The sequence below is a fragment of the Eublepharis macularius genome, chromosome 1 (assembly GCF_028583425.1).
Source record: "Eublepharis macularius isolate TG4126 chromosome 1, MPM_Emac_v1.0, whole genome shotgun sequence".
Lineage (NCBI taxonomy): Eukaryota > Metazoa > Chordata > Lepidosauria > Squamata > Eublepharidae > Eublepharis > Eublepharis macularius.
Genome location: NC_072790.1, coordinates 244611253 through 244682491, shown reverse-complemented (window position 1 = coordinate 244682491; position 71239 = coordinate 244611253). Strand labels below are relative to the sequence as shown.

The following is a 71239-nucleotide window of genomic DNA, read 5'->3' as shown; positions in this document are numbered from 1 at the left end:
CTGCCTCTTTGTTCCAATTGGGGGGTGGGGGGATAGTCAATTGAAAAGAATTGGCTGCCTAATTGCAGCCAACAAACAGACCAATGAGTCAGACCAATGGAAGAGTGAGCATCCCTCGTTACTTATATAATGCCCGCTTGTATTTCTGTTTGGAAATGCCTACAGTCATGGTATGTGGTTCACAGGACAAACTGTGGCATGTGGCTAGGGGTGCCCTGAGTGCAGCAAGACTGGGGAGCAAGTGGCCTGATTTCCTAACATATGAGAGCCACTCGAAACAATATGGGTAAGCTACCACCTACACGGTAGCACTCTTGGCTTCAGGGAACATTTGGGAATATTTAACCACAGTTAAAAGATAGACAATCATTTATGAATTGTCAACAGGTCGATCGACTAGCTCTCCAAGCTGATTTTGCATTCCCATCCAGCCCACATGCACATACATGTACAAACCACTAGATGGGGTAGTAATGTTCCTTGTTTCCCTCTACACTTTTGGCTTTACTGAAACACTCACCTTGTGACAGAGCACATAGTAGAAATAGCGAAATTTCAGCCTTGACCATCTTGTCGTTGTCAACTTCTGGCCCAAACAACTTAGAAACAACCTGTGGGAAACAAAATATTTGTGGATTAAAATGGGGTCAGCCATTGGAGTGCTGTATGTCTAGACCAAGGAGGAATTGCCAACTGCTCTTTGGGCCCATGCTCCAGGGCAACTTTCTCTAGCTCATATCAAATGAACTATATAAGTCAAAACAAGAGGACCATGGTGTTCTAAGGCTAATATAAATACAATTACCACCATGTTTAAACTAAAATCCAAATATTTTTAGATCCGGAGGAATTAGCAGTGTTAGTCTGTAGTCACAAAATAGTAAAGAGTCCAGTAGCAACTTTTAGGCTAACCAACTTTATTGTAGCATAAGCTTTCAAGAACCACAGTTCTCTTCGTCCGATGCATCTGACCATTAAATGTTTTAAGTAATCTCTATAATTGACTTATATTGAATACAATATATTCTTTGAAGGACACACAATTCCTTAAAGGGATAGTGCACAATTTTGAAGATACAAATAACTGCACAAAATTCCGAAGGTAAATGTGAAGTTAACCAAAGTCTCTTAATGTTTTATCTTTTTTTTTTCCTTCCAGACTCTTGAAGAGAACCTCACGCTTCCCAGCAACCAAACATGCTACCAATGTAGGAGCGTTTTCATGAATTTCTTACTATTAAAATTTTCTTCATTTAAACTATAAACTACACACCACAACACAATTAACAACAAACACAGAGAACAAGAAAAAAACACACAGTTCTAAACATAACACACTAACGATACATATATCTATAAAATAAGAGGAAAGGAAAAAAGAAAAGAAAACAAAACCTAAATTACACTACAAGTTGAGTTCCAATTTTCTCCGCAACAAGTATATATCATTTCTAGAGCGCCACTTATTCTCCGTTAGTCACAAAACCGCTCTTTTTTCTATTGTTCCTGTTTCTTAATCCATAAATCCAGATGTCATCAAATCCTTGTTATCCATTTCATGCAAAAAGTCTATTAATGGTTTCCATGAGCTTCTTCGAAGTTGCTTAACATCTCATGGAGCCAAAGCCTTCATATATTATTTCTTGACATCATTTTGCTCTCCACAGGATAAATTCCTCCAATAATACAGGCAACTCTCTGCTTCCTAATGTGATGGCCAAAAGGTTCTTAGATAGAGTGATCATCACTAGCTAATTTTTAAAGCAACATAATGTTCTAATCAGAACTATCTGTGCTTCCTTGTGTATCTTTGTAAGAATATATTGTATTGAATATAAGAGTATGATAGAGATTACTATAAATATTTGAATTATAGCTTAAGTATGGTGGTAATTGTATTAATATTGGCCATCTCAAATGAACAGCTGCCTAGTAGTTTTCTGTTGGTGAATGCTTAATGGATTTAAGGATAATGGATTTGTAGATTCTACAACTCAATTTGATTTTGGAGGCCACAAGAGCTACCATTCCTATCAACACCTGCGGGAAGCCATAAGATTGAGAAAAGCAATTTATAAGAATGATAGGCAACAGTTCAAGACCATCTACAGAACTAATTTTTGCAGTTTACTCCTGGGTCTTAGCCACAATGACTCAACAAAACCTCCACATTCAGCAGTAGTATACCTCCAAATACCAGACCAGCTTAATGACTTTCCAAGCCAGCCACTATGGGAAACAAGATGGTGGACCAGGTGGGCAGATGGTCTGATTCAGGAAGGCACTTCCTATGCAGGAGGAAGCAAGATGGCTTAACTCAATAAAAGAAGCCGCGTCCTCTAGTTTGCAAGATCTGAGCAAGTCTGTTAATGATAGGATGTTTGAGAGGTCTTTCATTCATAGGGTCTCCAGAGGTCAGAGATGAGTTGATGGCACATAACACACACACACACAGACACACACACACACACTTCCTGGGCCTGCCCTCTGCCAAGGTAAGGGTTATGGCTTGGTGATGGAGTCTCAGGTGGAAAAAGCCAGCATGTGGATGGGTTTGTATTGTGTGCTTGCATGTATATGTTTTGGGAGAAGCCCAAATATTGCAAAGTCCATTATTCTGAAAGTGATTCTAGTAAGCTTTTAGTAAGCTTGCCAATGGCTATTAGAGGACAATTCAAGTAAACAGAGAATAGTTATGTAACTACCTTACTGATACCCTTGTACGTTATGTGCCATCAAGTTGCACCTGACCTATGGCAACCCTTGGAGAGTGTTAAAAGAAATGGGGGTGCCACAACATCTGATTGTTTTGAGGCGTAACCTCTACTCTGGACAAGAGTCCACTGTCAGGACAGAATATGGGACAACAGAATGGTCTCCAATTAGGAAGGGTGTCAGACTAACTTTTATGTGTCCTTGAGAAAGAGAGGGAAGAAAACAAGTCCTTACCCATGCAGCATCCCATGTGCTCCAAATCATATTTCAACTGAATTGTGACAATCTGCCCCACTGATGCAGACCAGTTCAGATGTGATTCCACAGAGCATGACTTTTTCACTGGTGCATTTTTTTCACTCACCCAGCATCGCATTTAAACCAGGCCTCACTCCAGAGTTCTCCAACGTGGTGCCCATGGGCACCGTTTTGCATATGAACCTTTTTCTGGTGCCTGCCGAGTGTTTTTAGAAAGTGGGTGGGGCCAATTGTGGCTTTTGCCCAGCAGGTCTTCCGATTGGCCGTTGGAGATCTAAACTCCGGTGCAGATTTTTAAGAAGTTGCTTTAGCAGCAGCTGCCACCACAGTGCAACAGTCTTCACCGTATGACTGAAGATAAACTGCACGTATATGTTGAAATGTTGAAAAATAACCATTAGAGCTATGCAAGACCTCACTCCCTGAGATTTAGTGCTTGGCTCCGCCTCTTCTAGCAGCCATTTTGTGGGTGGTACTGTAGTGTACTGGGAGCTTCAAGAAAAAGGCTTTAGTAGCAAGGTTCTGTACAGCTGCATTCCAATTGGCCAGGTTGTTGAGCCGGCCAATCAGGATTTGCCTACAGACTAGTGAACTAGCGAATAGGGTTTCTGGATACTGGGTGTTTGCTATTAGTTGAATTTAATTGTGGGTGTGTGTTTGGTGGGGAGTTGAGCGTTCTATAACTGCTGTTTTGATGTTTGTGCTTTGAGTGGTGATGTTCCTGTTGATAAAAGAGTTATTGGAAATCACTTGAACTGTCGTACCCACTATATAATAGGTACCACAACCCAGTGTCAGAATTCCAAAGGTGCCCACAGGCTTCAAAACGTTGGGGACCACTGACTTACTTCTTGGTGTGACCTCATCCCAAATGGTCCCATCCATCAATTGGATGGCTGCCACTGCACGCACAAAGATGGAAGGTCCACCTCACTGGTTCCCTCCCACTGGTTCCATGTTCCATGGTATTCTTGACTCATCCTGTAATCAAGAAGACCACCATCGTCTTCCACCAGGCTTCTAGAGAATGGAGAAATCTGATTACTCACCCATTGGTGCTAAAGCCACCAATGGGTGAGTCATGAGGTTTCTCCATTCTCCACCCATTGCATGAACAACAATTGCATATGCTCACATTGCAATGTAAACCAACACGCTTTCCGCCTGGCCAGTTACATCATGATCCTATTACTGCTGGTAATAAATTTCCACTCTATAGAATCTCCATTGTGATACGGTATTGGGCAACCACTTAGTATAAAATCTGTCGCAGCCTATGTTTGGATTCCTGACCTGGTTAGCTCAGGCAAGCCTGATCTGGTCAGTCCTTGGAAACTGAGCAGGGTTGGCCTTGGTTACTAATTGGAGGGGAGACCTCCAATGAAGACCAGGGTTGTTATGGAGAGGCAGGCAATGGCAAACCGTCTCTTGCCTTGAAAATCCCAGCAAGGGTCACCGTATGTCAGCTATGACTTGATGGGTCCCTCTACTCCAGCAGCTGTTTTTTCGAGACCCACTTTAAAGCTTACAGGAGGCTAGTGGAGGTAAGTGTCAGGTTTTCTCTTGTCCTTAATATCTGATGTTTGTGGAGGAGTTCATCTGTATAAGGAAGACATTGAACAGAATAAAATGTCTTTTCCTATTATCAGCTTCCTAACAAATTTCAGAGTATGTGTCCCTCTTTAAAAGCCTCACAATTGTTTCCCACACATTTCTGTAGAAACAAAATTGAAGCCACTTTGGAAAAGACCATAAAAAGGGCTTTCCAAATAGGTTGTCATTCAGAGACTTATTCCAGACATAAAGCAAAACCATCCTTTATTTTAACTATGAGTTTGTGAGACTAAAATTCACCTCAAAGGCTAAATTCAATTCAGATCTGTACACTAAGCCACTTCCTCCACATAGTCACATTTGACAAATGACCAAGTGATAACACAGAGGTAGGGGGTGAGGCCAGTGCACATATACCTGCTATCCTGCCCTCACCAGCTAGTCAACATGTGTGTGGGGGGGGTACATGTGGAGCATTCATAAGGCTTACGTTAAGGTCATTTTATATACTTGCAGTCTGGTGCTGGAGAGTGCCCTCAAGTCATAGCTGACTTATGGTGACCCCTGGTGGGGTTTTCAAGGCTAATATGACATAAATAAATAAATGAGGTGGTCTGCCATTGTCTGCCTCTGCAGGCAGTGGTCTTCTTTGTAGGTCTTCCATCCAATTAATAACCAAGACTGACAAGATCAGGCTCACCTGGGCTATCCAGGTCAGGGATATAACTCCATTCTCTCTATAACTCCATTCTGACTGTGACACTGAGAGATCTCTGTCTTTTGGTGCTACACCTCTGAAGATGCCAGCCACAGCTGCTGGTGAAACATCAGGAACTACAATGCCAAGACCACGGCAATACAGCCCGGAAAACCCACAACAACCATCCATTCTCTGTGTGTGTTATGTGTCGTCAAGTTGTCTCCAACTTATGGTGACCCTATGAATGAAAGACCTCCAAAATGTCCTATCTTTAACAGACTTGCTCATGTCCTCCAAACTAGAGGACATGACTTCTTTTATTGAGTCAAATCATCTCGTTTTAGATCTTCCTCTTTTCCTGCTGCCTTCCACTTTTCCTAGCATTATTGACTTTTCCAGAGAATCTTGTCTTCTCATGATGTGACCAGAGTACGGTAACTTTAGTCTTGTCATTTTAGCTCCTAAGGAGGCTTGATTTGACCTCCATTCTACACAATATAAATTTGAAGTCTGAACACGTGAAGCTGCCTTGTGCTGAGTGAGGGCATGGGTCCATGTAGCTCAAAGATATCTCTCCTTAATAGTTTTAGGTGGGCAGCTGTGTTGGTCTGCAGTAGAAGAGCAAGAGGTGGGTCCAGTAGCACCATAAAGACCCACGAGATTTCCAGTGTATAAACTTCCAAGAGTCAAACCTCCTTTCTTCAGATACAATAGGAACTACTTCTGTCTCAAAAAGGGAGCTTTGACTCTCAAAAGCTGACACCCTGAAAAACTTGTTGGTCTTTAAGGTGCCACTGGACTCAAATTTTGCTCATCCTCTGACTAGCAGCACCTCTCCAGTGTCATAGGGCCAAGCTACAAGTGACAAACGACACTTGAACGGCAGGTGAACAGACTCACATGTATTCCTCCCTGTTCACTTTCCCTCCACTTGCCCTCCACTCGAGTGGAGGGCAGGTGGAGGCAAGCAAACAGGGAGGAATACATGTGAGTCTGTTCACTTGCCATTTAAGTGTCATTCGTCACTTGTAGCTTGGCCCATAGACAGAGCCTTTCTCAGTGCCTGATGCTTAAGTCCCCTGGTCAATAGAGCTGACGGGATGCAGCTCTCCCACATCAAAAGTAAACACTCAAAGCTACTTTATATCCAATCAGCCCACTTAATGTATTTAAATCAGCACTCTGTGATCTGACTGAAAGCAGCTCTCTTGGCAGCTAGCGATCATTTCCATTATCTGCTACCAAAGATCTTTTTAATTAGAGATGTCAAGAAGTGAATCTGACTGGGACCCAGTACATGCATGCACATTATGATCGCATCATGATCACTCCATGATTTAATGTGCATCACAAGATTCCTGCAGCTCCTCCCTCAGCAAGTTTGGCTTAGGGTCACCCACGACCTAAATCACATCTTAGAACAACAGAAATGTCAAAGACACAGGCTGGAACTTACCTGTGTCTTCCCTGAGTAAAGTCTTCATTGTAAAAAAATAAAGCCATGGCTTGCCTCTCCTCTTTTTAAGAGTGGCTGGTGGATTGTGGGAAAAATAGAATGTTGAAACAAAGATGAATCCTCTTCGCAAGATGCCTCAGTGTTGTGAATCAACAATGAGGTGTGAATAGGAAATCACCAAGTTATGAAACCCCCAGGATCCATGACATAAGGGAGCCCAAAATCAAGATATTAGCTTTCGCTCCTAGAGATTTACATCAAAGACCCAATTTCCTGACTGATTCTCATGCAGTAACACTGGGAATCCGCATTACACCACAATAATTAAAATCTGGATTATGAGTCATGCTGCTTTAGACAAGTTTCGGCCTCCAGGAGAATCTTATTTAGAGAAAGGCCAGGGAGAAACTAGGTTCTTACCTGCTCAACTCCCGTCCTCCAAGTAAGACGTGAAACTGGCAAAAACTGTACTAGAAAAATAAAGTAAAGCAGCCGTTCAGTTTGCGAGCACCTCCAAGAGATCAGGAAGTGCATGCTAACAATGAGAGATGTCGCAATTAAAAATGTGGGAATGGCCTGACTAAGGAAATCAATTAAAATCAAGGAAGTGAACAATGGAGGAAAATACCTCTCTGTAGATACTGCATTTGTTGGGGGGGGGGGGTGGCTGCTAAAAGTAGTTCTCCAGTGGCTTAGTCCCTGGAGGCTACGAATCTGAGACTTCGGGGTGGTGCCTGAGAGAGTTCAAGTGTAGTGCCTGTAGGAACAGCTGACAGAACCTGGAGGTATTCTTCTTTCAAAGAGATTTCAAGTCTTTCTGTCCAACTTCTAGTTCTGGGGGATAATGTCTGTTTGGAGTGTGTTTTCAGGATTGCCCCACCTGCTATTTATTAATATATTTACATAATTCATGCCCAACATTTTCTCTTTGAGGAAACACAATGTGGCTTATGCTGTTCTCCATTTTACCCTCACACCACCCCTGTAAGGTAGGCTAGTCTGAGTGTCTGTGAGTGGCCCGCTCTGGAATCTTCCATGGCAGACCTGGGCTTCCCAGACCCTAGTCTGACATTATAACAACTACACCATACCTCTACGTGACAAAATGGGAAACTCTCTCCCCCCCACATACCCTTCTTACACGGGGGGAAAAAGCTTGGGAGAAAGGCAGGAGCTCTTCCTCCCCGGTGGCAGCTTTCCAAGCCAATTTGGGCTCTCCTTTTTTTATGCAAGCCATTCCCCAGAGCTGCTGTGCGTCTGTGTGGCTCCGTGAATGGAGAACTTGTGAAGAAAGTTTAAAGTCACTCTGAATGCTAAGCTACAAGAAACAAATTACGTATGGACACTCACGTGAAGGGAATCGCAATGTTAGCCGGGAAGCTGAGTTTTAAAAGACAGATCGGAAGGCTCTGTCAATTTCCCCTGTCTACAGAGCCTCAAAGATCACTCCTCAGAGGGTTTGTTTATTTCCTCGTTCCCTCCTAGAAGGGGAGGTGAAACTGACAGAGCCTTCCGGAGGTGAAATGAAATTAACAAACCCTCTGAGGAGTGATCTTTGCCGGCTCTGTAGAGAGGGGAAATTGACAGAGCCTTCCGATCTGTCTTTTAAAACTCAGCTTCCCAGCTAACATTGCCACTCTCGTCACATGGGTGTCCTCATGTAATTCGTCTCTTGTAGTTTAGCTCTAAGTTCAGCTCTTAATCCCAGTGGTGTAACTCTCTGGCTTTAGATAAACTTGTTTAACATAACCAGCAGAATGACGCTAGTCAGATTTGCAGCTCAGTGGTTAGAGTACACAGAGTAGACTGTGGGGAGGTTCAAATCCCTCTCACCTATGAAATTCACTGATAGTAAAAAGTCCAGTAGCACCTTTAAGACTAACCAGCTGTATTGTAACATGAGTTTTCGAGAACCACAGCTCTCTTCGTCAGACGCATCTTGAAAGCTTATACTACAATAAAGTCAGTTAGTCTTAAAGGTGCTACTGGACTCTTTACTATTTTGCAACTACAGTCTAAGACGGCTAACTGCTCTGGATTGACGTTCACTGAGTAATCTTGGGCTAATTGTTCTCTTTTATACCTCACAGGGCTGGTGTGAAGAAAAATGGTGAGGAGTGGATGTGTTGTAGTTGGGAGAAAGGTAGAGAAAATGTGATGACAGGTAAAAAAAAATAGCCTGCCCACATGACTCTGGTTCTTTACCTGGTTATGACCCCCCCCCCACGAAATTTTGAGAATGAGAACCAAACCCTGTGATCAGCAAACTTATCTGCAAACCTCTACTTCTGTCTTAGCTCTGTGCTATTTTCACATAGTCCCTATTGTGGGTCACTGCTTTAGCAAACCTTTAGGGCCAGGAAATCCATCAAATGAGTGGCTGTAAGCCAAAAAATTAAAAGGAAAAAAGAGGGATTAGTCAAAGCTGGGAAATCCCCACTTCTGTCCCTAAGGAACATGAATGCAAACAAATCAGTCTAAATTCAGCTTTTTTATCACCTTAATGCAACATGTGAGTGACTGTAAATTTGTGCATGCATAACTGAATCAGATGTATTTTGAAGGAAAATGTAGCCTAGTGGTTAAAGGAGTACCAGTGCAATCCTAAACAGAGTTACTCCAGTTTGGAGTGGAGAGTGCCCTCAAGTCATGGCAAGAGACTAATAGAAGTGTGTTGCTGTTGCCTGCCTCTGCAACTTTGGTCGAGGTCTCCCATCCAATTACTAACCAAGGCCGACCCTGCTTAGCTTTTGAGATCTGATGAGTTCAAGCTCATCTGGGCTATCCAGGTCAGGACTACTCCAGACTAAGCTCATTGAAATCAAAAGGCTTAGATTGAAGTAACAGAAAGAAAGGGATTCCCCCCACCCTCCGTGGTATATAGTCAACACCAGTATCAAGTTCAAAAAACATATTACTTAAAGTGAAAAAGTGCTGAAGTGCTACATGTATAGTCAATAAATATCAGTATTAAAGAAAGAAAAGCTTGCCACATCTACAATGCAGATACTGTCAGTAATAGTCTTAATTTTGAGGAGTCAGGAATGTCTGACTGCCTCAGTAGTCATTTTTTTAAGAATCTCTCTCTGGCTATTTCGTGTTTTGGACAGTGAAAGAAGGTATGAGATAGTGGCTGCTTCCACACATGTTGGATAATCCACTTTCAATACGCTTTAGTGAACATTTGGAACTGCTTTTCCATGTGTGGAACAAAAAATCCACTTCCAAAGGATTGCTAAAGTGCATTGAAAGTGCATTATTCCACATGTGTGGAAATGGCCAGTGAGTCAACTTCAGCCAAAGGGCAGTCACAGAAGCATTGAAACTGAGGTTCCTGGTATCCTGAGGAAGCACCCTTCATCTGGGCTGTCAGCAATGTATTGCAAAGTGCAACCATATATGACCGCCTCAGTTTTGGAATTACCCGCATACTGGGGTAATGAAGCAACTTGAACTGGGTAGGATATTTAATTCTCACATAGAGCAGGGAGCATTTTTGTGCCGCGTCCTTTTGAAAGGAGTCCCAGTCCTGCTTAAGCAGCTCTGTATGAGTAGTTCTCGTCTTTTCCCAGTTAAAGCTCTTTGGTCCCATGAACCTAATTTGTTCAATTACGTGTCCACAGTTTTGTTCCACCTTAACCAACAGTGCTCTTAAGCTACTGATTTAGTGAAGACTGGAAGATCTTCGGAATTTTGCAGTCAGTAGCCATTTTCACCCTGTTTACCGGCCATGGAACATTGTGCTGAGCTCCCAGAACGACAGTGTCTTCCTGAAGTGATTTCGCGTGAGAACAATAGCTTGGCGCAATGTTTTGTGGCCAGTAAGCAGTTAGAAAACAGACTGTATTTGAAGTTGGCTATGGCTTTCCAGATCAGTGCTGAGATTTTTGGAAGCCCTAAATCAAGTCATATGACTGTGGAGGCTATACATGGTGGCAGAGAAAGTATTTTCTGGAAGAAGGAGAACTGCAGCTTGTCAAGTTGTTCTATTGAGGAACCATATAGTATGCCCAGGCAGCCCCAGCTGCTACCAGCCTTCTCCTTAGGCCTGTTCTCAGGTGCAAACTGCTGTCTGAGGCCTGCCTTCCTTTCTGGGGAAATTATCTGGGCCTGCATGGCTTTGAGACAGCTGCTGGGGCACCTCCAGGTGTGGCCTCATCCTTGCTTCTATTCCCACAGCCCCTGATTGGGCTGATTGCCTCAGCAGGGCCACGGCTAGACTGTTCTATGCTGGGGACTCTTCAGGAATAAGTTCAAGAATGGGGTCACCACTAGAGGTGGGCACAATCCAAAAAAAAAATACCGACCAAGCCATTCGTGGATCCGGGCTGCCGCTGAACCCAGGTCACCAATTCTAACCAATCAAGTCCCATTTCCAATCGGGAATCGGGGAGGCCAAAGTGGGAGGTGCCCCGCTGTTTCCAGCGATATAGGAATGGTGGTTGGTGGCAGCGGCCGCCAGGCCCGGCGGGCACGGGGAGGCGGTGATGAGCTGCCTCCCCTCAGGGAGGGAGAGGACATTCACACACACACACACACACACTTAGAGCAGGGGGGGGAGTTTAACCCAGCAATGAGCCACCTCCCTTCAGGGAGGGGATATTCACACACACACACACACAGAGAGCAGAGGGGGGGATCTATCCCTGCCTCTCCAAATAGAGAGAGACACCCCGTCAACATGTTTCAGCCAGCTTTTTAAAAAAAACAGGGACAGAATCCTCCATTCCTCCCCACCCGATTTTCAAAGCAAGCAGCCAGTCTTCAAAAAGCATATTTTAAACACACACACAGAACCGTGAATGAGGTTTTCCCACAAAATACAGTGTTTTAAAAGCAGGTTAAAAACAGAGAGCGACAGACAGAAAAACACCCATTCCTCCTACAAAGCCCCATTTTTTAAAAAAGCAAAAAACTTTTGTGCCCATGGCTTCAGAACACCCCCTTCCCCCTCCCTCCCCTGGGTTGCTGCTCCGTGGTTAGAAGGAAGCTCTGCTAATCAAGGAAAGCTGGGCTTCCATTCGGTTTTCCAGGGTGACAGAAGGAGGGCAAACACAGCTCAGGCATTCCCCTGGCTCCGTTGCTAGGGGAATAGATTATTGGCACCTGAGTGTCTGGCTTTCCAATTAGATTACGATGCCCCCCCCCAATCAAGGCCCCCCCCCCGAATGCTGGATCGGTCACTGTGGATGGAACCGATTAGCTGAGTCACGATGGCACAAACACCATTATCGGGGGGGTTTTCACCTCGTGATTCCGATCGTGCTCATGTCTAGTCACCACCCCCTGATACAGCCATCATTTCCAGGTTCCCCCCATAAGTGATGCCATCATACCTTTGACACTGCTGCCCTTGTTTATAACACACGCTGCTACTTGGAGAGGCAATCAGTGGAAAGGAATACCCCACCCGGGAGAAAAAAACTCTTATGATTATAATATCAATTCATACAATTTTAAAGTGTCCAAGTGCTCAAATGCTAATTTGTCATGTACAATTCATAGTAATTCATACAATCAACAATTCATAACAATTCATACATTATTATTAATACATTTCATGAATAACACCGCACTCCCCAAACATTCAATTCGTATAAAACGTCAAGGAGGTGACTCCAAGAAAAGCCTCCAAGTAAGTATCTTAAAAATAGAAATAATTTCCCAAATCTTTTAATGATGTTCTCTACTTTTCTTTATTCAGCTGACTCAGTGGATGGGAACCCAAAGATTCCATCAGACCACAAGATCTGAATAGATTTGGGAGACAGCTGATGTGCCTGACCAGTAGTGCATGCTAGTGGTAGCAGCATGGGGCAACTGAGCGGGCAGCCTCCCAGCCCTCCCGCTCAGTTGCCCCGTGCTGCCGAAGCCACCAGCACACAGCTGCGGGCCAGCCAGGCACGGGAGGTGGCTGGGGCGGTGCAGGGCAACTGAGCAGGAGGGCTGGGAGGCCACCCGAGTGCCATCCCAGCTGCCTGCTGCGCCAATGGATACAAAAATGACCCACAACAGTAGGGTTTACAAAACCCACAAATTACACTAACACTTTGGTATGGCAAAAATACTAAATACTTTTATGTGTAAACCTATGGCGGAGGACTCACAAATATATTAAATACTTTACACATTCACCATAGACACAAGGAATGCACAACCACAACCGAAAAGGGGGGGGGCAACTCCCCAAAGTGGGTAACGTCCACAACAAAAATGTCTTTAAATAATAATCAAGTTGAATCTTTTCTTCTGCTTGAGCTGCAGTGGTCTACCGACGAGCACGTTCTGATGACCAACTCCCAGCCGGGAGTATCTGCAGTCTGGACGCCAAGCCCAAGGGGGAAGAAGAAGGCCACCACACGCCCAACAGGGCGCAAGCTGAACTCCTGTTTTGGAAAATCTTTTTCAAGAGCACAGTACAAGAACAGTTGTGCGGTTCCACGATGCTTGACTCACTCCTCTATCTCCATTTGGACTCCAGATACCAGGTGTTGCCCTCTATATTTCACTGCCGCGCCAATGGGGCAGCTGGCTTGCAGAGGCATGCCCTGCGTAATGACATCACATGCAGTGACATCACGATGCAGTCTCAATGCATGCGCACATGCATTGCACGTGCACTTATGGGGCAGCAACATCCCTGAAGCTGCCCCCAGGGGCAGGTATCAGGCCTTAGGCCCCTGAAACCCTGGCATCATCCCTGGGGAGGAGTGGCTATCCAAGGCTGCCTCAGTTCTTCCTCTTGCTAGTCAGGGGAGGTGGGGCTTGTAGCATCTGGTTCTGTCTGGCTGCTGCGCTGTCATCAGCCAGGAGCAGCTTCGTGGGGCCAGACTCCACAGCAGGCAGTGTTGCCATGCATGGTGGCTGCCAGTGTGAAGTGTTGATCAGGAGGCACCAGTCTACTGTAGGGGCAAGGGATTCCTTGCTCCCAGCCTCCATCTCCCACCCCTGCATACCTTGCTGGTGGGAGAGGGAATGCACTTCTAGGTGTGCACTCCCAGGTGGCCCGGTGCCCTCCTGCACACTACAGTGGCCTGATTCAGGCCTGATTCAGCCAGAATTGGGCCTGATTCAGCCTGAATCAGGCCATTGTGGAGTGCAAGAGCATTCTCATTCTCCACAGTGGCCAGATTCAGACCAATTTGGGCCCTATTTGGGTCAAATTAGGCCAGATTCAGGTTGATTCCAGCCACCACAGGAAGGTTCCTGTACTCTACAGCAGCCTGATTCGGGTTGGGCCTGAATCAGGCTGAATCGAGCCCAATTTGGCCCACTGTGCAATGTGGGAGTACTCCCAGGGTAGCTCGTGACCTGTTTGATGATGTCACTTCCTGGAAAGGGGAAATCTAAAAGGTAGGTGCCGGACCGTTGACCTCCTGCCCAAGTCAGGGGACCTGGCAACCCTAGGCGCCAGGCTGTAAATCAGCCTCTGCCCCTGTGATAGCTAAAGGGACCCCAGGGGAAAGGGCAAGCTGAGCCAAGTCGTCTCCAAGGTAGCAGGTGGGAAGGAAGAAAAGACTCTCCTCCGCTCTCTCCTGCCCTGCGTGGCAACAAGTCACCAAGCAGCTTTTTCCCACCTCATCCAGCAAAGCAGAGCCCCAGAAGGAAGGAAGGCCAGCTTTGCAGTCCATGAAGGGATCCCCCACTCCTGCCCTCCCCTCTACCCCTGCCACCAGTCACCTCGCCAGTGAGGGGAACAAACTCTTGGAAGTGACATCACTGTGCCACTCCAGAAGTGCTCTGGCACTTCTCGTGAGGCTGATTTGGGCCCCAAACAAGCCAACTCGGGCCTGTTTGGGGCACAAATCAGCCTGGTGCAGTGTGTACATGCTCCCTGGCCTGCATGATGACACCACTTCCTGGGAATGGCATCTTCATGCAGGCCTGAGAGCACCCACGAGAAGGTGGGGGGGGGGAGTGAGTGTTCCTCCCATCTCAGGCTCTGCACTCCTTTTCTTCTTTCAACCTCTGAACCTTTGATCCCTGCCTCGGCTCACTGATGCACAGCTTTTTTTTTTGCATGTCCTTTGTTGTTCTCACTTTCTGACAAATGGAAATACTTCTTTAAACAATGAGTGATTAAGATGTGGAATTCACTGCTAGACAATGTAGTGATGGCCACAGGCCCAGACAGCTTTAAAAGGGGATTAGGCAGAATCGTGGAGGAGAGGTCTAATACTGGCTACTAGCCATGGCAACTAATGGGAAGTCCACATTCAGAGGTAGCGAACCCTTGAATACCAGTGTCAGGAGTAGAGATGGGCACGGACAGTAAAAAAAAAACCGAACATGATGTTTGTTGTTCATTGCCATCCACGAACAGGGACTCATAAACAACCACGAACATGGCCCTGTTCACGAACATGTGGTTGGCTGTTCATGGGGGCCAGCGGCCTCTCCTCCAGCCATCATCCAAGTCAAGATCCCTACCACACCACTCCCAGAAACCTGACCTGAGCAGGCACCAGGAAAGGTACCAATAATAAATAATAACTTGGCCCCAGAGCCTGGCAGCAGCCCTGGAACTTGAAGGGGTAGATCCCTATCCCACCACACACAAAGAAAATTCAAGCTCCAATGCACTCTCTCTATCAAAATGCCAACAGCAACTGTGTGTCTCTCCACTGTCTGCAAAGTCAGAACTGGGAGACCCCCTCCCCCCTGGTCTTTGCTCCCTTGTAACAAATTTGGAGCCCCACACTTGAAAGGAAGACCTGCCTATCAAGCTAAATTGGGCTTAGATTGAGGTTTCCAGGGCAACAGCAGGAGTTCAGACAGAGTTCAGACAATCCCTGCCTAAGTTGCCAAGGGAATTGATTGCAGGTGCCAGACTGTCTGGCTTGACAAACAGCAACGAACGAGGCTTGCAACGATCACCTGTTCGTTTAGAATGGGGCCTCATGAACAGCTTGTCCATGAACAGCAGATTGGGTTGTTCGTGGCTTTTTTTGTTCGTATTGCTGTTCATGCCCATCTCTAGTCAGGAGACAACTTCAGGAGAAAGCCTCAACCTTGATGGGCCTGTTGGTGATGCTCCATAACAACCGGTTGGCTACTGTGTGAGACAGGATGCTCCAGCATTGCTCTTCTAATGTTCTTATGTTCTGCCCCCATAAGAATCCCCTTCTGGAGTTCAGATGTCTTAAATAGTAGATTCTAACTACATATCAGCTGTGAGTGTGTATGTTGTTTGTTGATACTTACTCCATCTCATCTATGTTTTATTCCCATGCTGTATCTTCCAATAAAGGATCTGTTCTATTTGCCTGCCTGTTCTTGGCTAATTTCTGCTCTACCTGTTAACAAAGTGCTGCCCAAGTTAGGACCATGACATACTCAGACAGTGATCCTAAAGGGGCTGGGGGCATAGGGACTTGTTCCTGTGTCCCTGAAATTTTGGTCCACCTGATAGTGAAGAAGAATAAAAAGCACAGTCATTTGGAGATTGCATTGTAATTTACCTGGAATTATCTATAGACTGGACAGGAACTTACCTGGAATTTACCTTCATCTGGAGTCTGACCATTCATGGAACACCTTAAAGAAAAGGGAAATCATCAGTAAAAAAGGAAAGGAAATTACCTTCCTGTGATTTAATGAACTTAACAATGAGTGTTTCCGCACACGCTGGATAACGCACTTCCAATCCTCTTTATAGATTTTTTAAATCCTTTATACTAATTTTTTTGTGTGCGGAACAAAAAATCCACCTCAAACAATTGATAAAGTGCATTGAAAGTGCATTATCCAACGTGTGCGGAATCAGCCAATATCGCTATGTGGCTGATGATTTTTGTATGTAGCATATGTACCTGTATAGATTGCTATCAATCTAATCTAGAGAACCAGGTTTGATTCCCTGCTCCTCCACTTGAAGCCAACTGGGTGACTTTGGGTCAGTCACAGCTTCTAGGAGCTCTCTCAGCCCCACCTACCTCACAGGGTGTTTGTTGTGGGGTACTTTGTAAATCACTCTGAGTGGGTGTTAAGTCATCCTGAAGGGCGGTATATAAATCGAATGTTGTTGCTGCTGCTGTTGTTGCTGCAGTTGCTGTTGTTGTTAAGTTAGGACCCCAACATACACAGATAGTGATCCTAAAGGTGGACATTCCAAAGTGTATGCATATTCTCACTTCCTCCACGCATAGGAAAAGTGCTGATGAGGTTCAGTTTGGGGGGCTGTGTGCTAGCTCTTCTTCTCTGCACATTGGCCGAACACACAGAGAGATCAGGTGCTTAGAGTTTCTGTATGCCCACACATGTGGTTGTTATTTATGCGTAGGCACGTGCTGTCGAGTAGCGACCAGCTTATGGCAAGTTTGGCAACTCCAGCAAGGGGTTTTCCGGGCAAATGAGGAAGAGAGATGATTTGCCCTTGTCTTTCTCTACAGAGTCTTCCTTGGTCTCTCCTCCAAGCACCAACCCTGCTTAGCTTCCAAGATCTGATAAGATAGGGATATACCATGCTTCATTGCCACTCTGTTATTTACTGACTGAAAAATATTTAGGAGGTCCATTTGCAGCTTTCTCAAGATCAAGGAGAAGGGGGGGGGAGTTTGTTTCACCCTCTCTCCTAGAGGCTGTAAGAAGGAACCCAACATCATGAACATCCAGGTCTGATAACTCTGAGCATGCAACTGAGAGAGTCAATGTGGTGCAATAGTTAGAGCACTGAAGTATGAGTGAAGAGAGTTCTGATAACCAGCCATGAAAAACAGTGGGTGGCCTACATCCAGCAGCTTTCTCTTGGTCTAAACTACCTCACTGGGTTGTTGTTATGATAAAATTGAGGATGGGAGAGCCATGGATGCATCCCTTAGTCCTTTTTGGGGGGCGAGGCAAAAGACAGGATAAAAATACCATATCATATACCGTTTCACATTTTATCCTCTCTACCATTCTGGAACCTCTTTTCAGAATAACAACAACAACAACAACAACAACAACAACAGATTTATATACCACCCTTCAGGATGACTTAACACCCACTCAGAGTGGTTTACAAAGTATGCTATTATTATCCCCACAACAAAACACCCTGTGAAGTGGGTGTGGCTGAGAGAGCTCTGAGAGAGCTGTGACTGACCCAAGGTCACCCAGCTGGCTTCAAGTGGAGGAATGGGGAATCAAACCCAGCTCTCCAGATTAGAGTCCTGCACTCTTAACCACTACACCAAACTGGCTCTCCAAATGAACTAAACGCGTTGTGCCACAAGGTGGCAGCAGAAGGCAACATTCCTTATTCACAACCAATATAAATTTGCACTGGAAAATTTTGAAGAAGGGAAACGTAACTTGACATGCAAATAAAGACTCCCACGATTGATTTATATCAGAGAGAATCAATCAAAATGGAGAATTTGAGAGGAGAACCAACTACAGTATTTAGCATCATCCTAAAAACCTTTATTGGTGGCATAATTCCAACGCAAAATGTTAGAAGACAACCATTTGCTCTAGGCCTGTCAGGCTATGGTAGATTCTTTTTTTAAAAAAAAAAATTGTTAATTTGGTCCATTTTTTAGGAAGGTGGTTAAAAGCTCATTCATGCTTGGAAGGTGTGCATGCTGAGTGTGGTGCTTGTATGCCGGTTGAGCCATTTGTGATATACTTTGGAGAAAGGGGCAATGAAAAGATTTTGTTCAGGGCTGGCTCATCCTCTAGGCAAAACTAGGGTACCAACGCTGGGGGATGGTGGTAAGGTGACTCAGGTAACCTCTGGTATCCAGGGTGCTGACCGAAGAGGGAGATGAAGAAGCATTCCTCTCATGCATGTCTACCATGTCTATTAATCCAGAGGAGTTCGCTGCGTTAGTCTGTAGTTGCAAAACCATAAAAAGTCCAGCAGCACCTTGAAGGCTAACCAACTTTATTTAGGCATAAGCTTTCAAGAAGCACAGCTCTCTCCATCAAACCTGCATCTGATGAAGAGAGCTGTGGTTCTTAAAAGCTTATGCCTCAATAAAATTGGTTAGTCTTAAAGGTGCTACTGGACTTTTTTCTATCTTGTCTATGAAGTAAGTCCCACTATGTTAAATGGGGCTTATTGCCAGATAAGCATGCTTGTGGTTGGAACCCTTGGAAAGAGCCTGCTGGTGTTTGAGTATGCTTGCGTAGTGCAGAGGGCACCAAAAACCCTTTGGCCAGCTCTGGGCTAGGCTTACCAACCTCCAGGATGGGCCCAGTGATCTCCTAGAATTGCAGCTGATCCTCAGAGATCAGTTCCCCTGGGAAAAAAACCCAACTAAGATCCCTACTCACCTGATATCCCACCCTCTCCAGGCTCCAGGAATTTCACAATCCAGTGCTAGCAACTTTAGTCTGAGCATTTTCATCATTTAACTATATATGGATAATCTCATAATCTGTAACATGGGAAAACTTAGTACCCGCTTTTGTATACTGATCAATGTTGAATAGCATAGAAGATTCCTTCACCGCTATGAGAAGTGACAGTGGTTCCCTTTTCTTCTCTTGGCTCTGCCTCACAGAAGAATGTTCCTCCACTTGACCAAAGTTCATAAGAAGACTTGCAAAGATGAGAGTTGTTTAACAAGCTCAGACTGTGGAGCCCGTCCTGGCTTGGGGAAATTGTGCAAGGGGCATGTTCGTGCGAGTTTCTCCATCTGAAACAACGCACGAACTTTCTCTGATTTGTGAACTTGTGTATAAGTGTGTGCACTGGGATCTCACCGGCAGACAAGGGTGTCTTGCAAATTCTTGTTCCCTGTCATTCACTCCCAGAATCGTCCTGTGATTTGTACGTGCACATTCATCATGTCTTTTTTTTTTTTGAAAATTTTATTTTTTTATTATCTACATTAACTAACAATACAGAGGGAAAGGAGGGGGGCAGGGGAAGGAAAGAAAAAAAACAGCAACATATAACAACACTACACTACAAATAATGCTTTCCCTTCATACTGCCATTATTAAAAAATTAAAACTTTGTAAGATATTGATGGAGTGGTCGACCTTGCAAAATACAGATTACAATCCAAATTAACAGTGCAATCCTAAACAGAGTTACACCAGTCTAAGCCCATTCATTTCAATGAGCTTAGACCGGTGTAACTCTCCTTAGGATTGCTCTGTAAGTCTTCCTCCACCCCCCCCCCCCGAGCCTCGGACGCAGTTCTCTCTGAGCAACTGCAACCGCAGTGCTCGTTCCCTCCCCCCCCCTTCAGACTTCAAATCCTTTTCTCCTTGCTTGGTGTCTTGCTGAAATTCTTGATTTTTGTCCTCAAAATCCCTTAGTTGATCTTCTGATGTTATCTTGTAAGCTTGATCTTTGTAACTAAACCAGATACCTTCCGGAAATAGCCATTTATACTTTATTCCACGTTCCCTCAGAAGAGCTGCGAACTTTTTATACTTAGATCTTCTTTTCCGAACTAAAAATGGAACATCCTTCAGTATCTTAACTTTATTACCCAGAAAGTCCAGATCCGCATTGTATGAGTGTCTCGGATAGTGTCTCGGATAGTGTCTCGGATCCTCTTAGATGAAAAATCGATGATGATCTCGCGAGGCAGCTGACGCTTCGTTGCATATTTTGAAGAAGCCCAACGGACTTCCAAAATGGCACTTTTTACCTCTTCTTTAGTTGTCCTCGCGGGTGTCGCCAATAGTTCCGAGGCCAGATCCCATAAATCCTCATTTTCCTCCTCTTTCACATTCTGGATGCGCAAAATTGTCTGTGTTCGTTCCACTTGTAGCCCGATCAGCTGGTTCTCCACCAGCTTTAACTCTTTGTTCATTGCCCTCACGAGTGACGCATTTTCCCGAGCAGACTTCTCTGCCCCCCCCCACTGCTTCCTTAATGGTTTTCACTTCTCTCTCAATTAAGCCCATCCTTTGATCTGTTTCATTCAGCTTGTCAACAAAGGGCTTTATGGCTTCGATAACCGACCTCTTCACCAAGTCCTCGAGCGACTCTCCTTTCCCCTGCAGGGCAGCCGAGATTGACTTGCCCAAAGCAGGACTCTGCTTTTTCGCTACCATTTTAGGGGGGGGGGGACTGCCGACCAGATTCTGAAACTCAGCGAGGGGGAAGAACGAGCCTTCTTAGCTTCAGATCCCACCACTCCTTCGCGTGTGCTTGTAATAACAGAAGGGATTCGCTTACTTACAGGCTTCCGCCTAGTTCTGCTCTTTGCCGTTTTCCATGGCCCGGCAGCACTCGAGGTGCCGTGCACATCTGCCGGCCTCCATAGGAACAAACGGGCAATTTACCCCCTGCATCAATTTCAGGGGGCTCTTCCCGCCGCATTCCGGACCCTGCCTCCCTCACTGGGAGTTCTGGGGGCTAATCTTCGCAGATCAGCCGCCCGGTCAGGCTGCTCGGGTGCTTCCTCTCGGACCTGCGGAGAGGAGCGTCCGACATGGCTGAGAAAACGAAACTGAATCTGTGCACATTCATCATGTCTGCTGAGACTGCCTAGCACCTTACATGGTGGTGGAGTCCATGACTACAACTCGCAACTATCTATCTTGTACAGGAGTCCCCGACTCCCAACCTTGCTGAGCATGTGGACCATTTTGGATTTTTATAAACATTGAGTGGGTGCTACTACTCTTTATTTAGTCTTTCTCCACAACAAGTACCCCGAGTGGTTATGATCTTCTCTCCTTCATTTTATCCTCACAACAACCCTGTGAGATTAGCTTAGTCTGAGGGGATGTGGCATGCCCAAGGACACCCAGAAAATTTCCATGGCAGAATGGTAATTCAAACCTCGGTCTCCCAGATACTAGTCCAACCCTCTAAAGCCTACAGCATACGGGTTCCTACCTTGGGGCATAGCTGGTTACCAAACAGCTTCCATGGAGGTACCTGAGCCCAATTACAAAATATTGGAAGGATCCAAGCCAAGTATGCTTCAAAGATGAAGGAAGCTGTTTCCATATGGGTGCTCCCTACAGACACAATGTTGATATGATACCTCCTGGGCTTTGCCCCCAAAAGAAGACAGCCACAATTGACAGTCTGCTTCGGAGAAGAGACACTTTTGGGGGGGAAATGAAGGGTCCACCAGGAAACCATGCTAAGGTGTCTGCAGGGACCCTGTTGGGGATCATCAATCACGTAAATTTACATTTGGTCCTTCTTTTCAAGAACTGTTCTCACTTCATTTCACTCTCACAATGCTGTGATACGGATCACCCTGAGAAAAAGTGATAGGACCAAGGTCAACCAGTAAGCTTGACAGAGGATATGAACTCTCTTAACTCTTCCTACAAATATTGTTTGTCCAATAATTAACAACAACAACAGCAGCAGCAGCAACAACAACTGTGCTTACATACTGCTCTTCTAGACAGATTAGTGCCTCACCCAGAGCAGTGAAAAAAGTTAATATTATTATCCCCACAATACAGCTGGAGAGCTGGGCTAAGAGGAGTGGCTTAACCAAGACCACCTACTGAGCTCATGGCAGTAGTAGGCTTTGAACCTGTAGAGTGCTGATTCACAACCAAACCACTTAACCACTGTGCTACAACTCTCCCTCCATGTATCAGTATGGGAAATGGGGAAAGGCTGAGTCAGTATGGGTGAAAAATGCTTTGCTTGTTGTATCAGAATGAGGAAAAGATAAGTATCCCGGTTGTGCTGGGCTCTTTCGCTTCCAGAGCTTGAAGCAGACATGAAGCATTTTGATTGGTGAACAACATAGTAGAGAGAGTTTAAGCGCATTTCAGTCAAAATCTGTATCAGTGTAGGGCTGTCCTTGAGGGTCTAAATACCAATCACAGAACTCTGATGTGACAAGAAATTTGACCCTGAAGAGTCTGTCCGTTAACCATTAATTAATTCTATTAGTTCATGTAGTTTAAACCCAATTACCACCTAAACTTGACTCCCAAAGTGGCTCATGGGAATGAAAACAAAACAATTAAAATTACATTTCAGTTCAGTTCAATTCAAATGCCCCTTGTGAAACAGGGGGTGAAAGTGAGCTAATACACTGGCAGACAGTAAACAAAGCTGCAAGGAAGATAATTGATTCATTTGAAATGTTGTGCTGGAGGAGAGTTTTGCAGATACCATGGACGACCAAAAAGACTGGGATCTGGGATACCCAGGTTTGAATTCCACACCCTGCCACAGAAGCTTGTTGAGTTACCATGGGCCGTTCACTCTCTCAGAGCCTAGTCTACTTGACAGGGCTCTTGTAAAGATAAATAGGAGGGACGGGAGAATAGTGTTGGAAGCTGCTTTGGGTGCCCATTTGGGAGAAAAGGAAGGTATCAATATTTACATAAATAAAAAAGCCAATATGAAGTACCATTAATAGTGTTGCCTAATATGGGTTACATGATTTTAAAGTTAACAATGAGGAAACTGAAATTGTCCAAGATTTTCTATTCCTTGCCTCAATCATCAACCAACAGGGAGAAGGCAATAAGGAAATCAGAAGGAGAATGAGACTTGGAAAAGCAGCTGCAGGGGAGCTAGATAAGATCCTTAAAGATAAAGATGTCTCTCTGGGAACCAAGATCAAGATAATTGAAAATACAGTATTCTCTACTGCCATGTATGGATGTGAAAGTTGGACAATGGAGAAAGCTGACGGAAAGAAAATTGATTCATTTGAAATGTGGTGCTGGAGGAGAGTTTTGCAGATACCATGGACAGCCAAAAAGACAAGTGGGTACTAGATCAAATCAAGTCTGAATCCTCCCTAGAAGCTAAAATGACAAAACTGAGGCTATCATTCATCATAAGAAGACAAGATTCTCTGGGAAAAGTCAATAATGCTTGGAAAAGTAGAAGGCAATAGGAAAAGAGGAAGGCCTAAAACGAGACAGCTGGACTCAATAAAAGAAGCCACGTCCTCCAGTTTGCAAGATCTGAGCAAGTCTATTAATGATAGGATGTTTCAGAGATCTTTCATTCATAGGGCTGCCATAGGTCAGAGGTGACTTGATGGCGCATAACACACACACTTTGGGGTGGGAAATTCCTGGAGATTTTGGGATGGAACCTAGAGAAGGCAGAGTTTGGGAAAGGGGGGGCGACCTCAGCAGAGTATAATGCCATAAAGTCCACCCTCCAAAACAGCCATTTTCTTCAGGGCAACTGATCTCTTCAGTCTGGATTGTAGCCACCAGAAAGATTCCTACTTTCCCAGCCAAGACCAAAAGCCTGCCACAGTGAGTGTCATTTTCCTATCATAAATAGCTGCTTAATCCCCTGGTGCCTCTTAGTCATTTGATCTAAGGCCTGATGGTCATACCACATAATCAGTATCCCCTACCCATTTGAAAAGAGAGTTGCTCCCCAAATCTTTCCCCAGACTCATGTTGTTTAGAGAAATTCACTTAATTCCTCTTTTGTTTAGCAGATGGGGGGACTGTCAACCCTAGGCAGGCAATTTCTTCCCAAACCTTCCTGTCCTTCTGGTGGGGCACCACCTTGTGGTGTGTAACATAAAACCACTACAAAGGCTGCAGTTGAAAAAAAGTTGCAATACTTTCTCAACCGATTTCTCAACAAAGAGACAGGAGAGAGAAATCCATCTTTTAAAAGAAAAAAAAGAGAGAATAAGAGGAATCAATGGATATCTCTTCTGAAATGTCAGTTTTGGAAAAGCTACCCCAGCCAAATTGGCTTTGAAATGGCTTGTCCAAAGAGACCATTTCTGGTCTAAGCTGCATGTTTTCTCTTGGCATGCTTTGAAAGCTGACTCTTTCAGTAGCCCCACTCCAATTTCACTTCTCTTTTGGGCAAACTGACCCTGTGAATCCTTTGTTTGTACTATGCTATGTCCCTTTGCCCCGAGTGTTGCGACATTAAACATATGTTGTGTCAGTGAATCAGTGTTCCACATGACAGTGACTTAATCTGTGTAATTGTGTAAAAATGCATTAAAAGTTTTTAAAGAAACAAATGGGTCATCTATACCGGCAGTAAAAATAACTGGATCAAAGTAGTTTACAATGCTAATACACTAATATAAGCAAGAATGCTAATACAATGCTTTACAATGCTAATACACTGAAATAAGCAAGAAAGCAAAAAGAAAAGGGAAAGGGCATCTTCAACCATCTCTAAATTCATTCTGTTCAGTGGAAAATGATGATCCATCACTGGCCATTACCCACGATAGCTGAATAAAACCTCCATATTCAGGAGTAATATACCTTGTCCTACTTGTGTTTGATCTCAGACACACTGAATATCTAAGTATTATTGGAAAATATGGTAGCTGAGAAGCAGGCAGAAACACTTGCACTTGGTGATGGCTTTCAGAGCTGCAATTTTTCAGTCATACTGCATTATGAGCTTTGTAGTCTTAACAGTTGCTGAATGGAATCAATTATGTAGACTTTCTTGCTGGTAAGTTTGAATCAGTATCGATCACTTAAACATGTGGCCATACCTCAGAGGGGAATAAAGAACTGCCCATAGGGAAGTTTTATTTGCAAATAATGTTGAAGTTTTTGCTTCAGCAGAAGGTTCAGATGTCCCCTGATAAGCAGACACTAGAAAAGTTCTGGTTCGGGTGGGGTGGGTTGCTACTATTGATTGATGGAATATCATTTTAGAGAATACTGATTGGGAAGTCATAGAATCATAGAACTGAAAAGGGCCTTAGAGGCCCCCTGTACAATGCAGGAAATCCAAAGCTAAAATATCCAAGGGCAGGAAAAAACATTGGAATCCTGCAGTAACATAGAAAGGAAGCCACTCCGATCTTCTGGGGCTTCCAGATTAGAAATACAGGAAGGTGTTGGTCTTTTCGTGATGACCATGTTCAACCTTCTCACACTCGAGGATATACAATAATTGCTTTGGCAATTCGATTCAACTATCATGGCTAATGTGTGGTTCCAGACGGAAATCTCCTGTTAAATCCACTGATCTGTTAGCAGTTTAGTGGACCTGAAGAGTAGCTGTCTAAAGTTACTGTTCAGACTAAAGAGCCTACCAAATAGAACATATGATGGATGAAATCATCTTCATGGAGGACAACAGTGGAGACCACTTCCATTTTGGGAAACTCTTCTCTTGTTACAGGACAACATTTCCATTCCCTCCATGGTGAAGTGACCTTTACCCTAATGTATACTAAACCCTGTGAATGGAAGATTTCAAGACCTCACGTCTGCCTTTCAAGGAGACTGACCATTATTTGTCATGCATCGAATGTCAAAATTCAAACCCAATAAAACTTGAGCAACTTGTTTAGCAAGGAGTAGGTCAACCACTTGCTGTCCAACAATTCTTCCACATATCCTTTTGGAGCTGCTATTTCTGGCGATGGTGCAAGATTTTGCAGGTTTCTTAAGAAGTCTGAGGGAAAGTTGAGAAACTGAAGCTTGCTATGTGATAAAGAAACAACCGGGCCTTATCAGAAGCCAACCTCCATATGACCCCTCTATTCCAAAAGGGTCTTCGTCAGTCACCTTTCCTCCTACACAGGTCTCAAGTGAGCATTACACTTGCATCCCAAATGTGCAAGCAGAAGCAAGCCATGGAAGATTGAAGTCTTTGGCACACCTCTCCTTTCGTATAACATTTAAGTCCATTTCGTTTGCCTTTGTAGTCTATCTCACGGATTTAATCCCCAATCTCTGCTTTACCGGATGATACACTTCCATACTCCGATGTGCCATAATTATTCATGTTTTTTGAAAGAGCAGCTGTGAGGGAGCCAGATAAATTCCTTAAAGGGAACCAAGACCAAGATAATCCAAACAATGGTATTCCCCATTACGAAGCATGGATGTGAAAGTTGGACAGTGAAGAAAGCTGACAGGAAGAAAATTGATTCATTTGAAATGTGGTGCTGGAGGAGAGTTCTGCAGATACCATGGACAGCCAAAAAGACAAATAAGTGCATACCAGATCAAATCAAGCCTGAATTCTCTTAGAAGCTAAAATGATAAAACTGAGGCTGTGGTGCTTTGGTCACATTATGGGAAAACAAGACTCTCTGGAAAAGTCAATAATGCTAGGAAAAGCAGAAGGCAGTAGGAAAAGAGAAAGATCTAAAATAAGATGGCTTGACTCAATAAAAGAAGCCACACCCTCCAGTTTGCAAGATGTCTGTTAATGAAAGAATGTTTTGGAGGTCTTTCATTCATAGATGGCCCCGCCCACCTGATTTTTGGCCATTTTGGGCCCATTTCGGCCTGGATTTGGCTCACATGTCCAGGATCAGGCCTAAAACAGCCAGGATTTGTCCCAAAACAGCCAGGATTGGGCCTCTGATGGGTAGTGGATCACTCTCCCACTTAGCAGCGGCCCAATTCTGACTATTTTGGGGCCCTTTTTGGCCATTTTCAGCCCCTTTTTGTCATTTCTGTCCCAATTTTGGCCCTGAATAGCCAGGATTGGGTCCAAAACAGCCAGGGCAGGTGACGTCAGGGGATGTGATGTATGCAAATCAGTTATGCTAATGACACACTTCCGGTGATGTCAAGGGGTGTGGCATATGCTAACGAATTGTGCTAATGAGTTATGCTAATGAGTTCCTGCAGTTCTTTTTCTACAAAATGACCCCTGGTAACAACAACAACCAGTATTCATTTGTATATCACTTTTGCACAGATTAGTGCCCACTTAGAGCATTGAACAAATTTAGCGTTATTATCTCAACAGTGTAGCTAAGAAGCTGAGGCTGAGAAGAGTGGCCTTACCAAGGTCACCTGGTGAGCTCATGGTAGTATTGAGATTTGAACCAGGGAAGTGCTACAGCTCAACTATGCTACACGTAGTCAACACAGCTATTGAAGGCCCTACAGCACTATCATAAGCAGAGTTGATTCCTTTCGAGCCCATTGACTCGAATGGACTCCAGTATCACTAGAACTGAGAGCCTCCATTTCCACTAGATAATGTCTGTCCTGAATTCACCATCCATCAATTCCATTGGGTGCCAGCAAATGTAAACACTACGTGAAAGGAAGAAAAAGATCTCTCTCTTCACTTGCTCCAGCCCAAGCCTAGAGAAGGATTTGAATTTTAGGAACAGAAAGAAATTAACATCAACAAAATGAAAGGAACAGCTCTCAGTCAACATCCAGTAGAAGTCTTCCACATTACAAGTGAAATGTCTGTACCCTTAGTTTAGGTGGGTAGCCATGTCAGTCTGCAGTAAAACAGTAGGATTTTAGACCAGTGGTGCCTTAGAGACCAGCCAAGTTTTCTGAGTGTAACATTTCAAGAGTCAAAATTCCCTTCTTCTCTATCCCTGTTCAGATGTTGCATGGATAGTTGGTTAGATAGTCCATGAAAGGCATTCCCTGAATCTGGTGTCCTTCAAGCCCAGTGCACCAGGAGATTGCTTGGGTCACTTGCCCCTAAATCTGGCCGTAATGGAGAAGCAGTGTTATGCAGAAGAGAGTCTTTCCACAGGAGCAGCTTTTCTACCCACTGAATGTTCAGCTCCACTTAGAAGGATCCCCTCTTTGAAGGAACTCTGGCCCAGGAGCTGTTCCAGTTGGCAGCAGAGGGTAGGACCTGAAGCAATGGGCTTAAATTACATGCACGAAGGAACCGGCTCGATATTAGGAAAAACTTTTTCACGGTCAGAGTAGTGCAAAAGTGGAATCAGCTGCCTAGGGAGGTGGTGAGCTCCCCCTCACTGGCAGTTTTCAAGAAGAGGCTGGATGAATATTTGTCAGAGATGCTTTAGGCTGATCCTGCACTGGGCAGGGGGTTGGACTAGATGGTCTGTATGGCCCCTTCCAACTCTATGATTCTATGATTCTATGAGTAACTCGATTTCCCTGCTAATGTCAGAGCATTCCCCCATGAGTGTCATGTAGAAGACATGTACTTGTGCACAATCTATATTTAGGATTACTGTCTGGTCTATACCAGGGTTCCAACTTGGGCAGCTCTTCATAAAGAGGTAGAGGGAAATTTAGCAAGGAACAGACAGGAAAATAGTACAATTTCACCTTTATTGGAAAAGTACGACAGAATAAGATGGTGAGAAATGGAATTAATACTAATGCAATGCACACACACACAGGTAATATACGAGACCACACAAGACAAAATACACTTGAATTACACTCAATTTACACACAAATACACTCGAATTACAAAATACACTTGAATTAGACATGTAATCTGAGTGAATTTTGTCTCGTGTCTAGATGGGGATTGCTACTGGGGCAGAAAGGGAGAAAAAAATTGTACAAGCTTGATTCTGGTAGGAGGAGGAGTCTGGTGGAGGGAGACAATGGAAACTCAACAATACTACACATTGTGATCCCTGGTGATGATTGGGGATTCCAGAGGTTGAAGAAGGAAAGCAATTGAAGGTTCCGAGACCAAGGCCATTTTCACACGTCTTACCTGCCACTGGAACATCACACAAAACACCCTGAATAAAGCGTCTTCTTATTCGAAATTGCACCAGGAAGACGCTGTCATCCGGGAGTTTTGTGCAAAATTGCGTCTTCCTGGTGCGATTTCGCACAAGAAGACGCTATCTTCCAGGTGTTTTGCACAATGTTCCGGCTGCAGGTAAGACGTGTGAAAATGGACCAAGTCCTACCTGTAAAACATCACAGAACTAGCAGGTGAGGTAATTCTGCTATAAAAATTACTGGGAGAATTTACGTTTCTTTACAGGGAGTTGATTCCATCACCTGAGGTTTTTGGTTCCCTAGGATCAGGATTGGACTGTGGAAAAAAGTTTGAATTCAAATGATCAGTTTAAAATTCACACAGTAAGGTTTGTATTCTGGCTTAATCAGGAATGGTTTCCCATGCTAAATTCAGGGGATTGATGACTCATTCTGAAATGCTTGATGAAAGTTTGTTATGAGTTTATGCCGTGCATGTTTTTGTGTGCATTAAGGCTATTATTATGGCCAATGTAGGAGATGCCTCCAGAGTGCTGAAAGGGGAACTGCCTGATATGATTGCCTCCAAGTGCAGCTTTTCTCCCAGAGGGCCTGTTTCCCCATTCACATACAGGAGCTTCCACAGCTGCTGGAAATTTCCAGGCCCTCCAGTGTTACACATACTATCAGCCTTGGGAGAGACTGATGTCAATAGGCACTCAATCAGCTAGTGGAAGGTCCCTCAGTGATTCGTCAACTTTTATGCCAAAAATGTTTTACTGATTCAAGTGCAGTTTATCTGCTACCATGTTATTTTGTTTATTTACAAAATTTGTACTCCAACTTTCTGTAACAGATTAAAAATACACATCATAAAAGCACACTTCTTGAAAACCACTAACATAGAGATGGAATGAGGGAATGCCAGACAGAAAATAACAAGTTTTCTCCTGCAGGGGAGAAAGTTTCAGAATTTTGGTGCCATGACTGAGAGAAGGTCCTCCCCCTGGTTGCCACCTTTCTAATTTCAGAAAGTGAAGGCACCTAAAGAAGGGCCTCAGTTTATAGTGGTCATATGGGTTCATAAAGGAATGGAGAGCCTTTCATGCCTGCTGCTCCTGAGTCCTGACATATATGGAGCTTAAAAAGCCAACAGCACCTTGAGTTGGGCCTGGAAACAATTTGGAGCTGCATAGATGGGCCAAGACTGGAGTGACATGGTTCCTGTGACCAGGGCCAGCACCACTATTGAGACAGTGAGGCAGGTGCCGTGGGCGCTGAGGTGCCAAAGGGGACGCCGGAGGGGGTGCCGGGGGCGGAGGCACACTCCACGAGCCTGGCATGCCTGGACCATGCCACCACTGCCACCGCCAACATACACCCCCAGCCGGGCGCAGCAGCTGCAGGCCAGGCATTGCAGGCATCCGGGGCAACATGCGGAAGCTCCCCAGCCACCCACCGTGCTCGACTGGGAGCATGGGCAGCCTCCGCACACTGTCCTAGCCACCTGCCGGCCAATGGGGCCGGCTTTGCTGTGTGATGACATCATCACGTGTGATGTCATCACGCAGTCCGGGGCATGTGGGGGGCATCTGCGGGCACCAGAAACCCTGGCGCCGCCCCTGCCTGTGACCCACTTCAGTCAACATCCTGGCTGCACCATTCTGCAGTAATTAAAGGTTTTGAACACTTTTCAAGAGCAGCCCTATGCACCATGTAGGGTCAGCAGGTCCCCTCACCTCCCAGTGGGAGGTTGAAGGCCTGGGACTTACCTCGGGGAATCCCTCTTCTAGGAAGTGATGTCATCACATTGTCTAAGAGCACCATGGGAACATTCCCTCCTCCTCCTCCTCTCATTGGGAAAAAAGGCAATGGGGGAAACTCAAAGCAGCACTTTTCTTACTGTTTGTAAAGAGCAAGAAAAGTGCTGTGGGTGGCCTGATCTAGGCCTGAATTGGCGCAGATTGGACTCAAATAGGGCCTGATTCAGCCCAGCTCAGGCCGAAACAAGCCTGAATTAGGCTACTGCACTGTGCAGGAATGTACCACACAGCTTGGGAGTGTGTCCCAGAAGGCATGCCCCCCCCACCAGCCAGAGGGCGGAGGGCGAGGTTGGGGGATTCCCCACTGGGGGCAGGAGACTGGCAACCCTAGCACCGTGCATTCCAGTAAGCTGATTCATACGTAACCATGGCTAGATCTTTTCTGCTCAAGGGAAGCCACACTTGGCTAACCATCCAAAGCTGTTAAAAAGAACTCCTGGCCCCAGCTGCCACCTGCTTAATCACCCCCAAACTGTGGACAGTGAGCAGGAGCATGAACATCATTCCCGTTCTACAGTCACTCCACTGACGACCCATCATTTACCATGCTCAGTTCAAGCTATTAGTTATTACATACAAAGTTCTTCATGGATTTCGTCCGGCATACCTATGGGACCCCTATGTTCCTCCACAGCAGCTTCACTCATCTGAACAGGGTCTCCTGCAGGTGCCAGGCTGCACACAGGTGAAGTCAGCAGCAGCCTGTACACGGGCTTTCTTGGTGGTGGCCCCTGTCCTGTGGAATGACATGCCTGAGGAAGTCAAAAGAGCCCCCACTCTCCTGGCTTTCCATAAACGATGCAAACCCGAACTATTCAAAAAGGCTTTTTACTAAAATGGGAGGGCTGTATTGTAGGGAGGGGGTCTCAGATGCTTCACTAATGAATTGGGAATCATAGACTTCATCACCATTTTTGCCTTATATGTTATCTGCTGCTTTAAATATATACTCCTATGTACCACCAGTGTTCCATGTTGTCTAATGTTAGTCCTAGAATTGATTATATTTTGCTTCAGTATTTTTTCTGCTCTGCCTTGGATCCTTGCTAATGCTATGTCTTTTAAACTTGTATCTGTTTACCTTATGATATTGTACTGAAATATACTTACCTGATACTGATTGTATTAACCTCATACTGTGTAATCCACCTTGAGTATCAGTGAGAAAGGCGGACTATAAATGACATAAATAAAAATAAATAAAATAAAATAATGTTCCTTTAAGAGGGGTGTGATATAAAGTTCCCAACTTTGGGTTGGGAAATTCCTGGAGATTTGGAGGTGGAGCCTGGAGAAAGACCAGTGTTTGGGGAGGACTGGGATGTCAGCAAGGTATAACACCTTAGAGGACACCCTCCAAAGCAGCTGTTTTCTCCAGGGAAATCTCCAGGACTTACCTGGGAAATTAATAAGACATCTTAAGCCCTGTGTCAGACCTCCTGCTCTCCAGTAGTCCTTCTTTCTTGTTGGAATTAGCATTGGAATGGGAAGATCCTCTCCGCAATGCAACTACATACAGTTCCGTGTTTCTGAAATTTCTTGCAGCTGAGCCAATTAAAATTGGAGGCACATTTAACTCTTAAACCCAAGGAAATTTATTTCAGTAGTGTAGCAGAGGAAAGAAGATACTGTCTGTGTCTGTATGAGTCATTCTGAAACAGCCTCCTCTAAGGCTGTCTGGGTAAACCTGTTGTATTAGAAATATTTGAATGATCCAGCGGCACTCAGTTTCAAAGAAGAATTGCCAGCCATTACAAAAGGAACACATGCTTATTTATTTATTTATTTATTTATTTCTATTCCGCCCTCCTTGCGAGCGGGCTCAGGGTGAATAAGAACATATTAAAATACAAAATACAGTAAAACAACATATTAAAGTAAAATAAAATCCATACACATTTAAAACAGGATAATGGACAGCCTTCACAGGGTTTTATACATCCCTTTTTTCAGGCTGGCAGAGGTCCAGCCTCAGCCATATGCCTGGCGGAAAAACTCTGTCTTGCAGGCCCGGCGAAAGGAAAGTAGGTCCTGCCGGGCCCTGATTTCAGCAGACAGAGCATTCCATCAGGTGGGAGCCAGGTCCGAAAAGCCCCTAGCTCTAGTCAGGGCTAGGCATGCCTTCTTGGGGCCAGGGACCACCAACAGCTGTTTGTCCCCTGATTGGAGTGTCCTCCAAGGAATATATGGGGAGAGATGGTCCCGTAGATACACTGGTCCCGGTCCGCACAGGGCCTTATAGGTCAATACCAGAACCTTGAATCTAATCCGGTACTCCAGTGGCAACCAATGCAGCTCAAGCCTGTCTTTCTGTAAGCTTACTAGACTTTAGATTTTCCTGATTTGTACTTATTTTTATTTTAGATAATTCATGGTCCGCCTTTCTTACTGAGATTCAAGATGGATTATACAACGTAAATCGATGTCATTAATAAGTGACACGTCTAAGCAATGTAATAGGACTAGGTACTTTTACTTCCATATGTTATTTTAGACATGAGAGCAATTTCCCATACTCTAGTAATGTCTTCTTTATTATTGGGAGCATCAGCGGTTTTCCAGCAGTACATCATGCTTGATCTTGCAGCAGTTATCAAGCCCCTTATAAGTTCTCTAAGTCAGATACACAATATTCTTTGTAGGCATTGGGGGGAAAGGAGGTCTTAAAACATTCATCAAATGAATTATCTCTTTGTAAGATATTGCAAGAATGTTTTCAACGGCTCTAATCTATAAAGATTATATCATCTCCACGGTATATTGTAACTCATTTATAACAAAAGGGTCATTTTCCCCTTCGAAAACACTCAGGTCAATGGGGTGAGTTAAGAATTTACATACCTTTTAAAATCTATTCCAAATCCTTACATCTTTGTTAAGGGAAGGAAACTTATAGCTATAATTCCTTTGTTCAAGTCTAAAATTCCTGTGAATACCCAGATCCATATTTTCACATTTTATTCTTCCTTGGGTAAGGTTGTCAGTCAGGCTCTTCACTCCAGAAGGAACAAAAGAGCTGCTGTAGCATAGTGGTTAAGTGGCTGGCTTGTGAGTCAGCCGTCTGCTGGTTTGAATCTCACCACTGCCATGAGCTCAGGAGGTGCCCTTGGGTAAGCTGCTCTTCTCAGCTTCAGCTCCCCTGCTGTATTGTAGGGATAATAATAAGGATAATAATAACACTGACTGTTCACTGCTCTAAGATGGGCACTAGTCTGTCTAGAAAGATGGTATAGAAGCACACTGTTGTTACTGAAGTGAGGGGAAGGGGGAGAGATGTGGTGTGATTTTGTGACATTACATCTGGAGGTACCTTCAAATGACATCATAACACACTAGAAATTCCTTGATCTTTATTGTAAAAATACAGAGATTTGGGGAATTGCTAGATCACTGTGATTTCACTTCCAGGTACAACCGGAAATGATGTTGCAATGTTGTGCCAAGCCACTTCCAACCCCCCATTTTCGCTTCAGCTGGAATCAAGAGCGGTGGGTCTGAGAGCTGGTGACAATCTGGTCTTTTCCTGGAGCATTCCTTTAAAGAAGTTTACTTTGCTGCCTTATAATAAAGTTTAGTCCCCCTTGAGAGCTGTCTTTATACAAGTCTGCAGTGACTTTATGTAGTTTGTCTTGCCAGATAAAATTTTGCACCCACTTCTATGCCGTGCTTCTTGACATCAGGAATGAAACTGCACTGGGTCTGCTCCTAAAGAATGCTATCAGGACCCATCCCAGGATCACCTTTGGACTCTGCCCTGATTCCAGAACATGCCAATTCAAAAGTTGCCCATGGACAGTAAGGCCTGGGATACTTCATCACAGGGCCAAGCTACACATGATGAATGACACTTGAACGGCAAGTGTATTTCTCCCTGTTCACTTGCCCTCCACTCAATCCACTTGCCGTTCAAGAGTCGTTCGTCATGTGTAGCTTGGCCCTAAGGGTTCATTAAATATTGATGTGAGAATGCGTGCAAGCCTCAAAAATTCCCCTGATTTCAGTGTTCTAGCAAGATTTCAGTATATATTCTTCTTAATTAAACATGCAATGTGTCTTTTTAATGCCAAAGAACAACTAATTTCTAGCATGGATTTTCCCGTTTCACAACAGTTCAAGAGAACACCATCATCTCATGGCTTTCATTGAAGACCTCTGAACCCTTTGAACAGGACTGAATAATCGGCGAAGTAAGATTTAGCCAAGAACCCTTCCAAGCAGTCCAGCATGCGTAAAGGAACAAGACAAGTATTCGGAGAACTTTGGATCAAACTTTATTGCCGCTCAGTTGCAACCCCCACCTAGAGAGCAGAATGTTGCCCTCAGTACTGTTGTTTAGTGGCTGTGACCATGGCCTTGGCCTTGGCCTTGGCCTTGGCCTTGACCCTGCTCCTCTTTCTGGTGGATGTGTTCATGGGTAGCAATCAACACTCTTGTAAGGAAGTTGATGAATTCATCAAAACTGAGTTGTTGATCCTTGTTCTTATCAAGTTCCTCGAATATGCGGTCTATAGTCTGCTGGTCCTTCTTGTTCTGTTGAAACAAAGCATGGTTATAGAGGTTTTTGAGGTATCTAAATTGCAGCCTGATCTCGTCAGCACTCAGAAGATAAGCAGGATCGGGCTGGTTAGTAATTGGATGGGAGACCTCCAACGAAGATGAGGGTTGCAGAGGCAGGCAAACCACCTCTGATAGTCTCTTGCCATGAAAACCCCACTAGGGGTTGTCATAAGTCAGCTATGACTTGACAGCAGTCTCCACCACCACCAAATTGCACTAGATCCCCTCAGCCTATTAGTTCTTATTTCGCACACAAAAGGATGTTCAAGGGATGATTCTGAATTCCTCCCAGTAAACATTTAACAATCCTTTTGATGATTGTTGTGGGTTTTCCGGGCTGTATTGCCGTGGTCTTGGCATTGTAGTTCCTGATGTTTCGTCAGCAGCTGTGGCTGGCATCTTCAGAGGTGTAGCACCAAAAGACAGAGATCTCTCAGATCTCTCTGTCTTTTGGTGCTACACCTCTGAAGATGCCAGCCACAGCTGCTGGCGAAACGTCGGGAACTACAATGCCAAGACCACGGCAATACAGCCCGGAAAACCCACAACAACCATCGTTCTCCGGCCGTGAAAGCCTTTGACAATAAATCCTTTTGATGTCAAAGTGGAAAAATGAGTTGCAATCAGAACTTAGGATCCAGAGAAGGCAGCGCTGACTTCATATTTCCAGGTAGGGGAGGAAGTCCACTGGTTGTGGACATACAACTTCAGCAAGGAAGTACCCAATCAGGAGAGGAAGAGTTTGAGCTACTGGCCTTACACACTGCAAATGAAAGTTGCAGGGATTGGGAAGATGGCATAACCCCCATTTCCTCTCACCAACACCCAGTTTTCTTTGTACTTGGTGGGGTATGTGTATCTAAATATTCTTATTTCTTAAAAGTTCCCATTCCTTGATTCTTTTTTGGCTCACAAATTCAAATCAAAAACATACAAGGTAAATAATCTCCCTAAGAATCCCTCCTACCCTCCAAAAGCACCATGAAGCCCCAAGTACTTTCCTAAAGCAACTGAATACCTCCTTCTATCCATCCTTCCTTGGATGACTGCCCCACTCCTTCCCTGCTCTAGTCATAGATGCATTGTTGAGGGAGAGGGAAAGATAGAGTCAAACCACATGAGACACAATGCACTTGAATTACAAAATACACTCAAATTACTCATGTAATTTGAGTGTAATTGTCTTGTGTGGTGAGATCCATAGATGGATGGATAGATGAATGGAAGAGGGAGGAAGCCCAGGAAAAATTGCTCTACATGAACTCATCACTCCTCCCCTCTCCAGATGATTCATTGCCAAGTTCTGGGAATCTAATTTTTATCCATCTTTGCCCCATCTGCCCATTCCATCACCACCGCAAGCAATCTCAGGAAGGAGGCCCATTTCTAAGAAGAAAATGAGGACCTCACCTTCAGGAAGTTGGGCAGCTGCTGCTCAATCAGCTTCTTCAGCTCTCCCTTGCTGAGCATATCGAAATGATCCACTCGAATCGAGTATTGGTGGAAAACGTTGATGATGCATTCACAGCATTTTTCCAGCTGAGTCTCAGACATCTTGAGTTAGTGGCTCACCTATGAAGACAATGCTTTGTTGAGGAAGGAGAAGGGAACACCCAACCCAAGTCCATGAAGCTAATATCCCCCCCCCCTCCACTACATATATACACCAGATGCATTGGTTAGTAATTAGAGATGGGCACGAACAGCAATACAAACTAAAAAAAAGCCACGAACAGCCCAATCTGCTGTTCGCGAACAAGCTATTCATGAGGCCCCATTCTAAATGAACAGGTGGTCATTGCAAGCCGCATTGGTTACTGTCTGGTTCCTGCAATCAATTCCAATGGCAACTCAGGAAGGGATTGTCTGAACTCTGAACTCCTGCTGTTGCCCTGGAAACCCCAATCTAAGCCCAATTTAGCTTGATAGGCAGATCTTCCTTCCAAGTGTGGATTGGAGCTCCAAATGTGTTACTAGAGGAAAAGACCAGGGGGGAGGGGGGCTCCCAGCTCTGGTTTTCAGGGAGAGACAGCTACTGTTAGAGAGACAAGCTGAGGGCATTGCAGCTTGAATTTTTTTTGTATGTGGTGGAATAGGGATCTACCCCTTCAGGCTCCAGGGCTGCTGCCAGGCTCTGGGGCCAAGCTATTATTTATTATTGGTAACTTTCCTGCTGCCTGCTCAGGTAGGGTTTCTGAGAGTGGTACGATAGGGATCTTGATGGCTGGAGGAGAGCCTGCTGGCCCCCATGAACAACGAACATGTCCATGACAGGATCATGTTCGACAGTGTTTGTTGTATGTTGTTCATGGATGGCAACGAACAACGAACACCATGTTTGGGTTTTTTTTTCTGTCCGTGCCCATGTCTAGCAACATTTGTAAGTCAAAGGTGGTTTCTCTCAATTTACACCCTCATTTGTTATCCCACAATTGTCACGGGTCAAGAAGGAGTGGTAGGTTTTTGAAGCAATTCAGAAATCAGCAAACCTGTGTTCCTGGGCTGACAGAGGGATGAAGGAATACATTATGATCAACAATGGCCAAACATTTCACCTTCTACTATATAGTAAAGAGTCCAGTAGCACCTTTAAGACTAAGCAACTTTATTGTAGCATAAGCTTTGTAGGGTTCCCGGCCCTAGGGAGGCCCGCCTAGCATCGTCCAGGGCCAGGGCCTTTTCTGTCCTGGCCCCCTCCTGGTGGAATGCTCTGTCTTACAAGACTAGGGCCAGGTAAGATTTGCTAGCATTTCACCGGGCCTGCAAGACGGAGCTATTCTGCCAGGCATATGGCTGACGCCAGGTGGGACCCCGCCCCCTGTGGAGTGGGGGATTAAACCACGCCCCAATATGAACATAGATGCTGCTGTCCTTGCTTAATTCTGTCCACATTTAATACAGCATACATTTGCTCTGGAAGAATCGTTGTATGGAACACCAAATCTATATTATGTGTGGCTTTTAATTATTTATATGTAAATATACAACATTTATATATTTGCATAGTTGTAATTTTAACTGATTAGATGTAGTGTGTTAGATGTAATATTTTTAAAATTTTTAATGGCATTTGATATTTGTATTTCTGTTATCCGCCCTGAGCCTGTGAAAGCAGGGAAGGCAGAATATAAATGTAATAAATTAAATTAAATTAAATTAAATTAAATTAAGAACCATAGCATCTGTTGAAGAGAGCTGCTACTGGACTCTACTATTTTGCAACTAAAGACTAACATGGCTAACTCCTCTGATCTATGACCTTCTACTATGTGAGATAACAGACATCTGAACTACCCATCTCTAGAGACACCAGACTTCCAATTCCAGGCAGATGGGTAGGATAGAATTCCATTTAATTATGGGAACTTTTTACAGTATGCTTTTCTAGTTGTTTATATTGACTTGACCCAGCAGTGAAGAGATTATTGTCAATCCCTCAGCTTGGGAAATTGTACTTTAGCCACATCATGAGAAGATAAGACTCTCCAAAAAGCTCAATAGTGCTCGGAAAAGTTGAAAGCAGTAGGAAAAGAGGAAGACTCAAAATAAGATGGCTTGACACAATAAAGGAAGCCACGTCCTCCAGTTTGCAATATCTGAGCAAGTCTGTTAATTATAGGATGTTTGGGAGTCTTTCATTCATAGGGTCACCATAAGTTGAAATTGACTTGACGGTATTTAATACACTCTCATATACAAGTTAGGAGAACATGTGTACAAGATATCTCCAGGCTACTTGTTAGGACAATACAAGGATCAGTATTCTGAAGGGTTTCTTGCATGCCATCGGAAGTTACCATTTGTTATCATCTGTTAGGTACCTATCTGTAATCTTTTAAAAAGTTCTTGTCTGATAAGAATTCCCTACTTCTGTGCTCCCATGGCTGGTGGAAGCAAACCCCCAGAAAATCCCAAGTAATTCAAGAAATCATAGGTGATAGCAGCTGTTCTTGAGCAATAGAAACCCTAATATACGAAAATTCAACAGGTCTCAGACTCACCTTAGTCAATGAATGACAAACAGAAGAACACGAACAGGTGAAGATGTGGTGAAGATCCTTACGATGGTCTCTTCTCTTATAGTCCTTCTTGCGCCCTCCCATGGTTGTGAAATCTCACTCCCTTGTTAAATTGCCTCCCCACTAACCAAGTGGTCTGTCCATCTCTAGTGCAAATGGATTTCAAAGGGTTCTTCCTTAAATGGCATCGCTGTGGGGTTTTTTCCCCCTTGCAACTTCCAGCAAGTCATGGCCCACTAGTTAGTAAGACCAAAATTACTAGTTCCATTTGGCAATCTCATTATTGTTCAAAGGTAGGGGGTCACATTTCTTGAAAGCAATACAGCATTGTGAAATAGTAGTCATGTACATCTTTTTTACAACAGTGGTGAACTAACTTTGATCTTGCACAATCGCTTTCTTTTTCTACACCTTGCAGTTCCCCAGTGTGTTCAAAATTTACAAAGCGTGAATGCAGACTGAATATGGAGATAACTCTTGCCAAGCCTATTTACGACATTTTATCTTGAAAGTCCTAGATGTTGTACATAGTTCTTCCTTCCTCATTTCATCTTACAACCACCTTGTGAGGTAGGATAGGCCGAGAGTAAGTACACCTGGCCCAAGATAACTCAGTGAGCTTTGTGGACGGTTGAGGGTAAGATCACTTGATCTATATTAAGTCATCCTGAGAAGGTTCTGTCTGAAGAAATAAAATGCCTTTTCAGATCAAACTGAAGTCCACATAGCAGGACAGACTTTTACGACTCTCAATACCTAGTTATGATCAAGTGGCCCACCGGGAATTAGCCTGTGATCCACTGGTACACTATGTTTCTCTTAACTCTTTTCCATTTGGTAAATTTCCATATTCTGTAAGGAGTTCCATGAGGCACCTTCTTGGCTTTTCCTGAAATTCCTCAAAAGATTTGCTTAGGAAAGAAGGTTTCCACCTAGACGGAATGTTGAAGGCATTTATGGCCACCAAAAGAATGCACTTTCTTTTGTATTTGTCTGGATTTGCTGTCCACTGACTCCACTTAATGGGAAAAAAGCCTGTGGAGATATATAAGACATTCACGAAACTATCTCCCTCTATGAATTTGCCATGACCTTCTTTGAAAGCCATATAAGAGTCTCTACACAAGACATCTGACATGAGGACGCTCAAGTGTCATAGGGCCAAGCTACAAGTGACGAATGATACTTGAACGGCAAGTGTATTTCTCCCTATTCACTTGCCCTCCACTCAATCCACTTGCCGTTCAAGTGTCATTTGTCACTTGTAGCTTGGCCCTTACTTTCTGTGTGGACTTATATTCAAGTGTACTCTGTCTCCCTAGCAATGCATGTGTCTCTCTACATGAGACTTCTGACACGTGAAGAACACATGTCAGTAGAAGCAACATTCGCTGGGAAGGGTAGTTTAAAAAGACAGAGCTGGAGGCAGGGCAAAGGCTTTGCTATACACTAGAGCTGTGTGAAGGGACTGTGAAATGCCAGAAGGAAAACTTCAGCCCATTAGAACCTCTCCAGGTCCAAGCCAGGCTCTGGAAAGCAGCTCCAGCCCATTTCCACTCCTCGCTGCCCTCTGGTTGCCATCCCACACAATTTTAGACGGGAGAGGCAAAATTGATAGCTCCTTCAGAGAGGCAAAGATTAAATTAACAAAACCTCTGAGGAGTGATCTCCGCTGGCTCTGTCTTTTTAAACTACCCTTTCTGGCTAACATTGTGTCTGCCTACCCTTGACAAACACACACCAAGGCATCTCATATAGAGAGACTCTCAGTGTATGCAAAATGGGAGAACAAGTAGAAGATCTTTCACTTGAGCATCTCTGTGTAAGATGTCTTGTGTAGGGAGACTCTAAGACAGCAGCCGACACATCATCCCGATATTTTTGTACTTTTAAACTACTTGTCTGTAACCTGGAACTTAACCAGGACTCAGCTTCTCTTCCCTGTTGTTGGTCCTCCAGAATACCTGCTTGAGCACTAAGCAAGAGGATGCTAAGTCAGGGCCAAGCTACAAGTGATGAATGAAACTTGAATGGCAGATGGATCGAGTGGAGAGCAAGTGGAATGCAAGGGAACAGGGAAGAATAGATGTGAGGGCCAAGCTACAAGTGATGAATGACACTTGAATGGCAAGTGGATCGAGTGGAGAGCAAGTGGAGGGCAAGTGAACAGGGAGGAATACACTTGCTGTTCAAGTGTCATTAGTCACTTGTAGTTTGGCCCTGAGATATACAGCCTGTTCTAACCAAAAGTCAATGAAAATGAACCTTCTATGCCCTTAACTGTAGCAATTGTTACAACATTGGAGAGATAAATGCCCATCATCCATAATTCATTGGATGGAGGACATTACAACTTTATATCTATATTCGAACACATGACATTTAGACAACATGTAGACAACAACTGAGGATGAATTTATTTTTTAGCTAGTTGGAAACCTTTTATGGATGCTTATATGTCAATTTTTTTGCAGGCGTTGTCTTATTTTTATTTTTGTTGTGGATGAGGCTTATTGTAATTTCTTCTCCTTCTGCCTCCCCGTTTCAAATAATATATATATATATATTTTAAAAGCACTATCCCATGACAGACAGTTCCATGAAGAATGAATTGTCTGAAGATGTACAAAAGTAGCAGAAGTACATTTTATGAAGAAGTGTTTTGTTAGAGTTGTAAAGGAGAAGTGGCAATAAAGAAATACATAGTGAAGAAAAATATACTGCAGCGACCTTTCTAAAAGGAGAAGGGGCTGGGTGTGTTCTTTTAGGTTTCAGCATCTAATGGCATGTGATGTTATCAGGCTTATCAGTCACAATGGTGCCTTTCCGGAATGGGAGCTTGCAAAGAAACCAATGCATTCCATGCTTAAATTACCATGGCTTTAGCTCCAGGCTGGTTTTGAGCAATTTGGGGACATGGCTTGGCTCTCTATCACCAGTCAAAGGTTTCCAATGCCCTGCTCCTGCCTGTATCGTTCCTCCATATCTTTCTGTGACTAAATGAGGGAGGCAATCTAGTCTCCAGCTGTTATGGTAGTCCACTCTGACTTGGGAAATTCCAGGAGATTGGGGGCAGTGCCTGATAGGGTTGCCAACCTCTAGGCGGGACCTGGAGTTCTCTCGGAATTACCACAGACGTCCAGACTAGAAAGATCAGTTCCCCTAGAGAAAATGGAAGTATCACTGGGCTGTCTGCTGTCTGTTGATGTAGAAGTGCATATTGGGGAATTTCCATGTTGATAAACAAGCCATATAAATTAGTAATGTTTTGGGTCAGAAAAAATTCATTTTTGTGCTTGGCTTTATTTAAGAGAGAAGCCTGAAACTTTCAGTGAAATCCTAACAGAGTTATTCCAGTCTAAGCCCAGAGCTACTGGAGTATCTCTGTTTAGGATTTCACTGTTAAAGATTAGCAATGTTTTTTTTTAATGTCCAAGAAGTAAAATCTGGACTTTGTAGGGATAGGTCCAGATGACTGGAATCTTTCAGTTAAATAGGAGTAACTGTAATACATTCTTGTGGGGAAAGGGGGTTATAAATTTAATAAAATAAAAATAAATACATCAATAAATTTCAAGTAAAAATAAATAAATAAACTTGAGAGCCAGTTTGGTGTAGTGGTTAAGTGCCCAGGACTCTAATTTGGAGAGCTGGGTTTGATTCACCACTCCTCTACTTGAAGCCAGCTGGGTGACCTTGGGTCTGTCACAGCTCTCTCAGAGCTCTCTCAGCCCCACCCACCTCACAGGGTGATTATTGTTGTGGGGATAAAAATGACATACTGTGTAAACTGCTCTGAGTGGGCATAAAGTTGTCCTCAAGGGCAGAATATAATTGAATGTTGTTGTTGTTGTTGTTGTTAAATATATCAGGCATACGTATATGACTGTCCTTTGAACGTAACAGGTCTCTGTCAACAACACCAAGCTCATCCTTATTCATTCTGTTTTCTAATTCTCTGACCTTTGTAACTCCCCAGAATTAGCCATCCACACTGGACAAATTGGGCACTATTTTCCAAGACCACTTGCATCAGGAAATAAGGACCAGATATCATATTTCTTCTTCCTCTTGAGGAATCCAGTTGTGGTGAGGATTCAACGTCCTCCACAAAATCACTGATATTTTTGACTGGAGAAATCTCTCTTGCGTCAGGGAGTGGATAAAGGCAAGGAATCTCGAGCAAGGAGATCAAGTGGAACCTGAATTTCCCTTCCTCACTTTATACTTTAGTGCACCACCAGAGGGCTGTGCCACAGAGGGAAGCCTAGGCAAGGCACCAAGTCCCTCCAGAAAATGTGCCATGGTGGGAAGCCCAAGCCGGGAGCAGGTTGGGAGCAGGTGTCAATGCCTGCCTCCCACATTAACCCAGTTGGTATAAGGAGTGAGGTAGGTGGCAATGCCCACCCCCCTCCTTAACCCAGTTAGTATTTAGAATGGAGCAGGTGGAAATGCCCTAACCCTAACCTTCTCCCCACCTTAACCCAGCTGGAATCAGCAGTGGAGCAGCTGGCAATGTCTGTCCATGTCTGAACCAGATGGGATCATGAGTGGAGCAGTTGGCATTGCACACCCCCTGCCTTAACCCAGGAGGTATTAGGAGTGGAGCAGATGGCAGTGCCTATCCCCCATCTTAACCCAGCTTGTATTAGGAGTGGAGTAGGTGGCAATGCCCTTCCCCTGCCTTAACCCAGATGGTATGAATGGCAGAGAAGGTGGCAATGCCCACCTCTGCCTTAACCCAACTGGTATTAGGAGTGGATAAGATGACAATGCCTTCCCACTGCCTTAACCCAGCTGGTATTAGAAGCAAAAGAGATGGCAATGCCTACTCCCCAACTTAACCCAGCTAGTATTAGGAGCAGAGAAGTCTGTAAAATCCACCACCTGCCTTAACTCAGCTAGTATTAGGTGTGGAGCAGGTCAAAATACCACGCCCAAATTTAACCCAGCTGGTAGTAGGAGTGAAGCTGATGGCAATGCCCACCCCCTTCACCCAGCTGGGATCAGAATCAGAACAGATGGATTTGCCCATCCACTGCCTTTACCCAGTAGGTATTAGGTGTGGAGCAGGTGGCAATACTCACCCCCCCCAACTTAACCGAGCTGGGATCAGGGGCAGAGCAGGTGAAAATACCCACCCCCCTTCACCCATCTGGGATCAGGAGTGGAGCAGGTGACAATGCCCCCCACCTTTACTCAGCTGGTATTAGGAGTTGAGCAGGTGGCAAAGCCCTCTCCTGCCTTAACCCAGCTGGTATTAGTGGCACAGCGGGTGGCAAGGCCCATCCCCACTATCACCCATTTGGGATAAAGAGTGGAGCAGGTGGCAATGCCCACAGCATGCCTTCACCTGGCTGGGATCAGGTGCAGAGCAAGAGGTAATGCCTTTCTTCACTTCATCCAGCTGGGATAAAGAGCAGAGCAGGTGGCAATGCCCACCCTGTCTTCACTTCACCGGAGTCAGGAGTCAAGCATGCAGCAATGCCTGACACCCTCTTCAACCTGCCAGAATCAGGAGCAGATAATGAAGAGGCAATTACAGGTATGGATAGCAAAAAAGGACAAAGTCCCCATAATACAAATTAACACAAAAATAATAACAATTGGCAAATAGAATATACAGCAGTAAATGCTGACCAATTTAAATCTTCCCTAAGTCTGGGCAATAAACATATGAATACACAAATTAGCAAACAGAACAAAATGTATTAGAGCTAGAACATCCTAGCTCAGTCATACAAACATGTGTACACTAATTACAATTTGCAATGAAAGTTGCCAATTAGCCGATATCCAAGTGTAAATCTTTGCAAAAATATATGAACGGCTTAGCTCAGGAGCAGATATCCAAATACAAAGTCTGTGTACTGCTATATTGACCGCTGGAAAAGGGGGGATTCCCAACTTTTCCCTGGGAAATCCTTTGTTGATTGAAGCTTCCTACAGGATTCCGGTTGTTGTCCTGTTTTGTAATCCTCTTTATCACAGGAAATTAGGTCATTTCTGCCAAGTAGTATTGTGTAAGAAATCTGTCAAGTTCATAAACGTAACAAGTAATGTATGACATAATAGTCTCATGTACTCACTGCATCCCAGCACTCAGATTCATGACCACAAATAATGCTTGGTCACTGGCTGGTGATGCCCACCTTCACACTGAACCCTTATAACTAAATGGAGCCACTCCTTGTAGACCCATTTAAAGGACAGAGTGCCCCGGCCTGTTACATGTCTCTAACAAATACAGTATTAATTGGGAAACATTCCCTACAAGGACCAGATCCAACATACACAGTTTACAAAAAACATGAATAATCTATATTAGTGTTCAGGCCACCTGAACCCGTACAGGAGCAGAGCAGGTAGCAATGCTTGCACCCCCTTCACCATCTCGGATCAGGAGCAGAGCAGGTAGTAAAGCCTGCCACTCACCTTCTCCTGTCAGGATCAGGCATGGAGCAGGAGGCAATGCATGTTCCTCCCTTCACCCAGCAGGGATCATGCTAAGAGCAGGGGGCAATGCCTGCCCCCTTTCACCCAGCCATAGTCAGACACAGAACAGGAGGAAATGCTCCCCCCTTTAACTAGTAGGTATCATGCATGGACCAGGTAACAAAGCCCACCACCCCTTCACATGGCCAAGATCTGGCAGATCAGACATGGAGCAGATGTCAATGCCTACCCCTCTCCTACACCAGCTGGGATCAGTGATGGAGAAGGAGTGAATGCCTGCCTGCCTACCTTCCCCTTTCTAGAGCCCATTGTATTGTTCTCCCCACAATGGGCTTAATTGCTAGTCCCATACATTTAGATTTAAGGGAGAATCTTTGGAGACGGTACCAGAAAGTCAGGACCTTGTCATTCAAACACAGCTCTCTCTGGGTTTGGGTTTGGGTTTGGGTTTGGGTTTGGTTTGGGTTTGGGTTTGGGTTTGGGTTTGGGGCCATAAAATATTAAGCACTTTGACAGTCTGCCCATCAAAGATTAACAAGTCTCAATACAGAGCAATGAGTATTATGTAAGAAATCTGTCGAGTTCATAAACATAACAAGTATTGTATGGCATAATATTTTCATGTACTCACTGCATCCCAGCACTCCGATTCAACTCAGAGCAGTATTATCCCCACAGTACAACTGGGGAGCTGGGGCTGAGAGGAGTGGCTTACCCAAGGCAGCCTGCTCAGCTCATGGCAGTTGTGGGAGTTGAACCAGCAGAGTGCTGACTCACAGCCCAACCATTTGACCACTATACCAAAGTAGTGTTCTCTGTTAGAGATCCACCCCAACCCCGAAATATTTGAAGAACTGGATCTCTTGATGCCAATGTGGTGTGGTGGTCAGAATGTCACAGTAGAATCTGGGAGAGCCAGCTTCAAATCCCTGTTCAGTCAAGATGCTCCAGAGATAACCTTTAGGCAGCCAGCATAGCCTCATCTCACAGGGTTATGACAACAATAAAATGAGAAAGGGAAGAACCCCATGCCCCAGCCTATCAGCCTAAAGTCTTTGAATGAAAACTAGGATTATTTTTAATGTATTATTTGTGAATATCTGATGGGTGAAAAATCATGAAATCTGTAATGTTCAGGGAGGGTCAGCAGCCATTGTAGATCCAGGCAGCAAACCACGTGGAACCCACACAAGGGAAATTGTTTGAAAGAAAACAATAGCAATATATTCAATTAATTCTAAATGCAAAAATTAATGCAAAAATACTTTGTCTTTCAATATTATTCATAAAGGCAAGCCTCTAAATCACTCATTATTCAATATACCATACAAGGAAATAATCAGTTTACCAGCGTCCCAAGGGGACAGAGTCTCTATGACCCAATGAAATGCTGGAAAGTTCTCACAATATTCTCCTGCAACAATTCTTTTCTGCTGAAGACACAAATCATTTTTTCTTCTGCAAAGAATCTATGTGCTGAAGGCAAAAATCCCTTTGTATTCAGTTGCAATTTTGTAGAAATTCTTGACATTTTTTTTCTCCAGGTAGGTGGAACACTGAAGACGTGATGGGTCCCCCGAAGGGGTCTCCACGCCCTACAAGTGGCCAGCAAAATCTGCTTGTTTCGTGTGATATCCACTTCCTCAGGGGCCAATCAAAAGACCACCATACAACCCGTTTTCTATAAATAAATAAATACAAAACCTTCAAAAATGCAACAGCTTCAGTCTTCATTTAACAATAAATTATCAGGTTATTCTGTATTACCTCAAACCAATGACTCACCAAAGGATCAATGGAGTAACTCTCAGGGACATACAATTCAGCGCACTCAATGCAGTCAGTGTAATCACCACACCCCACATTTCCTTAAATACATTACAGCCATATACAATTTAAAGCAGTACTTACAACAATTATCGCCACAATGTATTCGTATTCACAACATGATATCTAATTTATCCCAAGAAACAGGATAGGTTCAAGTCTAAGTTTAGACCCTGCGGAGGTAAAATTCCCAATTTATTAATCCACTCCGCTTCCCGTCTCAAAAGGTCCCTTTGTTTTGATGCTTGAGATTCTCTTGGTAACACAAACAGGATAGTAAACTTGAATTCAATTTCTTTTATGTGATGACTAATGAAATGCTCCGTTAAGGGTGCCTCCATAACCCGATTCCTAATTCTGGAAATGTGCTCCAATATTCGGGTTTGAACAGGTCGAGTAGTGCTCCCAATGTACAGTTTATTACATGAGCAACTTATTAAGTAGACCACAGATTCTGTTTGGCAGGTAGAGTAATGAGAAAGACAGATCTTGGTAAGCTTACTACCTACTTGTAACTCATTGTGTTGCCAGACTAGGGGGCATACCAGGCAGTGGCCGCATGCAAGTGTCCTTTTGGTAAACCACTCGCCCCTACCCTATCCATATGTTTAGTGTGCACCGGAAGGTCCTTTAAGTTTCTGGTGCATCTGAATCCAATTCTAGGAGGTGTCTGGCATCCAGTAATGTGAGAGACAAGATGCCAGTGTTTATTCACAATCCCTTTTGTATCATTAGTCAATGGTGTGTGTTCCAAGGAGCAATGAATAGTTTCAGGGGTTTCAGTATTACCTCGATGAAACAAATCTTTTCTGGATGTCCTGTCCACCCTATTCTTAGCCTCTCTCACCACTACAGGGGGATATCCTCTATCCAAAAAAGCCTTTCTCCATTCTCCTACTCTCCCTTCTGTAGTCCGTCCGAGAGGATGATTTCCATTTAAGTCTCAACATCTGCCCGTACGGGATATTTTCCTTCAGATGACAGGGGTGAAAAGATTAATAGTCCAAATAAGAATTTTTATCAGTAACCTTTTTAAAGGATCTCACGCCAAGGGTGTTGTGCTCAGTGTGATAAGTGACTATATCTAGAAAACTAATACAATCCATATTGAATTTGGCAGTGAATTTAATATTGTTGTCCAATTTGTTCATCGAAAGTATAAAGGGCTCTACCTGTTCTTTCCCCTGAAACAAAATGTATAAATCATTTATAAATCTTCTGTATGTTCTAATCCTTCCAAAAAAAGGGTTTGCAGATGGTGACAAAATTAATCTGGATTCCAGGTCTGCCATATATAAGTTGGCAATGCTGGGGGCAGCGGCACACTCCATCACCACCAGTTGAAGCAAAAACAGGGTAGCAGGAACCTGCTGTTCTTGTTGGTATAAAACTGTCTCAATTATCCTCCTAGCTCCCTCATGGGGGATGGACGGATATAGGGAGGCAACATCCATAGTAATGAAAGTGTAGTCCAAATTCATTGCCATCCCTTCAATTTCTTGTATAAAGGCGCCTGTATCTTTAACAAAGGCTGATGTTCTTACCACAAAGGGTTACAGGAAAGTGTCTATATAAATTGCCAAAGGGTCTAACACTGAATCACATCCTGACACAATTGGTTGGCCAGGGGGAGGAAAAAAAACCTTGTGGATTTTAGGTAAGACGTAAAATAAGGGGACCCTGGGTGCTATATTCATTAAAGATCTATACATTTGTTATATAATTTCGCCCATCAGTAATCCCCATCCAAAACTATTTTTACCAATTCCACTATGCATTTAGTTGGATCATGATTAACAGGCAAATAGCTATTCCTATCCTGGAGTTTCATATAGGGCATTGCCACCTCCTCCACTCATAATACCAGCTGGGTTAAGGCGCAGGGACATTGTCACTTGCTCCCTGATCCTAGTTGGGTGTAGGAGGGTGGGCATTGCCATCTGATCTGCTCTTGATCTCAGCTGCAATAAGTTGGGGGGGTGAGCATTGCCACCTTCTCCGCTTCTAATACCTGCAGTGTTAAGGCAGTAGGTGGGCATTGCCATCTGCTCCGCTCCTTATAAGTTAAGGTGGGGGTGGGCATTGCCACCTGCTCTGTTCCTATTACCAGCTGGGTTAAGGTGTATGGTGGGCATTGTCAACTGCTCAACTCCTGATCCCAACTGGTTGAAAGGGGGTGAGCATTGCTACCTGGTCTGCTGCTGATACCAACTGGGTTAAGGCACAGGGACATTGTCACTTGCTCCAACTCTGATCCTAGTCGATTGTAGAAGGGCAGGCATTGCCATCTGATCTGCTCCTGATCTCAGCTGTGTTAAGGTTTGGGGTGGGCATTGCCACCTACTCCACTTCTAAAACCTGCTGTGTTAAGGCAGCGGGTGGGTATTGCCACCTGCTCCACTCCTAATGCCAGCTGTGTTATGGTGGGAGTGGGTATTGCCTCCATCTCTGCTCCTAATACCAGCTGGCTGTAGGTGGGCATTGCCACCTTCTCCCATCCTGGTCCCAGCCTCATCTTCCCACTGTGGCATGTTTTGTGGAGGGACATGGCTCCTTGCCTAGGCTTCTCTCTATGGCAGCACACTCTGGTGGTGCACCAGGGTATAAAGTGAGTTGCTTACTCAATTATATAGTAATATAGGCTTTAGAGAGCCACAGCTCTCTTTGTCAGATGCATAGAGGGTATGTTGGTTAGGTACTACTGCACTCTACTATTTAGCTACGTTTTTGAACACTGATTAGATTACCAATTTTTTGGGGGGGATCCAGATATGCAGCTAGTATTATCATTCTAGAATGTCCCCTAATTCTAGAATGTTCAGAGCCAGGTGTTGCCAGCAAACAAGGGAATATAAGAAATGGATTCTACATCTGCATTATGGTCTCTGTGTATGTTTAGCCTCAAGATAGATAGACAGAGATATATTCCTACTAATTCCAGAATATTTTGATACAAACGTTGGCAATATTCAAGGAGATAGATAGATAGATAGATAGATAGATAGATAGATAGATAGATAGATAGATAGATAGATAGATAGATAGATAGATAGATAGATAGATAGATAGATAGATAGATAGATAGATAGATAGATAGATAGATAGATAGATTTTCTTAATTAATAAAGTATTTTTCCTTTGGGGGAACTACAGGACTATGGATTAAAAGGATAGATTTCTTTCAGTAACCTTTTTAAAGGGTCTGATGCCAAATCAATTCAGAACAATGACACCATGTCTTACAACCAGACATTCACATAAAAGCACAGAACAACCATCTCAGGAACACCAGATCAATCTTTATTGTCTCCCAGTGGCAACAGCAACCAGGATCCTGAAATGTTGACCTCACAGGTGGTGTTTAGTGGCTGTGACCGTGGCCATGACCCTGCCCCTCTTTCTTGTGGATGTGATCATGACAGGCAATCAACAATTTGGTAATGCAAGCCATGAATTCTTCAAAAGTGATCTGCCCGCTCTTGTCCTTGTCAAGCTGTTCAAATATTTGATCAACAGACTTTTGGTCCTTCTTTTTCTGTGAAAATTAAAAGATGGTTATGAAGATGGTTAGGACATCGAATTCCCTTGAGATACTTGCCATGATACTGTGTTTGATGGCTGACTCTCAGTCATTCTACATGTGACTTCAGTTCCTCTGAGAGACAGCCTGTGCTCTGCACAGATACACATCACCTTGGGCTTCTGTTAAAAAAAAAGTCATCCAAATGGACTGAGAGAGCTGCCAGTGCAGGAGGAAAAGCTCCTACCTTTCCCTGAAGCTTTTTTCCCCCACACAAAATGTGGGGAAGGAAAGTTTCCCCCTTTCTGCTGCCATGTCTGCTCAGATTACCTCCATGCAGAGCAGCAGAAATGGGGAAAGGTCTCCCCTCTGCATGTTTTTGCACAGGGAAAGGAGCCTGAGAGAAAGGCAGGAGTTTTCCTACCCCTGGTGGCTGATTTCTGAGTCAATCTGCACATTTAAAAAAAAATAGAAGCCAATCCCCGAGGTAATGTGTGTCGGCACAGAGCATGGTTTGTGTCCATGCTGACAAACCATCAGGCATAGAGCAGGCAGCAATGCCTATCCCTTCACCCGGCCATGATCAGGAGTGGTGAAGGGAATCTAATTATGTCTCCGTCTTTGCCCCATCTGCCCATTCCACCACTACCTCAAGCAATCTCAAGATGAAAGCCAACCTCTAGCAATCTGAGGAAGGAGGCCTACTTCTAATAAGAAAATGAGTACCTCACCTTCAGGAAGTTGGGCATCTGCTCCTTGATCATCTTCTTCAGCTCTCCCTTGCTGAGCATATCGAAATGATCCACTCGAATCGAGTATTGGTGGAAAACATTGATGATGCATTCACAGCATTTTTCCAGCTGAGTCTCAGACATCTTGAGTCAGTGGATCACCTATGAAGACAATGTTTTGTTGAGGAAAGAGAAGGGAATACCCAACCCAAGTCCATGAAGCTCATTTTCTTCTCTCTCCACTGAAAATATACACAAGATTAGCAACATTTGTAAGTCAAAAGTAGTTTCCCACTATTTACACAGGGATATATTTGAAACAGTTCACAAACTGCCAAACCTAAGTACCAGACATGACAGTGGGATGAGAGAATGGTTAGCAACAGCTGCTCATTTCACATTCAGTTCCCTGAGGTAATAGTTGTCTCTCCCCATCTGAATGTAATCATTTCACAAATAGTCCCTTATCATGATCACTACACCTAAAACTAGTTCTCTGCACTGTCATTATGAGGAGAAATATACCACTCACCCCCAAGTACCCCCGACTTGTGATTTCATCCAGATGGGTGGCAGAATTCCATTTAACTCCGGGAGTTTTTTCAAAACAGGTTTTTGTGGTTTTTCTCACTGACCCAATAGTAGAAGAATTATTTCCATTTCCTTGTATTGGGTGGACATGAGTGCTAAATGTCCTCTCATTACTTGTCAGGATGATAAAGATCAGCAACCTGAGGGGGTTCCTTGTACACTGTCGGAAGTTACCATTTATTTTCATTTGTTCCATACCTATCTGTCTTACTTTAAAAAAAACCCTCTCTAATGAAAATTCTTGCCTCTGTGCTTCTATGGCTGTTTGAAGTGACACACAGACATTCCCGAGTAATGCAAGAAGATACTGATAACAGTTGATAATCTCGGTCTATCCAAATCCTAATATAAGAGGATTCAACCAAGTTTGTTTAAATTTACTCACCTCAGTCAACAAGCAATGAATAGAAGAGGAAGAATAGGTGACGATGTGGTGAATATCCTTAGGATGGTCGCTTCTATTATAGTCCTCCTTGCTTCCTCCACTGGATGTGAAAACTCGCTTGCTTGCCAAATTACATCCCCAATAAGCAATTGTTCTGTCAGTCACTTGCTCAAGATATTCCAGTATGTTCTTCCTCAAGTGGCCTCCTTGTGCCCCTCCCTTGCAACTTCCAGCAAGTTGTGGTCAGCCAGTTGCCAAGACCATGGTCCCAATCTCTATTTGGCAACCTCCTTATTGTTCAAAGGTGGGGCCCACATTTCTTGGAAGCAACATGAGGTTTTGAAATTCTAATCATGTACCTTTTTAAAAAATAATAATAAGGGATTCTTCTAATCTCTCATGATTACCTTCTCTTCTACACCATGTAGTTTCCAAGTTTCTTTAAGTTTACCAAGTGTGAGCACGCTAGCCGGGTGAAGGAGTGTGCACATTGCCATCTGCTCCTGATCCCAGCTGGGTGAAGGGGGTGGGTATTGTCACCTTCTCTGCTGCTAATCCCAGCTGGGTTAAAGTGGGGGGATACCCTACCTCAGGTACTTAGAACAAAGTTAATGGGGTATTGCTGCAGGGTTTGGACTTTGGGGAGAGTGAGAGAGATAACAGTAACAAAAATACACATAGAACATATGATGGTAGGATAGGCTTGCCAACCTCCAAATGTGACCGCACATAAATAGGACCACAAGGGTCTCCGGGGGTGAGACTGTATTGAGATAAAAATTTAATACTTATCAAAGAGCAAAGTGCTAAGTGCTAAATATATGCAAGGTAAGTCATCAGAAACTCAATAAGACAATCAATTAGAGAAATCAGTTAACAAAAGCATCATACATAAGCCACCAATTTAGCAAGTGCAAGAATACATTCCAAGCATATGGAAAATCCAAGCATAGGAAAATTCGTACTGGAAGCAGAAACTTCAACTTCTCTAGTGAGAAAAACTGGATGTTTGTAGGTTTCTTCTTCAACAAAGGTGTGTGCAGCAGTTCATACTTCAATGCATTGTTTCCGTGCACTCGCCCACCCGCCTGCCACAAAGCGACGTCATTGCACAGCACCAGGAGCGCATGCACACTGTGTGCGCATGCAAGGGCGGCTGGACTTGGGTTGTCCTGGGCACCGGGAAACCTAGATCCAGCCCTGTTTTTAAAGGAGCTACTGGACCTTCTACTATTTTTCTACTGCGGACTAACAGGGCTAATTCCTCTGGATCTACAACAACAACTTAGCTGCTGACCCTCCCTGTAACTCAGCACTCCTACAACTGCCATGAGCTCAGCAGGCCGCCTTGGGTAAGCCACACCTCTCAGCCCCATCTCCCCAGTTGTATTGTGAAGATAACATTCACTGCTCTAAGTGGGCACTCAGAGAAGCGGGAATAATATTGTGGGGATAATATTCACTACTCTGAGAGGGGACTCGTTTGTCCAGCAGGGCTGTATATAAGCGCACTTGTTGTTATTATTATAATAAACACAATATGAAGGAATACTAAGTCAAAGTGCCTCTGGGCGTGTAAGGAGTGGTGACAATCCCAATCCCACAACAACCCTGCCAGAAAAAAGGGAGGCCTGCAATCCTAGAACTCCAGAACCTCTTTTATCAGAGATGAAGTAATAGCTCTTAGTATTTCTTTGCACAGCATAGAAAAAAGTTCTCTGCTTTGAGACTTGTTAATCTCTGATGGGCAGACAGCCAAAGTGCTTAATATTTTATGGCCCTAAACTTAACCCTAACCCTAACCTAAACCCAAACCTGAAGAGAGCTGTGTTTGAATGGCAAGGTCCTGACTTACTGGTACTGTCCCTAAAGATTCTCTCTTAAGTCTAAATATATGGGATAAGCACCAAGGGCACTTACCTTTCAGCTCAGGGAGGGGCCATGGCTCAGTGGAAGAGCATCTGCTTGGCATGTGGAAGGTCCCAGGTGCAATCCCTACTGGCATCTCCGTTTGGAAGGATCAAGTAGCTGAAGACATGAAAAACCTCTCCCTGAGACCCGGGAAAGCCACTGCCAGTCTGAACAGACAATACTGATCTTGAAGGACCCAGAATACCTGAAAGAGGAAGGGAAAGTCAGGTTGCACTTGATCTCCTGCAGCTGGTAGAAACCTTCCTCAAGATTCTTTTATCCACTCCCTGATGCAAGAGGGATTTCTCTAGTCAAAAATATCAGTGATTTTGGTGAGGATGTTGTATCCTCACCACAACTGGATTCCTCAAGAGGAACAAGAAATATGAAATCTGATCCTTATTTCCTGAAGGAAGTGGTCTTAGAAAATAGCGTCTCATTTGTCAAGTGTGGATGGCTGGTTCTGGGGAGTTACAAAGGGCAGAGAATTAGAAAACAGAATGAATAAGGATGCGCTTGGTGTTGTTTACAGAGACCGGTTTCTTTCAAAGGACAGTCATATCCTTATGCCTGATATTTATTAACAATAACAATAACAACAACAATAACAACAACATTTGATTTATATACCACCCTTCAGGACAACTTTATGCCCAGTCAGAGCCATTTACAAAGTATGTCATATTATGCCCACAACAACAATCACCCTCTGAGGTGGGTGGGGCTGAGAGAGCTCCTAGAAGCTGTGGCTGACCCATGGTCACCCAGCTGGCTTCAAGCGGAGGAGTGGGGAATCAAACCTGGCTCTCTGGATTAGAGTCCTGCGCTCTTAAATACTACACCAAACTGGCTCTCCAGTTAATTTATTTATTTATTTTTACTTTAAATTTATTGATTCATTTATTTTTATTTTATTAAATTTATAACCCCCGTTCCCCACAAGAATGTATTACAGTTACTCCTATTTGGATGATTCTACAGTACTGGTTTTCTGCTGTTCAGCTTCCAAATGACCTCGATTTTTGTTTGTGTTTCCACAATGGGATGGCAATCCTAGCAGCAGCTTCGACGTCACTGCAGGTTTTGTCCATTTTTTTCCCCATCCTGCTTTCCCCCCGACTTATTTGTCCATTCGCAGCAGATTAGGGATTTTAATAATGCGAAATTATTTATCTGCTGTTCTCCCCACCCTTGCCCTTTTCTCTCGCCCTTCGAATCAACTTAATTTGATTGGCCAATCATGTTTTCTAAGCCACACCTTTCCATTCCCCTCTTGTTTTTTTTTTTTAAATTATAAAAAATGTTGCAAAGTTTCTACAAGTCTATGCAGAAACATATCCTGTGTCATGTAATGACAGTTGACCAATAATGGGTCCATTTTTCAACGTGCCAAATTTGTTACTTGTTGCTCGCTGACAGCTGATAGCTTCTGAGGCAGAGGGAAAGCAGGGTCATCGGTAACAATTCTCCCTCCAAATCTCAATAACCAATACTCATTCCACGATACCGGTGGGAAATGCTCTGACCTATCAAATGTGTTTGTTTGATGCAATGTTTATATGTAGCAATTTTTTGGGGTGGGGGGGATTAGAAATGAAGAAGATGCATGTCTCTCAACACTTCCCCCAGAAAAAGCAATGAGGAATCGATTTTTATCCTGGCAAATTCTGCACGATGGACTTGGAGCATGATGAAATGAAATGTCAATGCGAAACAAAAGCCTTAATGTGGAATCGGGGAGTAATGGATTCGTACAACTCTACTGCAGCATGACTGCTTAGAAAGTCTGATCAAAATCGATCCTGTGGAATCCCCCTTTAACTGAAACGTTCCGTTCATCTAGACCTATCCCTACAAATTCCAAATTTTACTTCTTGGACATTAAAAAAAATCATTGCTAATCTTTAACAGTGAAATCCTAAGTAGAGATACTCCAGTAGCCCTGGGCTTAGACTGGAGTAACTCTGTTTAGGATTTCACTGTAAGTTTCAAGCTCCTCTCTTAAATTGCTTGAAGTTTAGAATGGGGGGAAGTAGAGTTTTACATTAGCTAACAGGTGGATTCTTCTGTATCGTGCAGTGAATGTTCAAGTTATGGAGGGAGAAAGAGAAAGCACTTTTGCTATAATTCACAATTCCTACCACGTGACTCTCCTTTATTTTAGCCCCTCCCATGGGCATTCATCAGCTGGTGCCCCTTCTTCACATCTATAGGGTGATGTACAAAACCACTAATCCACATATGGGGTTACTGTGGGCCAGGTTTATGAGGGGATTAGTCAGAAGATCAGGGAAATGGTTTCGACTCTTATGCCCTCTGCAGTTCACACTACAAACTGTGCCCAGATTGACCATCTCCTTTTCCTGTATTTCTGCATACATACAGGATCTACCCTCCCATAAAAGGGAGAAGAGGTCCCAGGTTTGTAGGGGCAGGTAGAAAGCCCACCACCCCCACCTCTGAGCACAGAATGCCCTGATGAGTCCTCCCTCTGCCTGTACAGAGAATCACTTACACGGCCTGCACACCCTTTCCTCAACAGTATGCATCTGGGAGTGCCAGTATGCATCTGGGGGTGTATGCATCTGGGAGTGCCACCGCTGTGAAACAATCATGCTCTTCTCTGGTGGCACAAGGACCTCACATGCATCTAGAATGTCAATGGCAGAGAGCCTGCAAGACAGCAGGGTGGGAAAGGCAGCAAGGGAAACATGTGGGTGGGTGGGTGGGTGGATCAGCTGTAGTGAGCCCCCTGAGAAGCTATGGGCCCCAGCAGCTGCCCCAACTCAGGACTGTGGAATTCTGGAGAATTGGGGTGGAGCCTGGAGAGGCAGTTCAGTGGGGATGTAAAGTAGGGTTTCCCCAGAAGAAACATCATCACGCTGGCCATGTGACTGCTCTTGAGCTCGCGTGGGGCCAATTTTGGCATCAAACAGGCTGATGCCGAAATAATAATATAATTGTGAGTATCACCCCTCCCTAGGGTTGCTGGGTCCCACTGACCTCCCACTGGGAGGTGGGAGACCCAGCACTTACCTCCTCCCTCCATCTTCGCATGCACAAAAAACACGCATGCTCCTGGCCCTTACAATGATGTCACTTCTGGAAAGTGATGTCATTGTGTGGGCCACAGCCGTCCCCTGGGGCACTCCTGAGCTCCGCAGGAGGCCAAATCAGGCTTGATCAGGCCTGCATTGGGCTGCAGTGAAGTACGGGAGTGCTGCTGTGCTCCACAGCAGCCCAATCCAGCCCAATTTGGGCCCAAATCAGCCCAAATCAGGTTGCTGCAGAGAGCAGGAGTGCTCCTGTTATCCACAGTGGCCTAATTTGGCTCAGAATGGGCCCATGGGAGCTCACTGCACTGCCCGGGAGTGTGCCCCTGAGAGTGTGTTTCTCCCCACAAGCCAGGTGGGCAGCATGGTGGAGTGTGGGAGTGAGGAATCCTCTGCCCCTAGTGGGGAACTGGCAACCCTACCTTTAACAACTGCTGCTTAGGAGACCTGGCAACCCTAATAATAATCCAAAAAAATCCCAAAATACAAAAGTATAAGAACCTCTAATGAACAGAAAAAAATCTTTGGGGGATATATTCTAATGTACTCATTTTTTTTGTTTGTTTTATGTCTTTGTAGCTTGTCAATTCCTCATTGTACATATCTTATCATAGTGTAATGGGTTTTTTAATAAATTGGTAAATATATCATTGTGTAAATTGCTATTATAAGCATTTTTCTTCTGACCTCTGATATTTAGTACCTAGTTTTTTCTGTCCAACCCTAATATAATCCCATGAAGCCCACCCACTAAACCTGCCATTTTCTCCAAGGGAGCTGATTTATGTTGTCTGGAGATCATTTGTAATCCTGGAATAACACCAGGCCACATTTGGAGGTTATATTAGCTAACAAAGAGAGCTCCCCCGAAAAAGCAACAGCACATAAATAGAACCACAAGGGTCTCCTATTTCCCAGCCCTCTGAGCCATTTGCCTGCCCGGCTGAGGGAGCAGCCAGCTTGCTGTGTGCTCTCTGTTCTGCTGGGCAGGTGAATGGCGCGGGGGGCCACACAGCTGCCTGTGCTGCCGCTGGCGCACTCCCGGCGGCTGTCAGTTGCACCCGGCACCCCTTCTTTGGCAGTGCCGGGGGCAGACTACGACCCCTGCCCCCCTCGATCCGGCCCTGTTTAAAACTAACTAACTTTATTGTAGCATAGGCTTTCAAGAGCCACAGCTCTCTTCATCAGATGCATAGAGGGTATGTTGGTTAGTCTTAAAGGTGCTACTGGACTCTACTATTTAGCTAAATTTCTGAACACTGATTAGATTACCAATTTTTGGGGGGGGATCCAGATATGCAGCTAGTATTGTCATTCTAGAATGACCCCTAATTCTAGAACTTTCAGACCTAGATGTTGCCAGCATTCAAGGGAATATAAGAAATGGATTCTACATCTGGATTATTATCTCTGTGTATGTTTAGCCTCAAGATAGATAGACAGACAGATATTCCTACTAATTCCAGAATATTGTGATCCAAAAGTTGGCAATATTCAAGGGCATAGGTAAGATAGATAGATAGATAGATAGATAGATAGATAGATAGATAGATAGATAGATAGATAGATAGATAGATAGATAGATCGATCGATCGACCGACCGACCGACCGACCGACCGACCGACCGACCGACCGACCGACCGACCGACCGACCGACCGACCGACCGACCGACCGACCGACCGACCGACCGACCGACCGACCGACCGACCGACCGACCGACCGACCGATCGATCGATCGATAGATCGATCGATAGATCGATAGATAGATCGATAGATAGATAGATAGATAGATAGATAGATAGATTTTCTTAATTAATAAAGTATTTTTCCTTTGGGGGAACTACAGGACTACGGATTAAAAGGATAGATTTCTCATTCCACATCAATTCAGAACAATGACACCATGTCTTATAACCAGGCATTCACATAAAAGCACAGAACAACCATCTGAGGAACACCGGATCAATCTTTATTGTCTCCCAGTGGCAACAGCAACCAGGATCCTGAAATGTTGATCTCACAGGTGGTGTTTAGTGGCTGTGACCGTGGCCATGACCCTGCCCCTCTTTCTGGTGGATGTGATCATGACAGGCAATCAACAATCTGGTCATGAAAACCATGAATTCTTCAAAAGTGATCTGCCCGCTCTTATCCTTGTCAAGCTCTTCAAATATGCGATCGATAGACTTTGGGTCCTTCTTTTTCTGTGAAAATAAAGGATGGTTATGAAGATGGTTAAGACATCCAATTCCTTTGAGATGCTTGCCATGATAATGTGTTTGATGGCTGACTCTCAGTCATACTACATGTTACTTCAGTTCATCAGAGAGACAGCCTGTGGTCTGCACAGATACACATCACCTCAGGGATTGGCTTCTGTTAAAAAAAAGCATTCAAATGGACTGAGAGCCAAGCTATAGGCGATGAATTACACTTGAATAGCAAGTGAACAGACTCACGTGTATTCCTCCCTGTTCACTTGCCATTCACTTGCACTCCACTTGACCTCATAATGATCAAGTGGAGAGCAAGTGAATGGCAAGTGAACAGGGAAGAATACACGTGAGTCTGTTCACTTGCCATTCAAGTGTAATTCATCACTTGTAGCTTGGCCCTGAGAAAGCTGCCAGTGCAGGAGGAAAAGCTCCTACCTTTCTTTGAAGCTTTTTTCCCCACATAAAAATGGTGCGGGGAAGGAAATTTTCCCCATTTCTGCTGCCACATCTGCACACAATACCTCCATGCGGAGCAGCAGAAATGGGGAAAAGTCTCTCCTCTGCACGTTTTTGCACGGGGAAACAAGCTTGAGAGAAAGGCAAGAGTTTTCCCACCTCCGGTGGCAGATTTCTGAGTCTATCTGCACATTTCTTTTCCTAATAAAAGCCAATCCCTGAGGTAATGTGTGTCGGCACAGAACACAGGTTGTCTCCATGCAGAACTCGTAAAAGAAGTAACATGTAGAGTGACTGTCAAAGTGCACTATCTGAGAGATCCAGGTTCAAATTCCCACTCTGCTATGGCAGCTTTCTGGATTACCTCGTGCTGGTCACATCGAACCAGTGTAATCTATCTGTTTGGGTCAGACAGGCAGAGTATAAATAAAATATTTTTTTTAAAAAAATGTGTCTAGGTAACACTGTGGATGGACGATTTGCAATATGTTGAAATGTTATTGTTAAATAAAATGTTTTTTTTAAAGATGTAAAAAGAGCTCATAACATATACATTGAAAATGCACACTGTTTGTACAACCACACTAGAGAAAATTAATGCCATTTATGTGTGTATTTGTAAATAATTAAGCAGATGATATTTGACGAAGCAAAAGTATGAAATACCAAAAAGAATTACATTTTATCATACTTAATAGGGACTTATACCCTGACCTGGATAGCCCAGGTGAGCCTGATCTCGTTAGATCTCAGAAGCTAAGCAGGGCCGTCCTTGGTTAGCAATTGGATGGGAGACCTCCAACAAAGACCAAAGTTGCAGAGGCAAGCAATGGCAAACCACCTCTGTTAGTCTCTTGCCATGAAAACCCCACCAGAGGTCGTCATAAGTCAGCTATGGCTTGAGGGCACTCTCCACCACCAAGAGGGGCAAGCAGTATGGATTTGGATTTGGCTGAAGGCTTTACTTTGCTGGCTTTACATTGGCAGGAATGCCTGATGGAGATCTTGACACTTTAAAGGTGGTACCTTTTGAAGCAGCAGCACAGCTAGTGATTTCTAAAGAGATCTCCAGGAACGTGGTCCACTTGATGCCCCCTGTGCAGGTTTATCAACCCCTTCCCTGTGTGCTTTCAGAAGTGATTTATGATTACGCAAAGCAGCACACATGAAGCTGCTGGACTATGGATCCATCAAGGAAGGCCAATATTGTCTGCTCAGATTGGCAGGGGCTATCATGGTCTCAGTTAGAGGTTTTTCATGTTACCGACTACTGATCCTTTTAACTGGAGATGCCCAGAAGTGAACTTGGGACCTTCTGTATTCCATGTTCTGCCTTTGTGTGTCACCACACCTCCCTAACTCTATTGTCATTTTCATTTAATTCACAATCTTGTATTAAAAGAGAGGGAGAAATACTCAGATGAGTAGAACAGACTGGGGAATGAAGCTAATTTTACAGGTTTTTTAATGGAGAAAAAGGGAAGGAAGGTGGCATTCGTATAGCTTGATCTTGTCAGACCTCAGAAGCTAAGCAGGGTCAATATTTGGATGGGCGACCACCAAGACAGACACTGCAGAGGTAAGGCAATGTCAAACTGCCTCTTCTTCTCCCTTGCCTTGAAAGCCACTTGCTGAGGTTACATAAGTCAATTGCAACTTGATGACACAAACACATATAGGGGAAAGGATAAGGAAGGGTCCATTTGGAAAATAGGTTCCCTATTTCCCTCTGAACCGTCATCCTGAGATTTACCTCCTTCCTCACAAGTCCTTGAAGAAACAGGCAAAACCCTAGAATTTTAGGAATACCGTAAGATCTCTCTACTGTATATATTTACATTCATAAGAACATAAAAAGAGGTGTATGTGGTCAGACTACTGCTCCACCTCCATTGTGCTTCCCAGAACTGGTATTCTGAACTTCACCATCTCTGATTTGGAAGGTGGCATAGCCCTCCTTTCCTCTCAACAAAGCCTGGCTTTGGTGTTTACTTGGTGGCATGTTTGTGTGAACGTGTAAATTTATTTATTTACATTTTTATACCCCACTTCTCCTTTTTGGTTCAAGGTGGCTCAGAAAAGCCAATGGAATTGTATCGGATTAATAAATCTGCCAGTCATTCCTCCTCCTTCTCCTCCAACATGAATATATGAATACACTAAAAATCCTAGCCGATCCTATTATATAAAAGGCTAAGCATATTCAAGACAACTCACTTTCTACCTTGGTGCACCTCTAGAGGGCGCTGCTGAGGATGGAAGCCCAGATGAGGCAGCCAGACCTCCAAAGAGCATGCCATTGTGGGAAGCCCAGGCCAAGATCATGTGTGGAGAAGGCGACAATGCCTGCCCCCCACATTCACCCAGCTGGGACCAGGAGCAGAGAGGGGGGAATGCCCTTCCCCCACATTCACCCAGCTGGGACCAGGAGCAGAGAGAGGGCAATGCCTGCCCCTCCACATCCACCCAGGAGGGATCAGAAGAAGAAAGGAGTCAATGCCCATCCCCACCTTCACCCAGCTGGGATCAGGAGCAAACCAGGTGGCACTGTTTGACCCCCATCTTAACCCAGCTGGGATCAGAAGCAAAGCACGTAGAAATGCCCACCCCCCATTTTCACTCAGCTGGGATCAGGAGCAAAGCAGGTGGCTATGTCCATCCCCCATCTTCACCCAGCTGGGATCAGGAGCAAAGCAGGTGTCAAGGCCTACGCCACACCATCACACAGCTGAGATCAGGAGTAGAGAAATTGGCAATGTGCAGCCCCACTTCACCCAGCTGGAATCAGGAGTGGAGCAGGTGACAATGCTCACCCAACCTTTACCTATCTGGGTTCAGGAGTGGAGCAGGTGGCAATGCCCAACTCTGCTCACACGGCCAGGGTCAGGCATAGAGCAGGCAGCAATGCCTACCCCTTCACCCGGACGTAATCTGGAGTGTTGAAGGGAATCTAATTTTGTCACTCTCTTTGCCCCATCTGCCTATTACACCACTACCTCAAGCAATCACAGGAAGGAGGCCCACTTCTAAGAAGAAAATGATGACTTCACCTTCAGGAAGTTGGGCATCTGCTCCTCAATCAGCTTCTTCAGCTCTCCCTTGCTGAGCATATCAAAATGATCCACTCGAATCGAGTATTGGTGGAAAACGTTGATGACGCATTCACAGCATTTTTCCAGTTGAGTCTCAGACATCTTGAATCAGTGGCTCACCTATGAAGACAATGTTTTGTTGAGGAAGGAGGAGGGAATACCCAACCCAAGTCCATGAAGCTCATTTTCTTCTCTCTCCACTGAAAATATACACAAGACTAGCAACATTTGTTAGTCAAAAGTTGTTTCCCACTATTTACACAGGGATATATTTGAAACAGTTCAGAAACTGCCCAAACTAAGTACCAGGCATGACAGTGGGATGAGGGAATGGTTAGCAACAGCTGCTCATTTCACCTTCAGTTCCCTGAGGTAATTGTTGTCTCTCCCCATCTGAATGTAATCATTTCACAAATAGTCCCTTATCATGAACAGTGCACCTAAAAACTAGTTCTCTGCACTGTCATTATGAGGAGAAATATACCACTCACCCCCAAGTACCCCAGACTTGTGATTTGAGCCAGATGGGTGGCAGAATTCCATTTAACTCCTGGAGTTTTTCAAAACAGGCTTTTCTGTTTGTTCACACTGACTTGACCTAACAGTGGAGGAATTATTGCCATTTCCTTGTATTGGGTGGATGTGAGTGCCAAATGTCCTCTCACTACTTGGCAGGATGATAAAGGTCAGCAACCTGAGGGGGCTCCTTGTACAATGTTGGAAGTTGCCATTTGTTTTCATCTGTTCCATACCCATCTGTATTATTTTTAAAATAATTGGTTGCCAGTGGAGTATCGGATCAGGTTCAAGGTCTTGGTATTGGCCTATAAGGCCCTGTGTGGACTGAGGCCAGCATGCCTGAGGGACCGCCCCTCCCCATATATTCCCCAGAGGACCCTCCGATCAGAAGGAAAGAAACTGATATCAGTCCCTGGCTCCAAAGAGGCCCGCCTGGCCTCGACTAGAGCCAGAGCTTTCTCAGTCCTGGCTCCTACCTGGGGGAACGCTCTGTCTACCAAGACCAGTGCCTGGCAGGATCTACTATCTTTCCACTGGGACTGTAAGATAGAGTTGTTCCGCCAGGCTTATGGCTGAGGCTGGGCCTGTATGGAATGTTTTAAAGGTTCTTAATGCTGTTATCCGCCCTGAGCCTGTTCACGAGGAGAGCGGAATACAAATATGATAAAATAAATAAATAAAATTTAAAAATACCTCTCTAATGAAAATTCTTGCCTCTGTGCTCCTATGGCTGTTGGAAGTGACACACAGACTTTCCCGAGTAATACAAGAAGATACTAATAACGGTTGATAATCTTGGTCTATCCTAATCCCAGTATAAGAAGATTTAACCAAGTTTGTTTAAATTTACTCACCTCAGTCAACAAGCAATGAACAGAAGAGCAAGAATAGGTGACAATGTGATGAAGATCCTTAGGATGGTCGCTTCTCTTATAGCCCTTCTTGCTTCCTCCACTGGATGTGAAATCTCGCTTGCTTGCCAAATTACATCCCTAATAAGAAATTGTTCTGCCAGTCTCTTGCTCAAGATATTTCAACATGTTCTTCCTTAAGTGGCATTCTTGTGCCCCCCCTTGCAACTTCCAGCAAGTTGTGTTCTGCCAGTTACCAAGTCCACGGTCACAATTTGGCAACCCCCTTGTTGCTCAAAGGCAGGGTTTCACATTTCTTGGAAGCAACATGGTGTTTTGAAATGCTACCTTAAAAAAAAAAATAATAACGATAGGGTCCTTCTAATCTTTCATGATCACCTTCTTTTCTACACCATGTAGTTTTCCAATTTGTTTAAATTTACAAAGTGTGAATGCACATTAATTATATCTTCTTAGATAAAGCTTAATCAGTTTATTAAGTGCATTTTTTATGCTGCCCTTGCTCCTAAAATCTGTGGTTGGTAAAAAGGTAGTATCCGACCAGCCTGAGGGCTGTCAAAGGGTGACCCTCCAGGGGGTCAAAGGGTTGGTATAAGGGTAGTATCTGACTGGCTTGAGGGTTCTCTAAGGGTGCCCCTCCGGGTTATGTGTTTGCATGTACAAGGCCCCGTGTCCACATATGCCAACATGTCTTACTGGAGTACTTTCTTAGCAGACAGTGGCTGGGTCATTTTGGTCTGTGGTGGCCAATGACTTCACCCACCTTCTATACCTTATAGAAGGTACCCTCTGGGAGGCCTGGCAGGTGGGCACATGGAGAATGCCACTGGCGAGCAGCCAGACCCCTTGCCCCCAAGAGGGGAGGCAACCCACCACCACCTCCCCGAGCCTGCCGGGCCCGACAGCCGCAGGCATCAACCAACTTACTGTGGAAGTGGATAAGTGGCCTCTGACCTGAAGGCCCAGCAGGCAGGCACATGGGGGTGCCACCGGTGAACAGCCAGACCCCCCCCAACCCAAAGAGGAGAGGCGGCCTGCTAGTACCTCCCCAAGCCCGCCATATATGCTGCCTTTCTCTCCCTGCTGTCTTGAAAGCTCTCTGTCATTGACATGATAGATGCATGTGAGGTCCTTGTGCCACCAGAGAAGAGCATGATTGTTTCACAGCAGTGGCACTCCCAGATGCATACACCCCCAGATGCATACTGGCACACCCAGATGCATACTGTTGAGGAAAGGGTATGCAGGCAGTGTGAGTACTGGCAGAGGGAGGACTCATCAGGGCATTCTGTGCTCAGAGGTGGTGGTGGTGGGCAGAATGGGGTCTTTAGTTGCTTTCTACATGCCCTTACAAACCTGGGACCTCTTCTCCCTTTTATGGGAGGGTAGAGCCTGTATGTATGCAGAAATACAGGAAAAGGAGATGGTCAATCTAGACACAGTTTGTAGTGTGAACTGCAGAGGGCATAAGAGTCGAAACCATTTCCCTGATCTTCTGACTAATCCCCTCATAAACCTGGCCCACAGTAACCCCTATAGATCTGAACAAGGGGAACCATGTGATGAGTGCCCATGGGAGGGGCTAAAATAAAGGAGAGTCACCTGGTAGGCACTTTCTCTTTCTCCTTCCATAACTTGAACATTCACTACATGGTACAAAAGAATCCACCTGTTAGCCAATGTACAACCCTACTTCCCCCACTCTGAACTTCAAGCAATTTAAGAGCCTGAATCTTACAGTGAAATCCTAAACAGAGTTACACCAGTCTAAGCCCAGAGCTACTGGAATATCTCCGTTTAGGATTTCACTGTTAAAGATTAGCAATGATTTTTTTTTTAATGTCCAAGAAGTAAAACCTGGACTTCGTAGGGATAGGTCCAGATAACTGGAATGTTTCAGTTAATGCATTCTTGTTGGGAAAGCGGGTTATAAATGTAATAAAATAAAAATAAATAAAACAGTATATCAGGCTTAGGTGTATGACTGTCCTTTGAAAGTAACAGATCTCTGTAAACAACACCAAGCTCATCCTTATTCATGGTTTTCTAATTCTCTGGCCTTTGTAACTCCCCAGAACCAGCCATCCACACTTGACAAATGAGACGCTATTTTCTAAGATCACTTCCTTCAGGAAATAAGGATCAGATTTCGTATTTCTTGTTCCTCTCGAGGAATCCAGTTGTGGTGAGGATACAACATCCTCACCAAAATCACTGATATGTTTGACTAGAGAAATCTCTCTCATATCAGGGAGTGGATAAAAGAATCTTGAGGAAGGTTTCTACCAGCTGCAGGAGATCAAGTGCAACCTGACTTTCCCTTCCTCTTTCAGGTATTCTGGGTCCTTCAAGATCAGTATTGTCTGCTCAGACTGGCAGTGGCTTTCCCGGGTCTCAGGGAGAGGTTTTTCATGTCTTCAGCTACTTGATCCTTCCAAACGGAGATGCCACTAGGGATTGCACCTGGGACCTTCCACGATGCTCTTCCAGATGCTCTTCCACTGAGCCATGGCCCCTCCCTGAGCTGAAAGGTAAGTGCCCTTGGCGCTTATCCCATATATTTAGACTTAAGAGAGAATCTTCAGGGACAGTACCAGTAAGTCAGGACCTTGCCGTTCAAACACAGCTCTCTTCAGGTTTGGGTTTAGGGTTAGGGTTAGGGTTAGGGTTAAGTTTAGGGCCATAAAATATTAAGCACTTGGTAGTCTGCCCATCAGAGATTAACAAGTCTCAATGCAGAGAAACTTTCTTCTATGCCTTGCAAAGTAATTGAACTGTCCAAGAGGTGATATTTCATCTCTGATAAAAGATGTTCTGGGGTTCTAGAACTGCAGCTCTCCCTTTTTTTTCTGACAGGGTTGTTGTGGGATGGGATTGTCACCACTCCTTACATACCCAGAGACACTTTGACTTAGTATTCCTTCATATTCTGTTTATAATAATAATAACAACAACAAGTGTGCTTATATACAGCCCTGCTGGACAAATGTGTGCCCTCTCAGTGCAGTGAATGTTATCCCCACGATACAACTGGGGAGCTGGGGCTGAGAGGTGTGGCTTACCCAAGGTGGCCTGCTGAGCTCATGGCAGTTGTGGGAGTTGAACCGGCAAAGTGCTCACTCACAGCCCAAACATTTGACCACTATACTACAGCAGTGTTCTCTATTAGAGATCCACCCAGCCCTGAGACATTTGAAGAGCTGGATCTTGATACTAATGTGGTCTGGTGGTCAGAATGTCACAGTAGAAGCTTGGAAATACCCAGGTTCAAATCCACATTCAGTCACAACTCACGAAGCTGCACAGATAACCTTTAGGCAGCCAGCAAAGCCTCATCTCACAGGGTTCTGATAACAATAAAATGAGAAGGGGAAGAACCCCATGCATCAGCCTATCAGTCTAAAGTCTTTGAATGAAAACTAGGATTATTTTTAATGTATTATTTGTGAATTTCTGATGGGTGAAAAATCATGAAATCCAGGGATGGTCAGCAGCTAAGTTGTTGTAGTAGATCCAGGGGAATTAGCCACGTTAGTCTGCAGTAGCAAAATAGCAGAGAATCCAGTAGCACCTTTAAAACTTTATTGTCTCATAGGCTTTCGAGAGCCACAGCTCTCTTTGTCAGATGCATAGAGGATATATTGGTTAGTCTTAAAGATACTACTGGACTCTACTATTTAGCTAAGTTTTTGAACACTGATTAGATTACCATTTGTGTGTGTGTGTGGAGCGGGGGAATCCAGATATGCAGCTAGTATTGTCATTCTAAAATGTCCCCTAATTCTAGAATGTTCAGACCCAGATGTTGCCAGCATTCAAGGGAATATAAGAAATGGATTCTACATCTGGATTATGATCTCTGTGTATGTTTAGCCTCAAGATAGATAGACAGACAGATATTCCTACTAATTCCAGAATATTGTGATCCAAAAGTTGGCAATATTCAAGGGCATAGGTAAGATAGATAGATAGATAGATAGATAGATAGATAGATAGATAGATAGATAGATAGATAGATAGATAGATAGATAGATAGATAGATAGATAGATAGATAGATAGATAGATTTTCTTAATAAAGTATTTTTTCCTTTGGGGGAACTACAGGACTATGGTTTAAGAGGATAAACTTCTCATTTCACATCAGTTCAAAACGACGCCATATCTTACAACCATACATTCACATAAAAGCACAGGACAACCATCTCAGGAACACCAGATCAATCTTTATTGTCTCCCAGTGGCAACAGCAACCAGGGTCCTGAAACGTTGACCTCACAAGTGGTGTTTAGTGGCTGTGACCGTGGCCATGCTGACCCTGACCCTGACCCTCTTTCTGGTGGATGTGGTCATGACAGGCAATCAACAATCTGGTCATGAAAACCATGAATTCTTCAAAAGTGATCTGCCCGCTCTTGTCCTTGTCAAGCTCTTCAAATATGCGATCGATAGACTTTGGGTCCTTCTTTTTCTGTGAAAATAAAGGATGGTTATGAAGATGGTTAAGATATCCAATTCCCTTGAGATGCTTGCCATGATACTGTTTGATGGCTGACTCTCAGTCATTCTACATGTGACTTCAGTTCCTCTGAGAGACAGCCTGTGCTCTGCACAGATACACATCACCTTGGGCTTCTGTTTTAAAAAAATCATACAAATGGACTGAGAAAGCTGCCAGTGCAGGAAGAAAAGCTCCTACCTTTATCTGAAGCTTTTTTCCCCCACACAAAAATGGTGCAGGGAAGGAAAGTTTCCCCCTTTTCAGCTGCCACATCTGCACACAATACCTCCATGCGGAGCAGCAGAAATGGGGAAAAGTCTCTCCTCTGCACGTTCTTGCACAAGGAAACACGCATGAGAGAAACGCAGGAGTTTCCCCACCCCTGATGGCTGATTTCTGAGTCACAACCTAATAAAAGCCAATCGCAGAGGTAATGTGTGTCGGCACAGAGCACAGGTTGTCTCCATGCAGAACTTGTAACATGTAGAGTGACTGTCAAAGTGCACTATCTGAGAGATCCAGGTTCAAATTCCCGTTCTGCTACAGAAGCTTTCTAGATTACCTTGTGCTGGTCACATCGTATCAGTGTAGTCTACCTCGCAGGGTAGATTTGGGTCAATATTTGTAAGACAGGCAGGGTATAAATACAGTTTTTTTCCCTAATGTGTCTAGGTAATACTGTGGATGGACGATGTCCAATATGTTCAAATATTATTGTTAAACAAAATGTTTTTTTTTTAAAGATGTAAAAAGACCTCATAACATATGCATTCAAAAAGGCACACTGTTTGTACAACCACGCTAGAGTAAATCAATGCCATTTGTGTGTGCATTTGTGAATACTTAAACAGATGATACTTGACGTAGCAAAAGTATGAAAGAAATACCAAAAAGAATGGAATTAGCATACTTAATAGGGACGTATACCCTGACCTGGATAGCCCAGGTGAGCCTGATCCCGTTAGATCTCAGAAGCTAAGCAGGGTTGGCCTTGGTTAGCAATTGGATGGGAGACCTCCAACAAAGATCAAAGTTGCAGAGGCAGGCAATGGCAAACCACCTCTGTTAGTAGGCGTGCAGTATGATTAGGATTTGGCTGAAGGCTTTACTTTGCTGGCTTTACATTGGCAGGAATGCCTGATGGAGATCCTGATACTTTAAAGGTGGTGCCTTTTGAAGCAGCAGCACAGCTAGTGATTTCTAAAGAGATCTCCAGGAACGTGGTCCACTTGATGCCCCCTGTGCAGGTTTATCAACCCCTTCCCTGTGTGCTTTCAGAAGTGATTTATGATTACGCAAAGCAGCACACATGAAGCTGCTGGACTATGGATCCATCAAGGAAGGCCAATATTGTCTGCTCAGATTGGCAGCGGCTATCATGGTCTCAGTTAGAGGTTTTTCATGTTACCGACTACTGATCCTTTTAACTGGAGATGCCCAGAAGTGAACTTGGGACCTTCTGTATTCCATGTTCTGCCTTTGTGTGTCATCACACCTCCCTAACTCTATTGTCATTTTCATTTAATTCACAATCTTGTATTAAAAGAGAGGGAGAAATTCTCAGATGAGTAGAACAGACTGGGTAATGAAGCTAATTTTACAAGTTTTTTAATGGAGAAAAAGGGAAGGAAGGTGGCATTCGTATAGCTTGATCTTGTCAGACCTCAGAAGCTAAGCAGGGTCAATATTTGGATGGGCGACCACCAAGACAGACACT

General features: G+C 44.3%; 5 protein-coding genes across 6 annotated transcripts in view; all 5 read right to left on the bottom strand.

Moving 5' to 3' along the window:
* The window catches only part of LOC129336846 (peptidoglycan recognition protein 3-like), a 16441-nt gene extending 9258 nt beyond the window's left edge, over nucleotides 1–7183 (bottom strand). Inside the window, exons 1-2 of one of the 2 annotated variants that reach the window (XM_054990222.1) lie at nucleotides 7104–7183; nucleotides 521–611 (exon numbers count right to left, since the gene is read on the bottom strand). In XM_054990222.1, the coding sequence (XP_054846197.1) occupies nucleotides 521–569 (49 nt within the window). In that variant the 5' untranslated portion in view covers nucleotides 570–611; nucleotides 7104–7183. Of the gene's footprint in view, nucleotides 1–520; nucleotides 612–6683; nucleotides 6720–7103 lie in introns of those variants that run through there. The other variant, XM_054990231.1, reaches the window with a different exon arrangement.
* A 27966-nt stretch (nucleotides 7184–35149) lies between these two features.
* Nucleotides 35150–36928, bottom strand: LOC129342863 (protein S100-A12-like). The gene is made up of 2 exons (XM_054998815.1): nucleotides 36785–36928; nucleotides 35150–35347 (listed from the first exon to the last, which is right to left on the bottom strand). Exons 1-2 carry the CDS (start codon nucleotides 36926–36928, stop codon nucleotides 35150–35152), a joined length of 342 nt encoding a protein of 113 aa, XP_054854790.1.
* A 14050-nt stretch (nucleotides 36929–50978) lies between these two features.
* On the bottom strand, nucleotides 50979–52934 carry LOC129336063 (protein S100-A12-like). The gene is made up of 3 exons (XM_054989075.1): nucleotides 52904–52934; nucleotides 51928–52089; nucleotides 50979–51211 (listed from the first exon to the last, which is right to left on the bottom strand). The coding sequence occupies exons 2-3, from the start codon at nucleotides 52069–52071 to the stop codon at nucleotides 51038–51040; spliced, it is 318 nt and encodes a 105-aa protein (XP_054845050.1). The 5' UTR covers nucleotides 52072–52089; nucleotides 52904–52934; the 3' UTR covers nucleotides 50979–51037.
* A 6882-nt stretch (nucleotides 52935–59816) lies between these two features.
* LOC129338496 (protein S100-A12-like) lies at nucleotides 59817–65112 on the bottom strand. The gene is made up of 3 exons (XM_054992790.1): nucleotides 65006–65112; nucleotides 63591–63752; nucleotides 59817–60072 (listed from the first exon to the last, which is right to left on the bottom strand). The coding sequence occupies exons 2-3, from the start codon at nucleotides 63732–63734 to the stop codon at nucleotides 59899–59901; spliced, it is 318 nt and encodes a 105-aa protein (XP_054848765.1). The 5' UTR covers nucleotides 63735–63752; nucleotides 65006–65112; the 3' UTR covers nucleotides 59817–59898.
* A 4122-nt stretch (nucleotides 65113–69234) lies between these two features.
* The window catches only part of LOC129339876 (protein S100-A12-like), a 4525-nt gene continuing 2520 nt past the window's right edge, over nucleotides 69235–71239 (bottom strand). The window contains exon 3 of the mRNA XM_054994454.1: nucleotides 69235–69492. Coding sequence (XP_054850429.1) covers nucleotides 69310–69492 — 183 coding nt within the window. The 3' untranslated portion in view covers nucleotides 69235–69309. The remainder of the gene's footprint in view (nucleotides 69493–71239) is intronic.

Excerpts from the sequence above, each read along its gene's own strand:
- LOC129342863 (XM_054998815.1), bottom strand. The coding sequence starts at position 36,928 with ATGTCTGAGACTCAGCTGGAAAAATGCTGTGAATGCATCATCAACGTT. Across the intron at positions 35,348-36,784 it reads AGCTGCCCAACTTCCTGAAG|AACAAGAAGGACCAGCAGAC; the intron begins GTGAGGTCCTCA and ends TTGTTTCAACAG.
- LOC129336063 (XM_054989075.1), bottom strand. The coding sequence starts at position 52,071 with ATGTCTGAGACTCAGCTGGAAAAATGCTGTGAATGCATCATCAATGTT. Across the intron at positions 51,212-51,927 it reads AGATGCCCAACTTCCTGAAG|AAAAAGAAGGACCAAAAGTC; the intron begins GTGAGGTACTCA and ends TAATTTTCACAG.
- LOC129338496 (XM_054992790.1), bottom strand. The coding sequence starts at position 63,734 with ATGTCTGAGACTCAACTGGAAAAATGCTGTGAATGCGTCATCAACGTT. Across the intron at positions 60,073-63,590 it reads AGATGCCCAACTTCCTGAAG|AAAAAGAAGGACCCAAAGTC; the intron begins GTGAAGTCATCA and ends TTATTTTCACAG.